The sequence below is a fragment of the Tamandua tetradactyla genome, chromosome 7 (assembly GCF_023851605.1).
Source record: "Tamandua tetradactyla isolate mTamTet1 chromosome 7, mTamTet1.pri, whole genome shotgun sequence".
NCBI lineage: Eukaryota > Metazoa > Chordata > Mammalia > Pilosa > Myrmecophagidae > Tamandua > Tamandua tetradactyla.
This window is the reverse complement of record NC_135333.1, coordinates 29588659-29659456: the sequence shown is the minus strand read 5'-3', so window position 1 is coordinate 29659456 and position 70798 is coordinate 29588659. Positions and strand designations below refer to the sequence as shown.

Below are 70798 nucleotides of genomic sequence, written 5' to 3'. Positions count from 1 at the left end.
ATGCAGGTGGGGACAGGAACCGAAACTCACCCTAGGAGATGTCCAAGGGCAGGGAACCTGTATCTACTCTGAGGACTTTGATCTGGCTAAATCTTCCTAGGGTGACTCCTGTGGCCTCATCATGTCACTAATGGACATTTGGACTTCGACCCCGGGTGGATGGGACCGCCTCCTTGTAGCCCCTGACGGTACTTGGTTTGCCTGCACATCTGGTATCACCCCCTGTGTAACTCCTCCAATAATGGCCGTTGAGAGGGAATTTTGTGTCTTAGTTCACGTTCTTCCCCAAGTAGATTATTATTCAGGGGAAGGAGGTAGGGAGCATTTAAAAATCACTCACCGGACCAAGCGAGCCCCAATCTTGGTGCCCCTCCTTGTCGGATTAGGCATCGCAGGATCGACTGCGATAGGAACTTCAGTCCTCATCACTGGGGACCAAAATTTTAAAACCCTGAGCAAACAGGTTGATTTGGACTTTAGCGAATTAGAAAGCTCCGTTAGTTGCTTGGAAAATTCCCTAGACTCGCTAGCTGAAGTCGTCCTCCAAAACCGCAGGGGCTTGGACCTCCTATTTCTAAAACCAGGAGGGTTATGCATGGCCCTCGGAGAGACCTGCTGCTTCTCTGCCAACCATTATGGGATCATTAAAAATAGTCTCTCCCTAGTTCGTAGCAGGTTACGAGAGCAGGAGGAACGCCGGAAAACTGAAACCAACTGGTATGAAAACTTGTGTTCCTGGTCCCCATGGCTGCCCACGCTCTTGCCCGCACCAGCAGGGCCCCTGATTCTCATACTATTAGGCTTAATAATTGGACCCTGCATAATAAACTGTCTAACCTCACATGTGCAAAAAAGAATACGAGCTATTAAATTATTAGTCTTCAAACCCCATATCAACAGATTTATAATCAAAATGAAGAAACAATGATTTGATTCTCTCCTAAAACCAGTGGGGAATGTGAAGGGTCATAAATCAGGCCTGAGCAAGGTAAAGTCACCCGGAATCATAAGATCTGGGGCGGAAAGTCCCCAAAAGTTAAAAATTGAACAATAACCATTGTAAGGAAACTGAGAGAACGGGATGTATTTTGGCAAGAGCTCACAGCATTTTTCTGCTTCTGTGGCTAAGCTTGCTTGCTCACAGCTGCAAACCAGAATGTGGTTCTGTGAAGCTAATGTCCCTTCTCGGCTTCTGTGGATAAGCTTGCGGTTTTGGCCTTTATAAGCCCACCTTGCGAACCCCTCGGGGCTGTTCTCTGAATCTTCCTTCTTGGGGGTTTCTGAGGCAGTTGCCGACCGGCTAATAAAGCCTCCAAATTGGCTTGCAGTTTGAATTGTGTGGTTTCTCTTTTGGTGCGCCCTACAACTCAAACCAGCGGGCAGCAGGGCAGGTGCACAGAGCTAGGAACCCAGTCTGGCAAGGGGATCTAGCTTCTTTCTTTCCCGACCCCCATGTCCCCCTGCTGTCTGGCCTACTCTTCTTCCTCCCAGAAGTCTCTGCATCACCCTAAACCAAGTCGGGACTCCCTGCACATCTCAGCATCCCCTTGACCTTCCCTTCAGTAGCACTGTGGGTTCGGGTGGAGCTGTACACAGTGGTGGGCGCCTAGTACACTAGGTATGCAGCAGGTTTTCACTGAGTGCTGTGTGGAGTGCTATAGAGAGCTGGGTACCAGTTGCACAAAATCTGGCTGGAACACTTTGGGGAAAGGGGCAACAGTGAGTGCTCAGGTTGCAGTCAGACACACCTGGCTTTGAATCTTGCCCCTTCTGGCTGTGACTAGGGGCAAGTTGCTCCCCTTTTTGAGCCTCATCTGTAATGTAATTTTTCTTGGGCTGGTTATTAATACTAGTAGCATTTGCCTTCTGCTCCCTCCCTCCTGGATGGGGGAGCCTCTGGGAGAGCCTCAGCTTGTACCGAGAGGGGAGGGCTATGGGGAAAACGATATGTCACCCACCAGGCCCTGGGCCAATGCCCTGTTTTCCTTGACTCCCCACTACTCTCTTATAAGGCGGATAATTATTCCCATTTTCTAGACAGAGAAACTGAGGTTCAGAGAGGTTACCTCCTTGCCAGCTGATGAGAGTGGACCCTGTTGTCAAAGCTACGGCTCTCTGACTCAGAGGCAGGGCTTTGTCCAATTTGGGGGAGCTCTGTGGGAAAATGGAGTCTGCGGTGGGAGACCACGGCTGGGCGTGGATGGGCAGGTGGACGAGCAGGGCCACAGATCTTGGGCTGGGCATTAAAGGACCTTGGAAATGTCAGGCCCAGATTTAGTGGGGTTTAGGTACTGCAGTGGCAGGGCCAGGCGCTTTCCTGTACCCCTTTCCTCACACCTCACTCCTCCAGCCAGGAGAGGGAGTAGAAGGTGGGGAGTCAGAGAGGAGACTGTCCAGCTTAGCCATTGACACCCCCTATGAGCCTGGACAGACACTGTCCCTTGCCAGGCCTCTTTCTCTTCTGCCCAATTGGTTAATGGTTCCCCTGCTTAGGTCTTGTTCTCAGCTTTGAGGATGGTAATGTCTGGGGATGGGCCTTGTAAAAATCAGGGTACCAGCTGGAGTAGCCCGCCCCCAAGAAAATGGCCTCTGTTTGGGGATCTCAGGGTTTGAGGGATGCAGACAGGTGCTCCGAGCTATGCCAGGTTCTCTCCCCTCAGAGCAATCCCACGTGAGGGACTGGCAGAGGCTGGCCCGAGTGGGTGGGTGGGTGGTGCTGGCTCAATCAAGAAGTGGCTGCTCTGATTGGAGGGCCAGTTTCCATGGTGACCGATTGATTGCCCGAGCTGCAGCGACTCAAGGGGAATGAGCAATGGGCCTTTCTCCCAAGCTGGACAGCTTAGGCTTCAGCGGAGCAGCCAAGGCCAGGGACACCCCGGTGTCCTCTCAAGGCCAAGGGGAGCCACTGTTGAGCACCTTCTGTGTGCATGTTCTGCCTAGCACTTATGGAGCACCTACTATGTGCCGCGTAGTTTCATGTCCCATTTATTTCTCCTTATTAGCCCCATTTTTACAAAGAGGAAGCATCACACAGAATCCCATTGCTATCAAATGAAGCTACTGAAACTTGACCCCTGACCCAGCAGTCTCCCAAGCCCATGAGCTCAATTGCAGACTTACATGCAGCCTCTCGGTGATATTTGTGAGGAGCAAGCACCTTTATGGGGCTGCTACTTGCACCTTCAACCACTGGAATGTAGGCCTGGTAGCATCAAGCCTCGGAGGTGAAGGAGGGACAGCTGATGTCAAGGGAGACTGAGGCTGAGCATGTGAGGGCTGGAGGATTCAGGGGACGTGGGCTGGGGACAAGGGGAGGGCTTGGAGGATGGAGTGGCTGGGAGGGACTGGCTGGTGGGGTGCTGGCTTGGGAAATGAGCAGGACATGTGTCAGGAGTCAGCCTCCCCATTGTAATGTGGGTGTGACTAACCTTGGGGTGGGGGGGCAGTGGGCTCTCTGATGTGTTAGCTCCAGAAGCCTGTGCTGGCCACGCCTGTGGGCCCTCATTGCTCACATCCTCCCTCTGCCCTGTATCTTGTCCCCTTCCCACTCCCCTCCCTCCTACCTCTTCTCTGGGTCTGGAGTCAGGGCTGCTAGCCTCACCTCTACCTCTTTCTCACCGGGGCCTGGGCAAGTCCCTGCCCCTCTCTGACTGAGTGGTCCCACCTGCCACAGGAGGTTAGCACCGGAGGGGGGTGGGCTGTCCTCCAGGAGAAATTCAAGCAGTAGATGTCCCACCTGTCCCCTCTTAGATTCCTTCCTTCTCCCCAACTCCTTCTCGATTTACCTCCTTCCCTTCCCTGGTCTGGGATGACCTTTAACTCTCCCACAGTCTTTTCCCTGCCTCCGGGGGTGATTTAGTACTGATCCCAGCCCCTAGCCAATGCTCCAGCCTCAGTTATGGGTCTTGGTCCTGGCCTTTCCCCATCCCCGTGTTAGCCCAGCCTCTGCCCTGTCTTAGCCGCCATCCAGTGCTTTGGTCTTAGCCCCCTCCCTGCCCTGTCGTCTCCTGTCCTGCTCTGTTCCCTTTTCATCCAGAGCCTCTACCCCAGCCGCCCGCTCCTCTCCTACCTCTGACTCTGTCCTGCCTGCCTCTTCTCAATCCTGCCCAAGCCCTGCCCCTCTCTGGCTCCTCAGTCCATGTCCAGCTACTTCCAAGTCCCATCTTCATCCTGAACCTCCAGTCCCAGGTTCCCAGATGGACCATCTTAGGGCCCGGCCTCATTGCCATTCTGTCCACGGCAGTATCCGTTGCTGGCTGCAGGCACTGGCGGGAGTGAGGGAGGAAAAGAGAGGGCTCCAGGTTGGGGGGAGCTTTAGGTCTGCTTCCTGGGCCTCATCTCTGGGCAGGAGGGCTCTGGCCAAGGCTGGAAATAACTGCCTGTTACTGAGCACCCGCCAAGCACAGAAACTTGAGATAAGAACATCTCTAATCTCCCAGCAGCTCTGTGAGGCAGGTGTTATTCTCCCCTTGACTCCGAAAGGTGAAGCGATGTTCTCACAGCAGACATTAGCAGGATTCACCCTGGACCCGGGTCCCACAGGCCAAATCCCCCACACACTGCTCTTGGCTGTGGGACTTGAGGGGTGTGGGGTAGCTCACCTCCTACTTTGGGTGCTCCTGGGCCCCCGAAGCCCTTTGAGGTCTCTGGGGATGGCCAGGACTCCCGCGACCAGATATGGGGTTGGGTAAGAAGGATAAACATGGGTCGGCTGGGGGTGGGGTAGGCTGCAGGAGCAAATGCTTAATGGCTGGGACTGTTTAGGGAAGTCAAGCCCAGGGGATGCAGTGGGAAGCGAGGCTGGGAGGCAGACCGGAGTCACTTCACATGGAGAGGAGAACTTGAAGACTAGGCTGGATGACTGGCCTTTACAGAGAAGCACTGGGGAGCCTCTGAATGCTATTGAGCAAGGGAAGGACAAAATATTTTCTGTATAATTCCTTCCTTCCTTCATCGATTAACTTATCAAAGATTTATTGAGTGCCTTTTCTGGGCCATGCCTTTGCTGGGACTGGACATACAGAAATACCAGTCACGGTTCTGGGCCTTGAGGCGCCTGCCTGAGGAATCCATGCATCTTCCCAAGGGCTCTGGTATCCCACAGGTGCCGGGGTCGTTCTGTGCACTGGGGCAGTGGGAGGTGGCGGGGAGATCTGGGAAAGTTTGCTAGAGTCAGTCTCTGAAGTGAGTCTTGGGCGTTGAGTAGAGGAGGCCAGGCCCATTGGATTGGGGATGAGGAAGAAAACTGCTGGTAGAGCTTGCGGAAACACCTGGGGGCTCGATACAACCTCTTGGGTTCAGGGATGTGCTCTCAGTTTGAGGTGTTTAGGACAAGGGAGAAGGGGAGGCTGGAGAAAGGGTGGTAACTCAGCGATATGCGTGCTGCCCAGGGGAGTGTGGCTGTGATGGGGGCAGTGAGGAGCCATGGGGGACCTGGCTGCAGGGTTGGGGGTGAAAAGGAGTGGATTCAGGACAAGTAGACGTGACAATGGAGGCCAGGGTAGAGGGAATGGAGAAAAGGGGAAGACTGCAAAATATCCACCCATCCACCACCTAGAAAATGTTTGATGAGCATCTACTATATGCCAGGGATGTATGCGGAGGGGGCTGGAGCTGGGTTGGAGAGCATGGAGTGAGAATGAGCAAGATTGGGGGTGGTTGGTGGACACTTTGAGTTCAAGATGCATCCAAGGGGCTTGTGATGTAGGAACATGAGGATGTGCCAGGGATGGGGACTAGGGCTGGGAGAAAATGAGGTATTGCCAAAGGTGGCATAGAAAGGAACTGACTTTGCTTGGTGCTTTACCCATCTTTTAATTTAATCCTCATTTAATCTTATTCGCATTTGTCCAGCTAAGGAAACTGAGGCTCAGAGACTCACGTCAGATGTCCCATTCTTGCAGGGGTTGGCAGACTTTTTCTGGAAGGGGCTAGAAGTAAATATTTTCGGCTTTGCAGGCCGTACCTCTCTCTCCACACTTGAGCAATTGTGCCATTGTAGTGGAAGACTACAACATCAGAACCGACAACTAATGGGTGTGGCTGTATTCCAATAAAACTCCATGTGTTCCAAATGAACTTTATGTATAGGCACTGAGGCACTGAAATGTGCATTTCATCTAATCTTCACTTGTAGAAAATATTATTCTGCTTTTGATTCCCCCCCCCCAATATTCAAAGACATAAAAACCATGCTTAGCTACTCAATGTACAAAACAGTTAGCGGGCAGGCTTTGGCAGGCGGGCTGTGGTTGCCAGCCCTGGTGAGAAGGTGGTTGAGCTGGGGCTGGAGCTTGGTTCTGCAGGCGGGCAGACCTCCACACCCCCTCCACCCCCTCCTGCGGGCTGGGCTCAGTCTGACCCCTCCTCCCTCTGGCTCAGGTTCTCCACTGATCTGGGAATGTGGGGTGCACCCTCTCCCAGTCTCTGAATCTGCCAACCCGGAACTGGGTCCCTGCTCAGCCACTCAGCAGCTGGACTGCCTTTGGAAGACTCAAAGCCTCTTCGGGCCTCAGTTTCCCCATCTGCAAAGTGGGGCTTGGTCGAGAACCCAGTTGCTGGGTTGTTGTGAGGCCTCAGGGAGGACATGCCTGGAAACGTGCCCTTCCCTCAGCTGCCTCATCCCCCTCCTCTCCTAGTCTCTGAGCTTGGTCTCCACCTGCACAGCTGCCTATGCCCGCCTCCCCCCTTCACCACCAGCCCCCTCCACTTAATGCCAAGAGCGATGTCCTGGGTGTCTCCCAGCAGTCTCCTGCAGGGATGGTTTCTCAAAAGCTTTTAAAAATGAGGCTCCCCCTAGGTGGGCGGGGGGGGCGGGGCAGACAGGGGCGGGAGGTGGGGGGGAGGCCGGGTTGGGGGCATCCGCCAGCAGGATCTTCCCTGGTGGGTGGTGGCTGCTGCTTGAGGCCTTTTCAGGAGATCTATGGCTGATTATTATGGAAATCAAGCCCCATCGGAATGCCCAGGTGGTGGGGTGGTGCGGGAGCCTGGAGGTGCAATGCACAGCATTTGTCTGGAGGCGCCTGACATGGGACCTGCACTGCGAGCCCCGGGGGGGGGGGGGGGGGGGGGGATGGGGAGGGCTGATAAAGGTGGGGGTGTTGCAGCCTCCTCTGTGCTCCCGGGACCAGTGTGGCCCATCCTCATGCTGATCAATGCGGGGTTCTCTGCCCGATGCACATAACAGCCAATCTATGACACTGGGGTTTCAAAGGGAGAGTTTTATTGGAAAGTGCAAGACAAGGAGACAGAAGGCCTAGGAACTTTAAACCTGTCTCCCCCAACTGCAGGAACTGAGAGTTTTATAGTATGCAAAGAAGGCAGGTTTTGGATAATGAGCATAATGGCTTGAGATGATGAAGTTAGAGACGGTCTAATTATTGGGCATGCGCAGATTGATGCCACGCGCTGTCGCAGGAAGTATGCAAGAAAATGGCAGTGGAACCCGATGAGAGGCGTGATTTTTAGTATTATACCGAGATAAAGGTCAAGTGAAGATTTAAGGTACTATGAATATCAGCCAGGTCCATTTTGGATAGGTCTAGCTTCGTCTAGTAAGATAGCTTAGGAATTGGGATGGGTTAGTTTGGGGCTGACTCAAGTTCTCTTATTAAATAAACATTTAGGGGCTGTCTAGTCAGCAGAAGACTTCAAAGTTGTGGAACAAGGTAAGGGGGTACAGGTGGGGCCAGTCATGAGTTATCATGACACTTTACAGTTACAAGGTCAAGATTATCTGGTAACACAACAAAGCATTAGCCAAGAGCTAGGCATCTGCATTGCAGTTCAGTGAGTTTCAGATGTTTACTTTAGGCTAGTCTACCACATATGAGAAAGTAAAAAGCCATTACATAATGATTCAATAACTATAATCATTTGTTAACTCTCAACTCTTGCTTACAATTCTGGCCTGGGAGCCGTGGTGCCATGGGAATCACATTTTCCGTCAGGAATCATGTGCTGAGCTAGAAGAGCTGGGGGTCTGGGGTCACAGGGCTTGAAATTCTGATGATGCGAGAGATATGAGGCACTGGGGTTCATTTTCACTGCCACCTGGGAATGTGGGGCCTCCAGTGGGGGATATTTCCAGTCCAAAGAGAAGAAGAGGCTGGGGGAAGTCACGCCCCATCCAGGGACAAGGTTTGGGAGTCAAATACCATTCATTGAGGCGATACCCAGAGCCCCGCACTGGGACCAGGTGTCCTGGGGCTATTGAGCTATTCAGCCCTTCCGTTGGGTGGGCACCAGCACCCCTGTTTTATGGATGAGAAGTTGGGGACGCAGAGAGGCAGAGTGGCCTGCCGATGCTCACACAGCCAAAGCAGTTCCTTTGCTCTGTCCTCTGCCTTGGGTCATGATGAGAGAGTCGGAGGGGACCGCGGCGCTCCCCTCCCTGGCCGTCAAGGTGCCTGAAATCCCATCATTCAAAATTCAATTCCTTTTCTATTTTTCACACTCTGGAGAAGGGAGACAATCTGGGCTTAAAAGCGAAAGAGGAAATAAAAATGGCTAAGTCAGATAGATTCGGCCACTCTGTAAGCCAGAAAAAAAATGACCCCAACAGAAAGGCAAGCAGCAACCTTGGAAAAATCGTTGTCACTAACAAGAGGGACCTTGGGATCTGTTATCTTAGTTCTGTAAGGAGCCCCAGCAGACTGATGAGGGAAGGCAGAGAAGCTTTCAGGTAAAGGGGCAAAGGGCCGGAGCAGATGAGTCACACTAGAAAGGAAACACAAATGCTTAACCTCCTCGAGGGAAAAGATTCATTCTCACTCGGAGATATAAAATAAATGAAAAATTTTAATAAATCCCATTCCATTCAAAGGAACAAATATTTTAAAACATGAAGCTATCTTAATCTATTTCTGAATAACCATAACTATCATTAATTGAGCCCTTATTATATACCTGGCACTCTTGATAAGCTCTGTAAATGTTAGTTCGATGAACCTCTCAATGTCAAGGAGAGTAATCTGCCCAAGGTTACACACGCAGTTAGTAAATGGCTAAGAGAATCACCTGTCAGGTTACAAAGCAGGGGCAACCCACCAGGCCAGTGGTTCTCAAGGTGTGGCTCAGAAGCATCAATGCTGTGCGCTTGTTAGAAATGCAAATTCTCAGGCCCCACCCCAGACCTACTGAACCAGCAACTCTGGAGGTGGGGCCCGGCAACCTGTGTTTTAATAAACATGCCAGGTGATTCTGATGATGAGAACCACTTCTCTGATCCCCATTGCTGGCAAGAGTGTGCAGAAGTGACCATGTGCTCATGCCGTTAGAAGGCAATTTGTGTTGGTCCAACATTTGGAGATAGGTGTGGGCAGCAGGTATTTTGAGTCTGAAAGATGGCCAGTAATTGCACTTCCAAGAAGCCATGTGGACAAGGTTTTATTCACGAAGATGCTTAAGAAAATGCATTTATGAAAGTGTAAAACTGGAGACAACATAAGTCTCCAACAACAGGGGATTGGGGAGGAAAACTACGACTCACTTGTCAGTTCCTGATAAGTGAGTCTGTGAAGACTATGCCACGTGGCACTACAAGGGTGACCAACTGTGCCAGTTTGAAGGTATTATGTACCCCAGAAAAGCCATGTTTTAATCCTGATTCAGTCTGGTGGAGGCAGCCATTTCTTTTAATCCTGATTCAATATTGTAGATAGAAACTTTTGATTAGAATCTCTCCACAGAGATCTGACATGCCCAATTGTGGGTGTGACCTCTAATTAGAAGGAGATATGACTCTATCCATTCCAGGTGGGTCTTGATTTGTTTTCTGGAATCCTTTAAAAGAGGAAGAATTTTGGAGAGAGTCAGAAATGACAGAGCTGACACAGATGCCAACACTTGAAGAACAGAGACACAGGTGTTTGGAGATGCTTGATGCCCAGCACATGTTGCTATGAGATGTTAAGCAAGCAAGAACCTGGAGAGAACTAAGGGAAGCCAAGAGATGAAAGCCAGTTCCAGAGAAGCAAAGTGAGGCGCCCCCATAGGAACAGAGGCTGAAAGCAAAGGAGCCCAGGAGCAAGGGACCAGCAGATGCCTGTCATGTGACTACCCAGATGACAGAGGTGTTCCTGACCCATTGATCTTCCTTGAGTTAAGGTTTCTTCCCCTGGATGCTTTAGTTTGGACATTTTTATAGGCTTAGAACCATAAACTTGTAACTTATTAAATTCCAGTTTTTAAGTTCCAGTTCTGGTATATTGCATTCTGGCAGCTTGCAAATCAAAACAGATTTTAGTACCTGAGAAGTGGGGTGCTGCTTCAGTTTGCAAATACCCAACACGTTGGAACAGTTTTTTAAATGGATAAGGAGAAGCCATAGAAGAAGCCTGGAGAGTAAGCTAGCAGATGTTGATATGTGCCTTTCCAGCTGAGAGAGAAACCCTGAACATCATTGGCCTTCTTGAACTGAGGTATTTTTCCCTGAATGCCTTAGTTTGGACATTTTTATAGCCTCACCTTAATTTGGACATTTTCATGGCCTTAGAACTATAAACTTGCAACTTAATAAATTCCCTTTTTAAAAGCCATTCCATTTCAGGTGCATTGCATTCAGGCAGCTTTTGAAAATGAGAACACCAACTCATCCCAGTTGGCTCAGGACTTTCTTGCATTCTGGGAAGCCCCTGGCTGCCCTGGGACAGTTGATTACTCTAGGTAGAGTGGGTGGCACTAGCGTGCTTGCTGAGTATTTCTGTTCTCCCTCCTTTGACAGGCAGGTGGTCCTTCCCCATCCCTGGAAGTTAGGTGGCCAGTGACACGTGAGTGGAAATGATGTGTCCCCTCCAGGCCGAGGTTTGAAGAGCCAGTGCTGGGTTTGCCCTGCTCCTTTCTGCCACAGTGTCAGGGTGGCATCTCTTCAGCCTAGGTCCCTGAGTGGCAGTGACAGACAGAGACCCCCCTCAACCCTCCACTGGGCAGGCAGTGTGACCAAGACACACACTCTTGTCTGTGCCTGATGACACTGAGACTTCTGGGTTCTTTGTTACAGTTTCATATCCTAACCTGTCCCATGTGGTACATGTGGGGAAATATTGATTCCCAGTGCCGAGGAAGGGACACAGGTTACAAAACTCTATGTCTGTGCAGCAGAATTGCTGAAATATAAATTGTAAACCACAGAGCCTTGTTGGAAATCTTCCGAAATGTTTGTAGTATCAGGTGAAGGAATTCTTTGTCTAATTTTTTCTTCCTGTTCATGGCATTTTCTACTTTTCTACAAATGGTAGGTTTTATTATTTTTTCATGGCAAACATTTTCTTTAAAAAGATAATTTATTTGGGTTAAAGCTGGACCCTCTCTTGGCCCATATTTATTGAAAATCTTTTGAGGAAGGGAGAAAGAGAAGAGGGTAAGCGTTAGCCTCAAAGGCTCAAAGGGACCGGAAAGGTCTCGGGAATTAATCCTCCACTTGTGCTGAGCTTCCCTGCTGGTTGCTGGGCCTCAGCAACTCAGTGGGAATGAATTGATCGCATGCCACTTCCTGGCTGTGTGACTCTGGGCAGTAAACAAACTCTCTGACCCTCCATGTAACCATCGGTTACATGGGAACAGTCCTGTCTAGTTGTGGGCTGCTGGGGGGATTAGATTAGCTGATATCTGCTCAATAAATGCTGTGCCCTGGGCCCCTCTTCCTGTGGAACCTATGTGTTGGGTGACCTGGGCACACCCCTTAACCTCTGTGAGCCTCAGTTTCCTTGGGAAGGAAGAGGAAGGATGCTTGTATAGGTCGAGGCACTCCCAGATGGGGCTGGAGGTCCCAGTGTGGAAGCAGAGAGATGAGGAGGCTGGTGGGCTTGGGGGAGCTCCAGTCCAGGAGCAGAACCAAAGCCGACCCCCCTCCCTCGAGCATGGCAGCCCCAAACCATGAAATCAGGTCACCCAAGGTCTAAAATATAAGTACTTTGGGATGGGATAAAACCAGGTGCTGAGTCTCCTTCAGAGGTTCTGTGGCTAAGACACCCTGTTATTCTGCAACTTCTGGAGTCTTGAAAGAGCCGTGGGGGCTGGGTGGTCAGGGAGGGCTTCCTGTAGGAGAGGCAGTTCGATGGGTCTTGAAGGATGGGATGGGTGGTACCTGGTACCTAGGGTGGTTCTGTCCAGACCCTTTGTTCTCATTTCCCCAAGGGAGACCCCATCAAGAAAACACTTGTGGCAGCTACTATTTGCTGAAGGCTTGTGGGTTGACCAGGCTCATCACATTCACTGTCAGGCCACGTGACTTTGCTTTGGGGCAGGACTTGGGGATACTTCTAAAGGAGAGAGTTCTTTGGAATTGGGAGGTGGTAGAGGCCTGGAGCCCAGTCTGCCTCGGGTGAAACAGCTGCCCTGTGCTTCTCCAGGACCAAGCAGCTTTGAGTCTCATCCCTTCCAGGTCACAGGGCCACAGCCTGGACATCTCCTTTGACCTTGCTTTCTTGCTGGGTTTCTTGTAAACATGTCTGATCTCTAGGGTGCCTTGGGGTGCCTAGGGCAGCCTTGGTTTATTCCTACTGGCCCGGTGTCCTCTCCCATCCAGCATTCCGGCACTCTCAGAAGGGACCCAGCCTGATGGTGGATTTGTGGCCACCCTAAATCTATATGGGTCTGCAAGCCAGAAAGTCTTGGCTCCACCTGGCTCCAGCCCTGCTAGTTGGGTCCCATGTTGTCTGTGAGTCTTAGAGCCCATATCGGTAAAGTACCCCCTTTGGAGAGCTTTGGGATGTTGGAAGGCACATTGTCTGCCTAGCTCATGCTTGTAATTAGTGGCTTCGGCTGTGACATATTGATGCTGGGCATGGCGGTGAGGAGGGGTGCAGGTTAGATTTGCAGCACTGGCTCCTGACGGGCTGGCTTTGAGGGCCACCAGCTGCTAGGAGAAAACAAAGGGTGACTGCTGAGGTTAAACAGCTCCTTTGGGAGCAAAAGTGGCAGCACCTTCCTGCACTCCTGCCTCAGCTCCTCCCTGCACTGATGGGGTAGGAGAAGCTGAGGGGCCCAGCTCTCCCACGCCCCATACACTCCACCTGTCAGATGCCTCCCCACACCCCAGCTCCTCCCAGCACCCAGCTCCCCTCTCACATCCCCCTTTCAGCCCCTATGTCCTTGCTGCCCGAGGACCTCCTTCCTCCCTCCTCTGGCTCCCCTGCCTCCGGCCTGCAGTCGCCTCTGATTCATCTTGTTTCTCCTGGAGCCCAGCTTCAGCCTGGTCCCAAGAGTGGGCTGTCCCCCAGCGAGGCCCCTGGAGTCTGGCTTTTCTCCTGGAGTGAAGTTGGTAGTTAGCGGCAGACGTGGCTGTTGTGCTCACTGGTATCTCGAGGAAGATGAATGGGTGGGAACGACACTGCCAGGCTGGAGGGAGAGGTGGGCCCTGGCTCGGTGTGGGGTGGGGGAAGGGGGAGTCACGTCTGCTGAACATGCCCACGTTAAATTCCACACCCCAGCTTGGTGTGGGTCCAGAGAGGGTCAGGCACTTGTCCGAGGTCACACAGCATCTTGGCAAGACCCGGGTTTTGACCCAGTTATGTCTCCACCCCTCTTTGCTGTCCAGCCGCCTTGACTGAGGTCTGGCAGGGGCAGGGGTGGGTGGGTGGCAGCGGGGCATTCAGGCCGGAGGCCAAGCCCTCAGGACCCTCTCGAGGTGGTCCTTCCGGGCTCAAGGCTGGCAAGCTGTGGTGGAGGTGGAGGCTTGTCTATGATTCTTTGATGCTCACACTTGGCGGACCCTGGGGAAAGCCTGAGTCATCGCTGAGCCCGGCAAACATATTTAGCTCCTTTCATCGTCTCTAATAAGTCAATTTCTCCAGGTCTCTCACACCTGCCGCTGGGCTCCTGGATGCGCCAGGTCTTCTGCTACCTCCCCCTCCCCTCAGCGTCCCAGGTACAGGGCCCTAGTGCCAGCTGCAGGTTACTAGGCCCCAGGAGGGAGGTGGGTCTGCCGCCCAGGAGCCTGGCAGTGGTCCCCTTAGCCCTCTCCTGCTCCACCCCAGGGCATCCCGTGCTATGCTTGTCTCTGCTTCCTGCTGGGATGGCTCCGTTCAGCAGCAGAGAGCTTTACTGGATCCCCAGTCACAGCATCACACAGTCAGAGCTGCAGCAGCCTTGGAGACTCAGGGGATGACAGCACTGTACCCGAAGCTCAGCCCCTGCCAGGGTCTGGCCTCCCTGGATCGTGCATCCTCTTGACCCACTGTGGCCTTGCTTTTGGCTTGTGGGGAGAGAGAGGGGCGCAGGAATCCCAGAAGTACCTTGCCCTGTCCTGCATCCTTGACTTGGCTTCTGCTGGACCCTCTGGCTGGAAGGCTCAGGCCTCCACTTTGCTCATCTTTTGTGAGCACCTCTTTCAAGAAACCTTCCCAGATCTTTGCACTGCCCCCAACATGAACCTTTCTTCCCCCAGTGGTCCCAGCCTGCTTTGTATCCCCTAAAGCAAGAACACAGTACGTAGTAGTAAGCATAGAGCCCTGAGGGAGGGCCCAGCACTGTTCTAAGCACTTTGCAGGTATTTCATTATCCCCTCTTTATTGATGGGAAACTGAGGCTCAGTGGGCTTAAAACACAGGGGTAAATGGTAGAGAAAGGCTCTCACTATTGCCCCCCTGTGGCTTCTTGCAGTAAGTGTCCTTTCTTCTCTGCATATGCTCCAACCCCTACCCTCCAGGGCAGTGGCTGGGCTGTACCCTTGACTGAGATGCCTTGGCACACGGAAATCCCAGTTAAAGATTTGTGCTGTGGAAATCACCTGGCCTAACCCCTCAAGGAGGAAAATAACACCCAGAGAGGGCAAGCGACTAGCTCAGGGTCCCACCAGAAAGTGGGTGAGTGGGAATATCCTGACCCCAGGCTGAGCGGGGGTGGGGGGGTGGGGGGGTGGCTGTATCCTGCGGGAGGGGGAGGGAAGCCCCTTCCCATCAGTGCTCCCTCCCCTCTGGGAGTCTGTTGGAGTGCTCAAGCCTGTAGGCCCAAAGAGACCACATGAGTCCCCCATCCCTGCAGGGTGCCCAGGGGGACTGAGGCTCTGTCCTGGCTGGGAGCCTCTGATCAGAACTTCTCATCCACGTGTGATGGGCGCCCCCTGCTGCCCAGAACGAGGAGTGGCAGGATGGTGGAAAGCTGGGTGCAGGCTTCCCTGGGGAGGGGAGCAGGGGGCGTGAGGCCATGAGCCAGAGCCTTCCCACCAAGATCCGCATTGCTGCCAGGCCCTCCTCTCTCAGGTGGGTGCCTAAGCCCTTCCCGGGCCCCTCTGCCCTCTGTTACAGCACCTGCCACCCTGGGCTGTGGCTGGGTGTCTGCACCTGCCTCCTTGTCTCAGTCCTGGTCGTCTGGGGCTGGATTAGGACAGGCTGAATGAAAGAACACATGGCGACGTTGGTCGCTTAGGCTCCTCAGGGTCTTCAAGGGGTGACTCCAGTGCTGGCACTTTAGGCAGGGGCCTGCATTAGGGTGCCCTACACATCAATCAATGACTGCCTCGACTCCTAGAATTCAGGACCATCAACATGTAAGCTCTGAGTGGGCAGGGATGCTGTCTCCTTTCACCAGTTCCCAGAACTGCCTGGCCCACGGCAGGCACTTAGTAAATATTTCTTACAAGTACAAATAAATGAAAATCATCAGATTCAAGTGCAAATGATCATTTAAGCCTGCCTGCGCTTGCACAACTCCAGTGATGAGGGGCTTATTTCTCGTCTCACAAGGCAGCAGTTCTTTCCATCTTTGGACACTGCTGTCTGTTAGTAAGTTATTTTGCCTTTCGCTGGGCTTGGCAGTCCCAGGGGCCCAGCCACTGGGGACTTCTCCTGTCTAGCGTGTCAGCCCCAACATCCCTGAGGATGAAGTTCCAGGGCCCTCTGAGTGCCACCCTGCCCTGTCTGGCCTTTCTGCCCTCAGCTGGGAAAGGGAAGGGGGCGAAGGGTCAGGGTGGGGTCAGGGACGGCAGACACAGTCACAGAGAAGACAGAGCCAGTGGTGAGTTGGGCTATGAGCTTTTTCCTCAACCCTGAGTGAAAACAGACCACTCACACCTGTAAAACCACTGATTCTTCCCCCTCAGTGACAGAGGAGGAAGCTGAGGGCCAGAGAGGGAAAGGGAGTAGAAAAAGGTAACACAGCCAGTATGTTCCAGAGGCAGGAGAGGACCTCAGGTCTCCTGACTCCCAGCCCAGTGCTCTTTCCACCAGCCTAGGCTGCCCCTTCATGGGCCAGAGTGGGTGGCAGAGGTGGAGCTCAGCTCACAGCAGACATGGGGTCTGCAGAAGTCCTCAGATATCCAGCAAGGTCTCTTCCTACAGACATCCATTGCAATATCACTACCAGGTGTTTGCATACCTCCAGAGACAGTGATCTCACCACCTCACAAAGCAGCTACTCTACCCTTGAGGTGTTCAACCCCACGGAAATGCGTGGGGGTGGGGTGGGGGAGGACAGCTTGCCAGGCAAGCTTCCGTTCCTCCCCGGGAATCCATCTTGCTCCTGCTCGCCCACTTAGGCTGGCAGTGGGGCAGAGGCAACCCCGTTTCCTGTTACCCTGCCAAGGAATTTCCCTCCAGGAGCCAGTGTGAGGGGGTGAGATGCGCTTCTGGGAAGAAGCCTGTTTGTGGAATCCTCCCCCAGGCGGGGGCCTCCCCAGAGACAGTGACACCTGCGATGCTGGGAAGGCAGCTCTACTGCGATGGTGCCGCTGCAGAGGGTCTCAGAATGCTGGGGTGGGGGCTGCCCCTCACTGCTGCAGGGCCCCAGTCAGCAGTCCAGCAGGGAAGGTGGATCCAAGTCTCTGCCTCTCTGAGCATGAGCTGTGTGTCACTTATCGGCTTGGCCACCGCCTCCAGGCAGCCCTCCTGATAACCACAGCCCACACAGCTCTCTTGGTCTCTTGGTCATATGACAAGTCTTGCTTGAGTCCAAGTATCTGGGACACTCTCTGCCATTCCCAGGAGCGGTCCCATCTGCCCCTCTTCCTCTAATGAACATCCTTGAGGGTGGAGCCCACTTCTGCTCTTGTCTTCCCAACAGTCTCCACTCTGGGGACCCCCCTAGCTCGGTAAACATGGGCAGGAGACTCAACTGGAAGCTCGGGGAGACTCCCAGTGTAATGTGGGCCCTCTGTTGGGACGCAGGCCCCAGGGGAGGGAGGCCAGCCAGCTCACTGGGGCTGTGCCAGCTGTCGCTGGGGGCTGAGGGCTAGAAGGGGCCAGGACCGTTCTATCCCAAACACCTCATTCTACCAAGAACCAGAGAAGGAGGGTGACTCGGTCGAGGCCATGCGGCGCTGGGACGAAGGGGAAACTGAATCTGCGGGCTCTGGGCTCCTGCCCAGCTCTCCTGGGATCTCCCAGGGCTCCTATCCACGGGCTGCGCTGTGTGCATGGTGGGCCCTGCTTGGGCGGCTGGGCACAGGGCAGGGGCCCGCGGAGGCCCCTGAGGCGAAGGAGGCAGCCTCGCGGAGGGCAGGAGGTGCCCAAGGACCCCAAACTCCCCCTTTGAGGACTGACGGCATTTCAGAATGTGATGCCCCATTCCCCAGACCAGGAAACTGAGGCCGAGACAGAGGCCAGGATGCTGAGCTCCGGGGCTGGCTTCTTGGCTACTCTCTTCACCCTCAACTGTAGTGGACTCGGGGCAGGGGCTGGGAGCTTTCCCCTGCCGGGCTCTCAGCCCTTAGGGCTCCTCCCACCCAGACCCTCCTGTACTCTGTAACCCCAACCACACCCCACTGTCAGCTCAAGGGCGTGGGGGAGTGTGATGATGTCCGTGGGCCAGGAGAGGGTGCCCTGAGAGTGAGGGGGGGTTCCCAGGGCGCCAGGTCTCCAGCGCCACCTGCGCGGAAGCTCACTGCCTGCTGCCGATCTTCTTCTTCCGGGCAGACACCAGGTCGTAGAAGGGGACACACGTGACGCTCGCTCTGAAAGGAGACGAGGAGAGAAGACTCAAGGCTGGGCTGCTGGGCCAAGGGGTCTCATTCCAGGGCAGCTGGCCAGATGACCCCAGCAAAGACGCAGCCAGGCTGAGCCCGGCCTTGTGGGACTTCGGAATCCCATGGGCAGGGCTGGAGAGGGTGAGACCAGTGGCTGCATTGGGAGCTGAGAGCTTCCGGAGCTCTGCCCGCAGGTGTTGCTGGACCCCCTTTCCTGGCTCCCAGCAGGGACTCTTGGAAGGAGGTGGAAAGGGAAGGGAGCCAGCAGCCCCGCAGGCTCCGCCTCTCCCTGACTGTGCAGCCCCGGCAAATCCCTTCTCCTCTCTGGGGCCTCAGTTTCCTCATCTGTGAAATGGCAGTGAGGATGGGGCTGAGTGTCCCTGGCCAGGGCCCCCAGCCAGCAACCACATCCGTGTCTCTCTCCAGTCACCAGGATGCACGCTCGCGCAGGAGTCTCCATGGGCCCAGAGCCAAGGCCCGTGCCTGCTTGACATTTTTCCCTAACCACCTCCTGCTCCCCTTGGCTGTGTCCCTCTGACCCTCTCTCTCCTCCAACCCCCAGATCAAACATACTGCCAGCCCCTGTGGGTCCTGCCAATGGAGGGTCCTCACCTGGGCTGGAACAGCTGCCGCCCATCCTCCAGTCTCCCAGCTGCCCACACCTGACAGCTCTGCCTCGCCAAGTCCCTCCAGCGTTCCCGCACGTCCCCACAGCCCTGGGAGCAGGAACGGGCCCTGGCCTGGAGTCCAGTCACCAGCGCCTGGCTGTATGACTCTGTGTAGGTTACTCCCCCTCTCTGGACTGCACTTTCTTGGCCGCAGAACCCCCATGGGGATCACGGTGCCCAGAGAACCAGGCTGTGCAAAGTCAAGCCCTGCAAGGGTGGATGCTCTCGCCATGTGCATTTACCCTCCCATCCCCATCTCTTCCTTACTTTAGACCCTTCCATCTCTCCCCTGGATTGTGGTGACAACATCTGTCCCTCCATTGCCCATTGTTGGCATGTCAAAATCAGCCCCTACATCGTGGCCGTTTTTTTCCTCACCTGACTGTACCTCTCCCTGCTTGCTAGTCTCTGGCTCCCCATTGCCCCCAGGAGAAACCTAACCTTGTTGCCATGGCGACCAAGGCCTGGCCATCCTCGGCAGCCGCATCTCCCACTGGCCGGCCCCACACTGCTCAGCACCAGCTCCCTAGGGCTTGGCAATGCCTTCCAAGTAGGCCACCCATTACCTGGCCTTCTTGTCTCTGCCCTGCCCTCCCCCTCTGCCAAGTGCAGTCCTTCCCAGGGTCACTTGGGATCCTGACGCTGGCGGCAGCCTGTGCCAGGCGCTGTGCAAAGAGCTGCACACGCCATCTCTCTTGATCTTCCAAATAGCCCCACAAAAGTTAGTGCCTCACTCCCATGAGTTCCAGGGCTGCCACCGTGCCAGACGGAAGCATTTGCACGCTGGAGCAAGAGGGATATCTCAGAGCTGATTACAGACAAGGCCTTACCGTATGGCCTCGATCCACTGGTCCCGCTCCTCGGCACTGGAGGCCGAGATCCGGTAGGACTCGTGCTTGCCCTCCACCACCTTGCCGTCGCCATCTGTCTTGCAGGCCTTTATCTTCTGGCCTCGGCAGCTGGGGTTGTAAAGCTCCAGGCAGAACTGTGGGGAGGTGGCCAGTGAGGGCAGGGCGGGGGTGGGAGGAGAGGGCGGCTGGGCTGGCTTCTCCCTGAGGCTCCTGGAGGCTGAGACACTTGGGTGAGACCGGGGCTCAGACAAGCAGCAGGTGTCCCTATCCAGCAGGGCACACCCTGCCCCCAACAGGCCTGTTTCTAAGAAAAGCTGCTCCCACACTGAGCCCTCATTATGCTCCAGATCCATCCACCACCTCCCTAAAATCCACCTCGACGGATGGGGAAACTGGAGTTCAGAGAGGGGCAGTGGCTTACTTGGGGTCACCCAGCCCGTGTCAGAGTGAGGCTCCATGTGACAACTGAAATCGGGCCCTTTTGATGACACTGGCTTGGCCCCAGGGTCTGCAGCTCCAAGTGGGAGAGGGAGGGCAATACTGATCCACACAGAGATGGGGATGGCCGCGGCCTGGACCCTGGAGAGCCCTGCCCAGTGCCCTCTCCTCTCACTCTGGTTTAGGAACCCCCCAGCAGTTCTGGCCTCAGGATCCCCCAAACCTCAACACATACTGGCTTCTTGGGGTCATCGACCTTCTGGACTGAGAGGTTCTCCAGGGGTATGATCCCCCGCGGCTCCTTGTCCTGCAGGGAAAGGGGAGGAAGGTCAGGGCCAGCAAATGGAAACCAGAGGCCAAGGGCAGGAACTTGTGAGGCTCCCCAACCCCAAGGAGTGGTGAGCACATCTTCCCAGACCCTGTCCAGCCCCAGTCGAGGGGAGGGGAGCGGTGTGTGGAGGGCACTGGCTGGGCGTTAGGAGCCTGACTTTAAGCCCTGGCTCTGCCTTAGACCTTGCCCCGGTCCCTCCACCCCTTTGTACCTCTGTTTCCCCATCTGTAAATTGGGCATGGAGGTGAGCTGAATTATCTCAGAGGGGATCAAGTTCTACTAGTTGACTGCTGTGGTGGGAGGTGGAAAGGGGGCTGGGTGGGGAGGGGCAGAGGGACCCCAGCTTACGGTGGTGAACTCAAAGTAGTAGAGGCAGTTGTCTGTCAGGATGAACCAGCGCCGTTTCCACGTCTTCACACGGCCCCCTGCGAGGGGCCAAGAGGGCAGTTCCATCAGGCCCTGCCCCTCCACGGGCCACCGACTCCTGCCCTCCATGGACAAGTGGGGCCCTGAATGGTTCCCCCTGGGCCCCACCTGAGTCCCTGAGCCCCTAGCCTGGCCCCTACCTTTCCTCTCCCATCGAATATCTTCACAGATCCCATCACCCCAGGCTCCCCTGAGACACATGACCAGGGTTCGAGGTTCCTCTGTGACTAGGTCTCAGGGATGGCTCTTGCCGTTCCCTGCAGTTTCCTGCCATCAGCACCCTGGTTCACCCACGGCCATGCTGCCTGGCACTCTTCTAGAACTTTCTTACAAGTATTTATTCATTAATGAGGAAGGGGCTGTTATTAGCCCCATTTTACAGATGAGCAAATCAAGGCACAGAGAGGCTAAGACACCTGCCCAAGGACCCACAGCAGAGCTGAGATTCTAACCCCAGCATGGACTCCAGAGCCCAAATTATTAGCCATTTTTCTGCACACTGAACCCTCCCAGAAATTCTGATCCCCATTTTCCAACTATGAAAACTGAGGCCAAGGAACATGACCAGGGCTGTGCAACTCCAGAGGCCCCTCTCCTCCCTGAGTCAGGATGAGAAGAGCTGGTGAGGGCAGAAATGGAGGCCAAGCAGCCAGTAGGAGAGGGACAGACTGGGATGTGGGCATGAGACGTGGAGGGCTTGGACGGGCATCTGGGGGGTATCCATTCTCGCTTGCCTCCGCAGGCCACGGCCCCCCGCTGAACCACCACTGCTGGGGAGGCTGCTGGGAAGGCAGATGGCAGGGCCCTGTGGTTCCCCCGCCAGGCTCTGCGGTGGCCACAGCTGCAGCGCCCACCCCCATGCTGCCCACCCCCAGCACCTCTGCAGGGCAGAAGCCCTCCTGGTTCCCTAGCTGTCTTCAGAGAATTCACCCCCAAGCCACATTCTGCCACACATTGCCTGCACCTGGCGTGTGGTGGCAGCTCCCACCAAGACAGCGTAGCAGGTCTGTCTGTCTCTCCCCCCATTCCAGCTCGGCTTTTGCTCCCAAGCTGCCACCCCTATTCCCAGGACAGACGGATGGATGGGTGGGACGGAGTGCTGCACTGGGCATGGGAGACCTGTAGCCGCCCGCCTCTACCCTTGAAGCTGCCCATGAGTCTGTGTGTGTGTGTCTGCACATGTGCCTTTGTGTGCAGGTGTGTCAGTGTGTGTGCCCTCGCACGCAGGCATGTCAGCACGTGTGTGCCAGCCATGCACCCGCTTGTGCAGGCGTGCCAGTGCATGTGTCCATGACCGTGTCGGCCCGTGTGTGCGGGTATGCCAGTGCCTCCACGTGTGCCAGCGGTGTGCGGGCAGGCGCGTGCCGTGGGGCCCTCACCCAGCTTGAGCAGCCAGCCCTCGCGGTCCGGGTTGAAGAAGGTGTGGGTGAGGTCATTGCCGTCGTCCTCCGGGATGGAGAAGGGCTCACTCTTGATGCTGTCGAAGAGGTGCTGCCCGAGGGAAGGGAGGGAGAGACCCTGCTGTGCTGTCCACCCCAAGTTTAGGATCTGATCTCTGTGGCCTCAGGCAAGCCCTTCCACGTCCGGGCAAACTCTCTCGTCCCGTTAGCTCCTGGTGGGTCTCGGGCCCCTCTTGGGAAACCCTCCCCGGTGCCCCTGGCTTACTTGGTGGTCCCTCTCCCACCCTGGGCTTGGCCTTGCCCACCCCCAGTGTCATGCCTCCCTGCCCCAGGCCACATGCTACTGTAGGGGAGAGCCAGCGAGGGTCAGCCCCTCGGAGAGGCCAAGCTGGCAGACATGTGCGTGGCTGCTCCTCGTTTGCCAGTGCTCTGACATGGGTTCCCTTGTTCAGGGCGGACCTCCTCTACTAGGCCAGGCAGGGCTCCTTGGGGCGGGCCTGGGCCTCACACCCCGGGGCCTGGCCCACAGCAGGGGGCAACTGTTTGCTGTCTGAGAGGATGAAGTTTCCTCCTGCAGGAAAACCCCAGGGGTTAAAACCCCGTCCACCACTGAGCGGCTCTGTGACTGTGGGCAGCTCCCTCGGTCTCTCTGAGCTGCCACATCCTGAGAAACAGAGAGAACCACACTGACCTCTTGGGGGGAGTAAACGGATGACACTGAGGCCAGAAGCCCCTCCCCTCCTACATGTCAAGGTGAAGGTAGGAGAAGGGAGCACACGCCCCACCTCCACCTGACCACCCAGTGCTACTCAAACAGACCAGGTGAGTGAGCTAGAGAATGTCATCCTTGTGCTGAGACACGAGCATGGGTCTCGAGGCTAGGACCGCTGCCTCATCGTACATGCTCACCTGGGCGTGCACAAGTGCACATGCACACATACAAGCATGCACACACACACATACAAGCATGCACACACATGCATACGCTGGGTCACAGAAGCCAGAGTCAGGGCCTCCTTGGGCAATGCCCAAGGGGGAAGGGGGGCAGATAAACAGGGCTTGTCCAGGGGAGCTGCCGGGAAGATGGGGCTTGGCTGCCCTGTGTTCAGAGGCCCCGCTGAAGGAGAGACTGAGAGGTGGGGTGCTGACCTCCCATCCCCAGGCCCCTCTCCTCAGCAGAGGGAAATAACCTGTTCCCAGCGGACTCCAATAGTGGGGGTGGGGAACAGATTTCAGTTTTCCATGGAGAACTTTCTAGTAGTTAGAGCTGCTAAAAACCAGAAAGGACAATCTTGTAGGGTAATGAGGTCCTTATCACTGGAGGCATGCGTACCAGAGCTGGGATCTCCCTGCAGGCCAGTCAGAGATGTCAGTGCTGGATCGTGGCTGTGTCTTTTGAATCCCCCCAACCAAGTCTAGAACGACCTGCCAAGATTTCCAAGTGTTTGGAAAAACAGATTCAATACTGTCTATTTCTGCTTATTAAAACCAGACACAACATAGTGTCACCATTGCTAAGAGAATTAAATCATTTTCCCTTGTTATATACGTGCGCACTGCTTTTCAGACTGTTCCCTTGAAAGTTTAAAAGGAAAATTTCATAAGTATTGCCTGATCTCCCAGCGTTTTAGAGATGGTATTTGTTGGTTTTTTAAAGGCCATTCTGAGCTCAGGAGTCCAGGGCGGGGGCGGGGGTGGGGTGGGGTGCAGGCCCGGAGCAGGTTTCCCTGGGCTTGGCAGAGGTGGGGTCTGAAGCATATCTTCTGCCTGTGGATTCCGGAGAGCAGGGGCTCAGCCCTGACTGTAGCGGTCTGTGGGCTGGCAAAAGCAGGGACCAGTTTCCCATTTTTGCAGCTCCTACCTCCTGTCTCCCCACGCCCCTGGGCAGCTGGAGAAACCCTGGTGCCCTCCCTCCGGCTTGGCTAAGCCCTGGGAACTCCCAGGGGGTGTGGCTGTTCGAACCAGGGCCTGTGTCCGGAAGGCCCCTCCTGCGGAGCTGTCGGTGCAGACAAATATTTGGAGGGCCCGAGGGGGTGGGCAGGGTGGCAGACAAGGGGACTGGGGGCCCCACAAAACCCACAGGGGGAGCCGGCAGTTTCTGCGGTTGCTTTATCAGTCCACCCACATTTCCTGTACCTTATAAACATCAGCCTCTCCTGTTAAAAACCACCCTGCACCAGCCCCCACCAAACCACTGGGCCAGGCTCTTACCTCCAGGCAGGGTGGGCAGGAACAGAAATACAGTGGCCACCTTACCCTATCTCTGCTGGCCCCGCATCCACACCCCCATCCTTGGTTTTCCTTTGGAGACTCACCTGTCCCCTACTTTCTGTCCAGTTTGCTGGGGTGGGGGTGGGGGGGGACAGATGGGGTGTGGGGGGATTAATGGCCAGTCAGAGCAGTTCCTCTTGCTGACCCCAATGATTGGCTCAGGGAGGGACATGTGACCCCAGCCAGCCAATAGGACTTAATTCTGGGACTTTGGTTTGAACTGCTCAGAAAGAGGGCTGCTAAGCAAGAAGGAAGGCTGGGGCTTCCTGAGCCAACTTGGCTACCCCTTGGGGAGAGGGAGTGGTGGAGAGGAGGGGAGCTGAGTCCTGATGCCACGGGATTCGGGATCTAGCTAAGCCTGCAGCCAACCTGCCTGAAGCCAAATAGATCCTTGATCTTTCAGTGACATGAGCCGAGACTCCCCTAGCCAGGAGGTAGCTGATAGCTGGGAAAACAGTGAGTTGTCTGTCCCCAAATCTTGCCCTCTGGTCTCTGCAGAGTGCAGGGCTCTAGAGCCAAACAGACATGGGTTAGAATCTAGACTCTTCACAAACTCTGAGTTCCCCGGCCAGCTATCTCTTCTTGACCCTGGCTATAAAAGACAGTACCTGCTGCCTACGGCTGTCAGGAGGACTTAATGAAAACATAAGGTGCTTAGAGCTGAGCCGGCCGTGGTCAGCACTGATAACCGACTGTCTTCCCCAGTGTTCTGATCAGGTTTACACCACCCTGCCTCCCTCCACCAAGGTGCTTGGGGCTAGAGATGCACAACCCAACTCAGCCCATTAAAATCAGAGTCTCAGGGGCTCGCTCTCCCAGACCCTGTCCCCGGCTCTGGGGGAGAATACCTGGATGGATGTCACTTGTGATTCGTGCTCCCTATTAAGGAGCCTTTCTGTCCCTCTTGCTCAGCTCACTCTGGGAGGACCAGTTGTGAGCCCTGGGAGGGTGGTCAGATGTCAGTGGAGGGGCGGACAGAGGGCCTGAAGCCCACTTGGACAGCAGGGCACCCTTGTATGGTAGGAGCTAGCCCTTTGGGGTCTGTCTTCTGATCCCACTATTCTTGTTAGAGGTGGATTCCCAAGTTTCCTTGGAGGGGCAGCATGTGCATACTCATGCACCTGCGTGAGTGATGGGGCAGGGATGAGGGGGCAGGGGACCCCGCTAACCCCCCTTTCTTTGCCTGCTCTCCCTGAGCTGTTGGGTAGAGGAGCTGGTTTATGTAAACCAGCAGAGAAGCTGCAACGAGGGCAGGTGGGCTGGGGCTGCCTACAGCAGGACGCCCTGGGCTGGGAGACGATGCCCTTGCCCAGGCCTCAGGGAGGGTGGAGAACCCCTCCTCCCTTCTTGTCCCCTCTCTTCCTTCCACTCCTCCCCACTAGCCCCCAATTCCTCCCAGCATCCCTTAGGGTGAGGGTCTCCACGCTCTCCCACTCAGTGTTTTCCAGGTACAGGTCAAATGCCAGGGCTCCAGGTTCCCTTCACCTGCTTCTCAGGAAAACAATCTGAAGGCAGCATTATTAGCCCACTTTGCAGATAAGGAAAGAGAGGCTCACGCCCAGGGCCACAGGGTCCCAGGGTGGACTGGGATTGGAGTCCCCAAGAGCCTAGACCCTGACCATTCATTGCAGCCCTGCAGGCACTCTGCCCTGTCCCCACCTGGATGACTAGCCTGCAGCGGCTCAACCTGCCGGGCCCTACTCCCAAGGCATGCTCCCTTAGGCAATGTAGCCATGCAATTGTGATTTTCTGGAATTGAGTCCTTCAATTTAAAAGCAGGGCCAAGCTGTAGTCACTTCACAAGGAATCCTTCAGCAAAATGATTAATTGTGAGTATCTGGGCATGCTTCAAGCTGAGTCTTGGCTTTACATATGTGAAAAATGAGGCCCAGAGAAGGGGTGACAGTGCCCCCAAATCCACAGCAGCGACACACTTAAAACAGCTCAGGCCAGCACTGTACGACTCTCTTTGAGAAGCTGCCGGGAAGCTGCTGGATTGACTGGCCACTCCTGTGACACCGGACACTTGGCCTTATATTTCTAAACTAATTTTATGAACTGGTACTGGCTGGTGCTCAGAGAGGTCAAGCCCCTTACCTAATGTCACACAGCCTGAGCACCGTGGCAGGGACTTGGCTGCATGCTGCCTCTGGCGTTCTTTTCTTTTCCCTACCCTGTGCCTACCTCTCTTGGCAGCTGGAGAGGATAATAAACCCTTCCCGACGACCCCCCAGGCAGATATGGAAGCTAAATTGAGATAATAGACCCCAAAGCCCTAGGAGAAGAAAGTTACAAGCTCTACACAAGCCCAGCAGCATTATTATTAACGAAAGACTTGAATTGGGGAAAAAAAAAGCCTAAGAAGACAGCTGCCTAGGAAGGCTCCCTGGGGGCTGATGACAATAATGGAGGTCCCTGGGAGATGTAATTAACTCATTACCTGCCAGACGAGGTGTGCCCAGCTTTGGGCCTTGAGAAGCCAAAAAATGAGATGAGTTGCCAATAAGCCTTTTATGTTTCAGGCATTTTACTAAGTGCTGTTTTTTTTTTTTTTTAATTAATTCTTCTTAATGGCGACATAAACCACCATTTAGAGCCTGAACTATGTGCCTGGCAGAAGCTGTGCCCTTTACTTTTTTTTTTTAATTACAACCCACAGCAGCTCTGAGCTGCAGGTTTTATTGTCCCCATTGTCCCCGTTGAGCAAAGGGGCTCCAGGCTCCGGTGAGCATTCTCCATGGTTACTTGGAAGGCAGATGGGATGACACGGGATTTGGCCCTTATCCTATGTAGTAGACCCCAATGACCTCTGTCCTCTAGAGTCCAAAGCAGCAATAGGCAAAGGATGCTGCAGATCTCAGACCCCCGGGGCTACCAGAATCTTCCAAGACACCCGCTCCACCCAGATCACAGAGACGGGAGACTGCGGGGTGCTAAGTTTCGCCCTGACCAGGACAGGGATTGAAGCTCTGTTTAGTGCTGGGGGATCTCTAGTCCTTGAAATGAGTCAGCAAATCACTTTTGCTAAGCCAGGCTCTGAATCTCTCTCCTCCATGTTTAGAAACTTCTCCTGACTCTGTGTTGCCCGTGGGAAATAAGACAAACTCCTGGGGTTGTTATTCGAAGCCCTGGACACTCCCGGCCCCACCTTGCCACCCATCACAGTCTGCAGCCAACCCCACTCAATGCCTCTCCTTTTCCCAGCCAGGCCAGGCCTGGGTTCTGGCAGCTTCCTCTTTCTAGAATGTACTCTCCCTGCTTCTCCTCTGGGAAAACTCCCACTTAACCTTCAAGGCCTAGTTCAAAAGTCACCTCCTCTGTGGTGTCTTCCAGGATGCCACCCTTCCCTCAGCAATGGCTTCCATGTCTCCTAGTCAGTAAACAAGAACCATGTGGCACTGGTTATTCTCACTGACTTCATCTCCCCACCAAACCCTGAACTTGGTCAGGGGCTGTGCTTGATTCACCCCTGGGTCCCTGTGCCTGGTACACTGTGCTGGGGGTGGAGGTGTTTGACAGGGAGGCAGGAGGCCTGCATTCTCTTGGCTTTGCCATGGCTAACGTGTGCCTTGCAGAGGACCGTAATTTCCTCCCCTCTAGAGGAAGGAGGCGTTTGAGCACAGAAACAGGACTTTCCTAGCAACATCACGCTGAGAGATTAAGAACCCCGGATTCCAAGAAATAGTCCTGGACTGTGAGAGGTCCCCCAGGGCACCTCCTGGGGGGTCTATCCCTGGACATTCCTCTCAAGGCTGAGTTCACTCTTGGGACGGTCATCTCAGGCCCAACCTCTCCTGTGGTGGCTTTTCTGTGACAGATGGCCTTCTCTGGCGGTGGTGTCTCAGGACACGCTTCTCAGGGTGGCCCGTCTCAGCACGGGTTCCTGAGGTCCGTCTCAGGAGGCCCCCCCTTGGGAAGTACAGCTAAGTGGCCCCTGTTAGGACAGGCCCCTCGGGGGTGCCCAGGGCCGCACCCTCTTACCCGCAGCTGTTCCTCCGGCAGGTCGCTGCCGTCGTTGATGCCGCGGTTCATGGACACAAAGCGCTCAAAGGGTGGCTTGTCCCGCACGCTGGGGTTGTGGAGGCTGGTGTTGAGCATGATGATGGAGAAGGACAGGACGTAGCAGGTGTCTGTGGGGTGGGACAGCGGGTCACGGTCCTGGCCATCGTCCCTCCTTCCCGCCTCGCGCCTCCTCACTGTCCCCCCACCCCACTCCTCGCTTAACTGCCCACTCCAAACAGCCTGCCCTGGTCACAGCCTTCCCGAGAGCCCTGGCTGCCTGCCCAGCCCTGCACCTCTGCTCACATGGGGGTGGGTGGGGGGACCCCTGCCGGGCCCGCCCCCTCTTCTCTGTTCTAGCTCTTTAATCCCTCTTTCTCTTTCAGCTCCAGCCCGGGCCCCCCCCCGCCCAGGGCCCTCCCAGCCCTCCTGCCCACTCTGTTTTTTGCCTCCTCGGAACTTGGAGAACACTTATTGTTGGCAACACTCTCAGGGCTTAATCACGCGCTGCTTTGTAATCTTGCTGGTATTGTGGGCTTGCGGAGCTGGGGCTCCCGTTCCATTATTCAGACGCTCACGTGTATGAGAGCGAGGCTTAGCTGACGGTTTGGGAGGGAGGTGATTGCCACTTTGGGGCTTTTGTGGTATATTTAGGCCCTGGGTACAGAGCCAGGAAAGTCCAGCTGTGTTCCCAACTCTCTGATTGACCTTGGGGTAGCGCCTCCCATCCCTGAGCCTTGGTTTCCCCATCTGTGACATCAGGAGGTTTATCTTTGAAGTAGCTTCATGTTCTAGAATATTCATGACCCTACCTGTGCTAACAGTGATGCCTGTTGTGGTTGGTGCTGGCCCTGTGCTAAGCTCTTTATATCCCCATGACAACCTTACGAGGCAGGCACTGTTACCACCCCCATTTTATAGATGAGGAAACTGAGGCATAAGGAGCTTAAGTTACATGCCCAAGTTTGCACAGTGAAGAAGTAATTGGACTATGACTCAAATGTAGTGCTTTAAAAATTCCTTCCTACAAACATTTATTGAGCATCTATTATGTGTTGCAGGCTGGGGATTCACTGTGAGTAGACCTGACCTCATCCCTGCCCTTGTGCAGTGGTTAGACTGTGAAGCTGACAGATAATAAGCAAACACCAAATGAATTTAGAACTAGGAAAATAGGGTAACTGCTCTCTAAGAAGCAAGCAGAGTGCAAGGATGGAGAGTAAGGATGAGTGTGTGCAGGGCAGGCCTGGGAGGAGGCCCTGAAACTGCAGGCCAAGGGTGGGAAGAACCCAGTAGAGGCAGGCAAGGGGAAGAGCATTCCAGGCAGAGGGAACAGTATATGCAAAAGCCCTGAGGGAGTGAAGCAGCTTGCGGTGGAGGGCAATGTGGTGGGAAGGGAAGGAGATTCGGCTAGAGCAACGAGCAGGTGGGCGGGAACCTGGTTCTCTTCCAGTGAGGCTGAAATGCTTGTTCTGCTTTGCTGTGTCTCCTGAGCACCATCAGTGCATGCTGCTGGATGGGAAAGAAGCCCTGGAAGGGGAGAGATGGTGGCCTGGCCCCACCCCTCCCTAGGTGGTCGGGGCTCTGGAGGACCAGGTGCCAGCAGAGGGCTCTCTAAGGCTGGGGCTTTGGGGGGTATTGTTCACCTCTCACCTCAGGGGTGTCAGCAGAACTGATGTAGGGGTTCTTCTGGATTCTGTGCTTTAGGGAAAGGTGTTCACTCTTGAGCAGGTCCTGAGCTAACCAAAGGGGAGATAAAGGGATTGGATAGGAGGGGGTGGGGTGGTAAGGAGCAGCAGCACCTGTGGTGCTCAGGGTCACTGGCTCGCATTCTCCAAAGAACTTGTGTGGGGAAGCTCCAGGGAGTCACTTTTGGTTCTGTAGGCAATTTTATGAGGCAGTGAGATCTCCTTCACTGGAGGAAACCAAGCCAAGGTTGGAGAGTTGTGAAGTGGGGATGCTCTGGAGGGGCATTGAAGCACTGATCTGGCTCCTGATGACATACGTCTATGAATAAAGTGGTTAATACTGCACACCTTGGAGTCAGTTTGAATCCTGACTCTACTACTTCCTACTGTGTGTCCATAGACAAGTCACTTCACCTCTCTGAGTCTGTGTTCTGCTCCAAAAGAGCAAAACAGAATAGTATTGGCTTCACAGTGTTGATGCAAGGATTGGGTGACTTTGTATGTGTAAAGCATTTAGCCCACAGCAAATGCTCAAGAGATGAAACTGGTTATTGTTGCTATAATTATAAATTTATAGACAAAGAAGAGGCCAGAACAATCCTGTCATGATGGCTCCACCCCCACCCTGTCCTATGGGTATCTCTGTTTGGACATTTGGCCACTTTAGTAGGGGAGCAGGGAAAAAACCTCTAAGACTGACCTTGGTTAATTTCCTCCTATGTTCCCTTACCTCCGATATCCTGCAATATGGCTGTTTCGTGCTTCTGGGCCTTTGCTCACACTGAAACTCCTGCCAAAAAGGCCATTTCTCCCCTTTAACTTGCTGGAGAACTCCTACTCATCCTTTGAAACCCTGTTCACACCCCATTGCTGGGAAGCCATCCTAGACCTGCTGACTCCTTGTTGGGGATTGAATCATGGCCCCACAAAAGGCATAATACCCCTACCCCTTGTCCTGAGGATGTGAACCCATTTGTGAATAGGATCTTTGATGATGTTATTAATTAAGGCATTCCCAATCTGAATGAGGGTGGGCCTTCATTCAGTATGGTTGACGTCCTTATAAGCAAGGAAATTGGACATGGGATAGGAAGCCATGGGGAACGGTCCGAAGCTGGAAGTCAAAGAAACTCAGAAGAGAAAGAAGATGCCGCCATGTGCCTTGCCATGTGATGGGAAAGCCAAGGAACCCCAAGGATTGCTGGCTGGCCTGAAGATTTTGACCCTAGGAGGAAGCAAGTCTTCTAACCTCTGAAGCAGTGAGCCCATCATTTCCTGTTGTTGAACTCCCCCATGGTGTGGTACTTGTTTTAACAGCAGGGAAATAGGTCACCTCTGATCAGCATGGCTGCTGCCCCAGCCACCCTGTGCCATTGTTTCCAGGCCTCCCTCCCAAGGACCCAGCAGGGGCCACTGGCATTTTAAGCACCCAACACAGGGCCTGCCAAGGAGCTTGCACTTAGCAAGGGCTCACAGAAGGATTTGGGTCCCCAGTGTAGGGTTTGGGTGCCTGGGGGAAGCCTGATGGGATGGGGTGGCTATGGTGCCCGGGTCCCATCCTCCCTCTACCACCCCCCAGTTCCCGGCACCTGTGGAATGGAAGACGCCCGGGTTGCAGAGACAGTATCGGGTGGCGAAGGTCTCCATCATCCTGTCAATCTTCTGGGCCTCTCCCGGCAGCCGGAAGCTCCACAGGAACTGCCTGGGGGAGGAAAGGGCCTTGGGCAGTGGGGCGGCTGGTTGCTCCTTGGGACTCACAACAAGCCACTCAGTCTCTCCCAGGCTCAGACTCTTAGTCCTTAAGGAGAAGCAACACCTGTCATCTGGGCCCACGGGGAGGGTTAAGGGGGATTTCTACTGGAGAGGACCAAGCACACAGCCAAGAACACGAGAGCTGAGCCATGGACCCCTCTTGGCCTCTCTGAATCCCGGCACTGTCTGCGGTCTGCTGCGCCTCAGCCCACGAGGGGGGCCGCTGCCTGCCCTGACCGAGCCTGATTCAGGCCTGGGGTCTGACATTTGGACCCAGGGCAGTGCCTTCCTCTGCTGGGCCTCCCTTTCCTGGAACTTAAGCTTCAAGCTAAGTTTCCCAAGGGCAAGGGATGTGTCTGCTCCTCTCCCATCTCTTGTGGGCTTAGCACAGGCCTGGGCATCCCGGAGCTGCTGGGTAAAGGCTTGTTGAATGAGGGAATGAATGAACAAATGAATGAATGAACAAATGAACACGGGATACTTTCAAATCACCTACCCCTTCCCTTTAGAGCATGGGAGTTGGAGGGAAGGTCACACTGCCTGGACAGTGGTGACTTCTTCCTTTTCTGTCTTGCAAACTCTTAATCATCCTTTAAAGCCCAGATCAAATTTCGCCTCTCAGGAGCCCACCTTCGATGCATCACCACCACCATCTCCGATGCTGTCATTGTCATCATCATCATCAACAGAACTTATGAAGCACGTACTATGGGTTAATTCTAAGCACTTTCTCATTTGTCCTTACAACCCTACAACCCATTATTGTCCCCACTATTCAGATGAGAAGACTGAGGTAGAGGGAGGATTGTGTGACTTGTCCAAGGTCACCCAGGGAGTGGGTGGCAGAACTAAGATCTGAACTGGGCAGTCCTGTGTCTCCTTTTGGGCCTCCCTTTCCTACAAGTTAAGCTTCAAGCTAAGTTCCCTGGGGGGGGGACATGCCTGCTCCTCTCCCATCTCCTGTGGGCCAAGCACAGGCCTGGGCACCCCAGAGCTGCTTGGTAAAGGCTTGTTGAATGAGGGAATGAATGAATATACTGTACAGCCTCCTGCAGCTATAAAAATAAGAGTAATGACAATAAGATCCTACTTAGAAAATAGTAAAAAGAAATGCAATCTATATTAAGGTATATTAATAAAATAAGCAAAACAAGCACCAATGCCAAAAGCAGTAGCTGTGGCAGGGAGAGCAGCAGTGCCATCATGATCAGATGTGATGATAATGGTTTCAATAGTGCTGCCAACATCCAAACAGTTGTGGAGGCAGCCAGCCAGGCTGGCGCCCTTACCCTTCACCTCTGCTCTTTGAGATGGGAGCTGTCATTTGTTCTTGCTATCCTTGCTTCCACTTCCTAGCTCCTGACCTTCTGTTTGTGCCCGACCCTGTCCCACAGGCTAGCTGCCTGGGTTATGATGTCTCAGGCACCCCCATTGGTGTCACCCTCAAGGGCAGGGCCCCTGCACCCCAGACCGCTCACCTGAGAGCCTGGACGAGGTTGAGGTTGGCGAACTCGTGGCAGTCCACGAAGGCCTGCAGGACCTGCAGGTTGATGGGGTCCCTGGGGAGGGGAGAGAGAGAGGGCTTAGTCGGCTCTCTACTGGCTCCAGCCCTTCAGAGGTAGGACAGGCTTGGGGACGTGCTGGTTTCCACCTCCTGGAGGAGGGGGCGGCAGGGGAGGGGGAGAAGGGAAGAGAGGTCCATCCCTCCAGGGTCCAGCCACCATCTGCTCATATGTGTTTGTCCCCCACATTGTCACCAAAGGCCATGGTGCCCAGGTCCCTCCCCCTCCATGTCCACTCCTCCCCCCACCTCTCCCTCTTCTACCAAAGGTGGCGGAGTCTTTGGCCCGTGTGCTCAGATGACCAATTCCTGAGACACCCGGGTTCCAAAGAGGGAAAAGGTTTATCGCTAGGCATGTAGCAGGAGATCAGATGGCCTAATGGCCCAAAAATCTGTCTCCCCGAGCGGCAGTAATTCTGATAGTTTTATAGTGTTACAAGATGGGCAGGTTTTAGGATAATGAGCACAATGGCCCCAGATGATGCAATTAGAGGAAATTTAATTATTGAGCATGTGCAGATTGGTTACATGCTTAGTCATAGAACACACGTAAGAAAATAGCAGCCTGACAATGATGATGGGTGTGATTTTTAGTATTAGAAATGAGGTCTAGGTGACTTATAGTTTAAAGTCTAAGCTACTGCGCATGTCAGCCAGGCCCATTTTGGTTAGATCTAGCCTTGGTTATCAAGATAATTTTGTACTTGGGGTGGGTTAGTCCTGGGCTGACCCAGGACCCTTCATTAATAAGCGTCAGGGGCTGTCTTTAGTGATCACAAGACTCCAAAGTTGAAAACTGGATAAATGGGTACAAGTGAAGGTTAGTCACAAGGTCTTTACAATCACAGGGACAGTTAAAAATCACAGGGACAGAAGATAGAGGCTATATGCAATCATTATCAGAAATCAAGTCATCTGGATTACAGTTTAGGATTTCAGGTATTTCCCTCTGTCTATGCTACTCCATGCAAAAAAGGAATATCTATATAATAATTCAGTAACCATGATCATCCCTGAAATCCTAATTTCTCGATTGCAACTCCTCCCTCTCAATTGATAATTTTCTCTCAATCTTGAAGGACATCAAGAGAAAAAGTTTATTGCTAGGCATGTAGCAGGAGAGCAGATGGCCTATTGGTCCAAAAATCTGTCTCCCCGAACTCTTCTAACTTCTTCATGACTGAAAAGGGGTGTTGTTACTAAGGGGTGGAGGGATAAACCTGGCTATTGTTCTTGGTGAGTCTGGTATTTCTGGGTTTCAGAGTTTATTTGGCATTGGAACAGTCTGGAGACTTTAAGTCTCTGAAAAACAAAGTAAAATTTTTACAGAGCCCAGGAGATCTTTCAGGGTTTCCTGGAATATTGTTAGTTGGGATTTGCCATACCGTGGCAGTATGTAATATCTGGGCGAAGCTTGTATAACAGTAAACTCCAGAATGATCTCTTGACTCGATTTGAAATCTCTTAGCCATTGAAACTCTATTTCTTTCCTTTCCCCCCTTTTGTTCAAGTAATCCTGCAATGCCAGGGCCAGGGACATCCCTGGGAATCATGACCTATGATGCAGGGCCAGGCTTACACTCTTAGGAGTCCTGTCCCACAAAGATCAGAGTTTGGCTTAGAAGAGGGACCACATTTAAGTAACAAAAGAGAGTCTCTGGAGATGACCCTTAGGCCCCAGTTATAAGTAGGCTCAGCTTTGCCATTTCAGAAATAAGTTTTGTAAGGGCAAGCCTTATGATTGAGGCCTTGGCTTATTAAATTGGGGGCCCCTATTGCTTAAGAAAATAGCAGGAACTCCCCAGGTGGGGAATTTTAACAGTTTCACTTTTTATCAAGTTCCTCAAGGGACTTTGCAAATACTTTCTCATTTTCTGCCCCCAGTACTCTGAAATGCATCAGGGTATAACATTAACTTGTACAGAATATTAAGATTTTATTCCTTATTCTAGGTTCCATACCAAATAAATCTGAATTAGGTTATTTAAATAAACTGACCAGACAGGTTAAATTAGTTAGTGGGCTATGGAAAATTTAAATTTTGGACAAAATAAACATTTTTTTTTGTTCTCACACAAAATTTAAAGTTTTAAAATACAGACAATATTATTATTTTTAACCTTGTATATTGTTTGACCTTCATTTTAACCAGATCAGTTTCAGTCACATCTCTAATTACAGTCTGATTTCTTTTTGAGTTTGTTTTAACAGTTGCTGTATGAAGTCATGCTGACTTTCAGAGCTGGAGAACTAACTCAGTCTCAGACGTTACACAGATACTTCGAGTTCCAGGGAGCTACCAGGTCATACAATGAGCAAAGCATTTTGGAATTTAGAAATAACAGTTAAAGCTCAAAAGTAAATGTGACTGCTGTAAGGGCTTACAATTTAAACCTTAATTTTCTTATAAGTAATTTTAAATGAAGCTACTTCCAGAAATAAAAATATTTGAAAGTTGTCTTGTAGTTGATAAATCATAGCTGAGGTTTTGTTCTTTTACCTTTACATGTTTACCAGAGATATGTTAATTAACAGATAAAATATAATTGATATATTTGTCCCACCTAGTTTTTAAAGTCTCTCCTTGTTGCAAATGAAGGTTTGACTTATAGCTGACTACATTTACTTTTAAAGAAGTATTAGAGGAGAGGAGTGACAAGTAATTTACTGACAAGGAAATTTGGCTGTTTCTGTGAACTGTAGCCCTTTTCTAAGAATAACTAAAACCATGAAACCATGACTCCGACATCATACCATTGTTAACCATTATACAGATTCGTATCAGGATATAATGTGGACAGTGAGAATATTGTCAAGTCTTTAGGAATTTATATATAATCTCTAAATATATGAATGACACTTTAGCTATAGAAATATCTAATAGCAGGATAGAAAATCCCCTTTAAGCACTGTAATACTTTCCAAACACCTCCTATGCAATATGTTAAACTATTTTAGCAGATTAATTTTACAAGGTGAAAGAGCAAGTACTTTGTCATAGTTTTTCCCTTAAAAATGAGAAGACTTGTTTTCTGATCTAAAGGATGATATGGTCAAACACAAACTTTAACAAGGATATTATTCTGATATAAAAATAACAAGAATATTATTCTGATTAAAATCTTTGTTATCTGGATAGAATGTTTGGATGGATAGGAAAACTTTATAACTCTTCGTTAAGAGAGACTAACAATCCACATTACTATTATTATTATTTTTTTGCATGGGCAGGCACTGGGATTCGAACCCGGGTCTCTGGTGTGGCAGGCGAGAACCCCACCTGTTGAGCCACGGTGGCCCACCTGCAATCTACATTATTTTAACAGAGAGGAAACTACACTTTAGTTTTGTATGAATCCATGGTTTGTTACAAAAGCCTTTTTTAAAAGACTATATTATAAACAGGCTTATTAGTTTTTTGGTCAGCATTGACATGACAGATACAATTCACTTGTATAAGCCTTCTATCATTTTCTATATTCATTCAGGGCTTGTAGTCAGTGTATAAACAAAATTCACTTTAACCAGAAAATATGGTCATCTTAGTATACAAATACTGTCTATTCCACCTATAGTCTTTATCCAGACTGCATATAATCAGAAATAAATTTAATAACAAATTCACAAAGCTTTTGGAACATGCATACTTCCTTCCAATAACAGTATTCATGAAAGGGAGAAGAGACAGAGATACAACAAAATAATGGAAGAAGGAGGAAATTTATGCTTGGGTTTGGAACACAGCCAGGCATTTATATACTTTATACTCACAACCCACAAATGATTACTTAACAATATGCTTAAAGTTTCTCAGTCCAATTCGGCACCAACTTCAAAGGCCAGAAAAGCCCCAAGTTGGAAATAAAAGCCACTTCTTAATATTTAAGGGATTTACGTCCAGAAAAAAACTTCAATTTTTCTGAACATTATTCTCAAGTACTAAATAACACCAGGAATATGTTAGTTTACAAAATTAAGTCATGATTTTTTAAAAACTAGTTCAGAGTTCTATTTATTTAAATATTACTTCCTTATTTAAAGGTCTTACAAATGTCATCTTTATTTATTTGCTTTTTAAAATTCTTCCAGCATTTTATTCCTTTATTACTACTGTCTTATTCTATGCCCCAGTACATGTGTATTCTAACTAGAATATAAACTCCTTGAAGCTAAGAATTAGGTCTTCCCTTTTCATGACAGCATTTGCTAATAAAAAATAAACCCATCGACATTAACAAAGCTACTACAAATTCAAATTCTCCCACATTCTGAGGAAACAAATGGCAAACTAAGTAAAAAGCCAAGTTCTTTGGAATCCGGGTAGTCAAGGTTATAAAAGATCCATTTGTATGTCTTGTTAAACAGGATATATTTGGAACATCAGCATCACTTTATTATACAACATAAATGTAATTTTGAGACTGTGCTTACAATACCAGCTTGCATTATCAGTAAGCATGGATGAATTTAGGGAGTACATAAAACTTCATTTGTTCAATTAAAAAATTATCATAAAATTCCTTATATTAGAGATTAATTATTTTTGTTTCTATAATATCTTAAAATTACAAACAACCTTAAAAGTACATTGACTATCAAGTTCTGGAAAATATACTGCATGTTTTAATTTGTCCTAAGCCTAAATCCAGGAAAACTTTTCTATAGCTCTCATGGACCTCTCATTTTACTTGCTGAAATTTGGTAACTAGATTTCATTCAGTTACTACTATCCCCAAATATTCATGGTTTAATAATTGATCTGATTACTACAGTTACCACTGCAAAGGTATTACTAGAAAAAATAATTTTAACAAACATGGTCTATTGTGTAGCGTTTTCTGTGCTTACCATTTCTAAAGTCCAGGCCCAGTAAAGAAAGAATTCTAAACCACACTGGCCCATCTTTCTGCATCTAACCTTTTCCCATAATTGCTTTAGGTGGTTAGGCATAGGGGCAGGGCTAGATGAGGCAAAGAATGAAGCCTGGCTTGTTGAACTAGGATTTAAAAATTTTAAGTGAGGGTGGGGTGGGATTTGAGAGTTCCTAAACCCTTTTAATTGTTTCCATTTATTAGATCTATTTCACAAAAAACTGTGACCAAGATAATTGAAAAAGGTCTTTGCTTTTCCCAGACAACCCTCTGGCAATATTTTATGGCTTTAGGGAAATTCAAGGGGTGGTTTCTTTCTAATGTCCAGGTTTGTTTATAGTAATTACAAAACTAAGGTTTTGAACCCTGCTGCCCAGAGTTGATTTTTTTACTTCCAAAGTACTAATTTACATATTTATATAATGTTGCCTATTTATTTTTAAGCAGTTCAAATAGAGCTCTTTAAGACTTTTTTTTTTTGTCAATTTGCAATTATCATCTGGAGATATGAGAATCTACATTGAACAGGCAGGCAGATACAAGTAGAAAGTTATACAAGAAACAGAAAACAAAATACTTTTGAGAGAGATAAAGGATTGAATATACATTATCCCATCCCATTTCTGCCTTATTGCAGAAAACTCAACTGTAATATTTTTTATTTTAACTGTAATGGTGGTATCTCTCATAGGCCATTCTCAGGCCATTTCTCAGATTATATTACAGAAATAAAGTTTTTCTCTCTTTGAAACCCCGGTGTCTCAGGAATGGGTCATTTAGCTCACGGACCAACAAATCCACTGCCTGTATCTAGTAGCAGTTAAGTCACCTATACCTCATTATAATACTAAACATCATACCCATTGTTGTATTGAGGCCATCATTTTCTTACCTATGATCTGTGATTGAAAGTGTAATCAATCTGCGCATGCTCAATAATTAAACCGCCTCTAATGACATCGTCTGGAGCCATTGTGCTCATTATCCTAAAACCTGCGCATCTTTTAATGCTATAAAACTATTAAAATGACTGCAGTTTGGGGAGACAGATTTTGGGGCCGATAGGCCATCTGATCTCCTGCTACGTGCCTAGCAATAAACTTTTTCCCTCTTTGAAACCCCGGTGTCTCAGGAATCAGTCATTTGAGCACATGGGCAAAAGAATCCACTGCCTTGGTTGGGTAACATCGCACCCCTAGGCTCACACGCACGTCCTCCCACACATGTGTGGGCCTGTGGGTGACCCCACTCAAACCACTGAACTCCACAAGCCCAGTTTCCTCATCCTTCAAATGGGGGGAACCGTGAAGGACCCCCATTTCCTCCCTCCCACCAGCTCTTCAATCAGGAAGGGCTGCTCTTCTTGCCACCTTCAGTCCCTGCTTATCCTGGAGGGTAGAAGGGATCCCCTGGGAGCCTGGGAGAAGGGTGGCTGCCTTGGGCTTAGCCCCTGCTCATGGTGGTGCACACCTGTCCAGCTGCCCTATCTGGGCCGGGGAAGCTGGGTTCATTGCTGCAGTGGTTCAGGGATGCCAGGCCGTGCTCCCCAATTCAGCTTTACAGCAACGGGGTAGAGATCTGGCTGACGGTTTCTCATCTCTACCACCACCACTGTGGCCCCAGCCACCTCCACGGCTCACTTGGATGACTGCTGTAGCTTCCTGCCTGGTCTCCCTGCTCCAGGCTTGTCCTCCCCCACGACAGCCAGAGGGGCCCTGGCCAAGCACTCCTATGCCCAGAACCCTCCCATGGCTTTCTGCTTTTCTCCCTCCTACTTCCTCCCTTGCTCATTCTCTTCCAGTCTCACCAGCCTACTCTTCCTTGCACACACACCAGGCATGCTCCAGCCTCTGAGCCTTTGCACATGCAGTTCCCTCTGCCTGGATGCTTTCCCCCCAGAAAACTGAATGGTTCAATTCCTCACCACCTTTCAGTTTCAGTCAAACCTCACCTTCTCCTTGCAACCCTTCGTGCCCACACTATTTAAAATCTAAGTCCCCAGCACCTCTCATCTTGCTTCCTTGCTTTCTTGTTATTAGATAGACATTAAGGGTTTCTAACATATTTTACACATTTTGGGATCTGTCTCCCTCACTAGAATGCACCTCTCTGAGGGCAGAGGTTTTGTCTGTTTCCCTCACCGGTGTAAATGCAGGGCTTACAACAATGCCTGTATACAAAAGGCACTTAAAAATATTCATCTGTTAAATGAATGAAGGCCTGTAAGCAGGGAGGCAGGCGGGGAGGCTTTGTTCAGAATCTGGAAGGGGTTGATCAGTTAGTCTGCTCAGATCCTATGACTTGGGACTTTGCTGACATAAGCCACTCCCTCATTCACCTGCACACACACACACACACACACACACACACACACACACATTCATGCACACATACCCACACACATACCTGCCGACACACAACTGCGCACCCTCATTCCCTGCCTCCCTCTCTAAGGCTTGGTCCCCCTTACCTCTCCCCCAGGTAGGTGCCGATGGCCGTCTTGTTCAGGCCCTCTCCCTTGTACAGGAACTGGGCAATGTCCTGGACGTTGGAGGTCAGCAGCTTGTGCTCAATGAGGTACTGGATGCCCTAGAGGTGGCACATGGAACAGTGAGCGGCGCCCGACAGCGGATGGCCTGTGTGGGGGGAAGGGAGGGAGCCCCCACGGCCAGAGCCCTGGCTGGGGCTTGGTATTCTAGCATTGGCACAGCCTGCTCTGGGAAGTTGTGTCTTCCTTATAAGTTGCCTTTGGAAGATGGTGAGTTCCCCATCATTGGAGGCATGCAAGAAGAGACAGTTCCTGTACTGAGCCAGGTACATGCCACCTCTTCTCCAAGGTCACCTTCAGCCTGAGATTGATTATATGCTCTGAGGATTCTATGAATTTGCAGTTCTAAGATTCAAAGAGCCAGCCATTCCTTTTACCTCTGTAAATTTATGCTATTTAAAAATAGCATTCAGTTTTCATGCAGGGAATCCATTGTCAATTGTATGAAAATTAGGGGGAAAAAACAGCACAATCAAAGGGAGAGGAAATTGCCCAAATCCTACCACTTGGAGAGGGGCAATAGCAATTTCGTGATTCTCCTTCATTTCTGTATGAAAATGGGAGCAAGTCTGCCTTCCACCATGAAACCTGCTTTTCTGATTTGAAAATATCACTAACATCTCTCCCCTCCACCCAAGCCCCTGGACAGAGCCAGCCGTTCTAATTTTAGGACTCTAAGGGGCTTAGTGTCTGGTTTTCTGGGACAATTCCCTCATGTCCCCGAAGGTGCTGGAAGGCGGGGGCAGGAGTGGAGGGTCCTGAGTGACAGGCTGAGGGCAGCTGGGGACCCTGTGCAGGTGAATGCCTCTGGGTGTGCTTATGTAGGGGTGAGTGTGTGCCTGTGAGTGTGTGTGAGTGTGAGCACATGTGAGTGTGTGGGTGAGTGTGGGTGCACGTGAGGGTGTGGGTGAGTGTGAGTGCATGTGTGTGTGTGTGTGTGTGGTGGGCTCCCAGGGTCTGGCTGCCTGAGGGTGAAGAGGTGTGCGGCTAGAGGTCTGTGGGGAAGAGGGAGGAGGAGCCCTGCCTTCTAAGCTCGAGCAGTAAATTTCCAGAGACCCCAACTTGGCGCTCCCAGCTGGCCCCCCTGACCTCATCTCCAAGTGTCAGTTGTAGCTTCTTCCTGTCTCCAACCCTGCAGGAAACGGAGCCCCGCTGTCACCTGGCTGAGTGCAGGGTGGGTTGGGGGGTGGGAGGCTAGGCCTGTTCTGAGGTGGGGGTGGGGGTGGCAATGGAAGTGGGAGGGGACAGCCTTGAGTCCTCACGGGTCTGTGCCAGACAAGGGGGTTTCGGCAGTGGCGCCGCAGGACTAGCCCACCCTACCAAGCAGCAGGGAGACACTTCTGGAAACCGAGGTCCAGAATCTAAGGATCCTGTTTTTCAAAGCCCTATTCGCAGAGGGGGGAAACAGAGGTCCCGGGAGGGAGAGGGATTTGCTGGAGACTATGGGCATCAGAACCTTCCTCCCACTGCCCCCCCCCCCCCCCACTCCCTGGGACAGCAGCACCATGCAGGGGATGGAGCCTCTGCTGCTGCCTGGTCGTGTGACACTGGAGGGGACGCTGAGCCAGGCTGGAACTCAGTTTCCAAATCTGTAAAGTGGGTGATCATGCCTGTGGAGGGGAATGAGGGGGTGCTGTGAAGACACCCAGTGCGCAGTGCCCCCACCCCACCCGCCTACCTTCACGGGGTCCATGTTGAACTTCTTCCGTCCGATGCACAGCTCCTTCTCCTTCTGGGCCATCCGGCTGTAGACGTGAGGATGTCAGCCTGGCTGCCCCAGGCCCCTGGGGTGGATCCCCCTGGCCCCAGCTCCCAAGGGTCCTTTCCTCAGTGGAGCCAAGTGTGGCTCGCAGGTGCCTCAGGGGGACCAGCTGGGAGAGTGTGGGAACTGCAGGAGCCGGGCCCCTCCTCAGAGCTGCTGAATCGGGCACTTCTAGGGTCCCAGCACCAGCATTTCAGTCGGAGCCGCGGCCTCTGGAGACCGGTGCGCTCCCCGCCAAGCGTTTGGAGGGGCCCTGAGCTTGGATCCGGGGAACCAGTGGGCAGAGCACAGACCCCGGAGCCAGACTCTGGGTGCAAATCCCAGCCCCACTTTTTACTGGCTGGGCGGCTTTGGGTGAGTCGCTGCACCTCTCTGTGCCTTGGTTTCTCCACTGTAGAATGTGGGTGCCGCCTGCCGCCACCCCCAGCCTTGCAGCCTAGCTGAGAGTAGCTGGCCAGTGGTGGACACTCTACAGGTGTTGCTGCCATTGGGGCCAGGGCTAGAAATTTGGAGACACAGGGCTGCCTGTGTGTGACCCCGTATACGTGTACATGTGCATGCATGAGTGTGTGTGTGTGTGTGTGCAGCTGGAAAGGCTGAGGGCAAAGGTGTCAGAAATCTGAGGGGTGGAGGGGGTATGGGGTAGAGTGAAGGCATTTCCTGGGACCACCTGATGTAGGAGCCAGGGCCCCAGGGCCCAGGAGGACAGTGTAGGGACCAACCTCCTCATTGCTCAAATGGGGAAACCGAGGCTCATGGGGATGGGAACCAGCCTCAGGCCCTAAAGCCATTGAGAGTCTTCCATGGAGAGGGTAGGGTAGATGGTACCCTGTGGGTGGGGTTGGGTGGACTGACTTTCCCCCCACGGGGCCCTTGGTTCCTCATCTTCCTTCTCCCCGTCTCATCCCAGGATGCTCTGTCCACAATTAGTCAGGGGCTGGGCCAGGGTGGGGCCGCAGAGACTTTGGGTGGAGGGGGTGGGAGAACAGGGTCCTGTTGGCAAGCAAGGACAGAGCAGACCCTGGCGATGGGGTCGAGGGCAGCCTGCTCTTGTCTCACCACAGGGGGCCTGGACCCTGATCTGGGTGGGGCCCCGGGACCCAGGCTCAGCCCCTGCTCATTTATGGCGTGACGTCCTCGGGAAGTAACTGTGGTGAGTTCCCAGGGATCCTCCCGGCCAGGCCCCTCACCTCTCCTCTGCGCTCTCGAAGCAGTCGATTTGGGCGAACACATCTGCGATCTCGTCCTTCAGCTTCTGTTGGGGTGGTGGGCGCCCCGTTGGGAATAGTCAGGGGGCAGAGGCTGGGAAAGAAGGGCACCCCCGACCCCTCTCCCCGACGTCTGTGCTGAGCCCCTCTTCTAAGGGACCCTCCCCATGAAACCTCACCTACCCAAGATGTCTCAACCCTCCCTCATGCCAAACATATTGCGTCCACCTGCATCCATCCCTCCACTGGCTACTGTTGGGTAGGGGGCAGCCCCTAAGCAGGCTCACCCTCAACCCCCCACCCCCCACCCAACGCCCACCCGGTCAGTCCCCAGGTCCTAGGACTCTTCCTCAGAAACCTCTCTCCATCCCCCAGCCCTCTCCACCCCATTTCTGCCCTCCTGTCTCTGCTCTGCAGCTGTAAAGGCTCCTGCCCCCTTGCTGAGCCTTCATCCCTCAGCTGCCATCATTCTGAAGTAGAGAGTGGAGTCTGCCCCTTCCCTGCTCAAACTCCTTCCGTGGCTCCCTACTGCCTCTCCAGACAGGAGGCACCAGTTTCTGCCCCTCTGACCAGGCCCAACTCCTCTCTAATTTCCCTCCATGCCTATTTACTCTTGCACTCTCCATTCACCAAGGGCTTCTGGGTGCCAGGAGTTATGGATGTACTAATGTTTGAGGTAGCACAGCCCCTCTTCTCGGGGATTTTACAGTTACAGGAGAATTTACAAAAGAGAAAACAGGCTCAGCGAGGTGAGGTGACCCACCTAAGGTTTGACCCCAAACCTGTTTAGTCTTGACGTGGTGAGAAGTGCCCAGTGGCAGATGAAACCCAACCCTGAGCGCATCCAGCCCCGCTCACCAACCCCCCCCCCCCCCCCGCACTGGGTATTCCTGGAGAGGTGGTGGCTCGTCCAACGTGTCCCTGTAGGGCAGTGGCAGGAGCGCCTGGCAAGAGCCTCTAAGAGGTGCTTTAGCACCCCTTTCTCCAAATCTGTGGGATGCTGGTGATAGAGGTGGTCTTGAAGACTGCCCTGGGAGCCCCAGTGAGCTCCCATCCAGGTGATCTTGGCTGAGCCATTGAGTGGCATCTGTGTAAGTAAAATGCGGGTTCACGTATAGATGTAACTGAGCACCTACTATGCCCCGGCCATTGGGCTGTGGATATTATAGTGGTAGGCAAGATAGATCCAGAACCCTGCATGGAGCTCAATCCAGTGCAGTTGGGATGGCATGGGTGGTTGTAAGCAAGTGAAATGTGCTGGAAATTATGAGATTAATGGGTGCTGGAAATTATGAGATTAATGGTATAGAGGAATCATTTGTGGGGGTGGGATGGGATGGGGTGATTGCAGCAACTTTAGTGGTCAGGACAGCTTTTATGAGGTGGTAGCATTTGCACTGAGAGTGAAATAATGAGGAGGAGCCATGAGAAGCCCTTGGGAAAGAGCCCCAGGCAGAAGGCACTGAATGTGCAAAGGCCCAGTGGCAGGACTGAGCATGACATGTTCTAGGAACAGAACTACAGTCTGTCTTAGAGGGTTGCTGAGAATGAGATGAGCCTACATCTGAGAAACTAATTGGTGAACTGGCTGCATTGGTGCTGGACATATGTCAGGTGTCATCTTGAGCAAATGGTCTCAATTGTAGGGAGTATGAAACAGAGGCCTGGCATGGGGACGGGAGCTGATTGAGGCCACATGGTAGGGTTAAACCTGCCACACGATGAAGGGCATAAAGCCCAGGCAGGGCTCCGCCCAGATTAGGTGTTAAATCAGGATGTTCCCCTTCCCTCCCGTGATCCCCTGGCTCTCTTGGGATCTTGGCAGCAGAGCCCGTGAGTGGGGAGGGCTTAGGGAACTCTGCTATCCTCTCTGCTCCTGGGAGCCGGGTCGGGAGTGAGTGGGGATGCTTGTGAGCATATTTGGGTGCTTATTTGCCAGTGTGTGGTTTGAGGATGTGTCCGTATGAAACATGGGTGTGAGTGTGCCTGCTTGTATATGTGCACATCTATGCACATACACACACACATACCTGGATGTCTTCCAGAAGCTGCTTCCGGTGCCATTTGATCCTCTGCAGCTCCTCCGTCTCCCCGCTGTTCAGCTCTGCTGAGTCTGGACAAAGAAGAACTGGCAGTCATTGGTTTCATTCACTGCTCTCCCATCTGCCACAAGGCCCCAGCCGCCCCAACTGCTCTCACATCCTCTGAACAGCCCTTGCTGTTCCTTCTCTCTGGACAATTCTTCCCTCCAGGAACCCCTGACTCACTTGCTTTCTTCACTCAGGCCTCAGTTTAAGATGTCACTTCCTCCAAGAAACTTTCTCTGACCGCCCCTTCCAAAGCAGTTCCCCTCTTCTCCCTCTTACCTGCTTTATGTTTCTTCTAACCCCCCAGATACAGACTCCCTGAAATTTATTTTATTTAAACTTGCAACTGTTCTGCTTCTCCCATAGATCTCAGCTCTAGGAAGACAGGCCCTGCAAATGTTTTGCTCACTGCATCCCAGCACCTAGAAAGAAACTGATGCATAGTAGATATGCAACAAAATACTTGCTGAGTGAATGATTTCATGCATTCATCCTTCTTGGGAGCCTTAATTTACTCCTCCACTGGTTCACACATCTGTTTTTTATTCACAGAACTATTTATACAACCAGAAAGTGGCACATCATTTTGTCTCACATCCTATTGGCCAGAATGTGGTAACATGGCCATATCTAGCTGCCAGGGAGGCTGGGAAAGAAATTTTTAGTAGGTGGGTCCTGAGTCTACTCACAATTCCCTTACTATGTAAGATGGGAAACTGGGTTTTGGGAGACACTTTACAGTCTCTGCTGCAGGCATTTGTTGAAGCTCAGGGAGGTGACATAACCTGGCCAAAATTCCACAGGGAATGGGTGGTTTAGCCAGGATGGCCCCCCATGGGATTGGGCGCTCTGCAAAGCCTGTGCTTTTTCCCTCTTCGCCTGGAAATGAGGTGTGTGTGTGTGTGCGCGCGTTCTGGTAAGAAGAAGGTGCTACGGTGATTCCAGAGTTGGACCAGCTGCCCCCCCCCCCCCCCCAAATGCAGATTCTGTCTCATCCACATCACTCTTCCGGCCACAATCTACTCTGACTCCCTGGTACCTAGAGGGAGAAGTCTGCAACCTGGCCCTGTGTCCTCCACGGTCACTCCAGCCTCTCGAGGCCAGCTTCTTTCTCTCTATTCTCAACTACAGCTTTCCAGTGGCTCCTCCCAGCCCCCCACTCACACCACACCCGATGGACACTCCTGCAGCTCCCCGACTGTGGGATACCTCCTCTCTGCCTATCCAAATCTCCCTGGCTCCTCAAATTCAAGTGTCTGGCCATGTCTCTTGAAAGTTTTCCCCCAGATGAAAGTGGAGGCTTCCTTCCTTCCTCTCCACTGAGCAGCCACTGTCACCCCTGAGATGGAAAGCAGACATTGTGATGGAAGGCACCAAGCTGGAAGGAGCCCGGGCCCCGGACAACTGCCTGGAGCCATCGTATTCCCCTCGACCACTTGCCCACTTTGACTTTTCAGTGAAAGAGAAAGAAGCTTTGAGAATGTTTCAGCCACTGCTATTCTGGGTCTTTCTGTTACAGCAGCCAAACTTGCCACTTAACTGGGACAACATCCTTATCTGTGAAATGTGCACCAGAAGGTTTACTATGGAGGATGGTTGTCAGGATTAAAAGAGCTGAGTTTTGTCAGACAGTCAGCAGGCTTCCAGCATGGTGGGCTCAAGACCTGCATGGTGGATGCTCCATCCAGCTCCCCTCTTCCAGGCCAAGGCAACCCCCCACCGCAGCTTCCGGGAGGACAGTGTGCTAAGGCTTCTTAACAGAGCCCCTCTCTAGGTACCTACCAGAACTTGGCCAAAGGTGCTCAAAGACATGCCCCTCCCAAAGGGAAACTGCTGCAATAAAAACCCAAGACGCTTGGCTAGTTTCTGGATCTGAGCCAGTTTTATGAGGTAATGAGTCCCCGGGTACTTCCCTAAAGTCACTGATGGCCATTTACTCCAACAACCACAGGTAGGGGAAAGGGGAGTATCCAAGCATTTTCTGGATTGTTGGACATGGATCCAAGTTGACACACATTGATATATGGGGACTCAAGTGTCATCAAGGGGGGACCTATAGAAGCCAGGAAATATGGAGCACTGGCCAGGACCAGCACAGAAAGAGCCCACCTGGCCCATGGCTATTCCTCTGGTCCCCAAATGTATCATTGCACAAAGTGTACTTGCTCCTTGGCCCCACGCTGGTGCCTTGGCCTGTGGGGTAAGAGTCACGGTAGTGGGGAGTGCAAAAGGGGGTCCGTGAGGATGCTTCTGCCCCCCATAGCTAAGAGGAAATCAACTCAGTGTTGCATCCCAAGGGGCTGGCAGATTTTAGGGCTGCCTTAAAGAGTTAAAGGATGAAGGGTGATAGTTCCATCATTTTCCCATGCAATTTACCAGTCTAGAGGATGACGGTAGACCCCACAAACTATCAAGGATGCACTGGTTGCAGCTGCTGTGCCAGACGTGCTCTCTCTGCGATAGCACATCAGCATGCCCTTTGCCCCAAGGAGTGGGGTCGTTGCACTGGTAAGCGCATTCTTTCCCTTCTCTGCCGGGAAGGAGGGTCCCAGCCAGTGATCCAGACAGTGGCCCTCTTCCACAGCCTTGCTCAGAGTGTATCAGCTCCACTACCTTCTGTCGTAATATAATCTGAAGGGATTTGAACATCACATTGGTCCAGCATGCCAATAACATCATGTTAAATGACCCAGATGAGCAAAAGGGGGCAAGTACATTGGAGGCCTTGGTAAGACACAGGTATTCTCGGGAGTGGGAGACTCAGGGAGCTGCCACATCTGAGATGTTTTTAGGTGGTCTGCCCGCTTGGGGATATCCCCTCCAAAGCGAAGGACAAATTATCGCTATTTCCCTTCCCACCATTTGGAAGGAAACACAAACACTCGGCAGGCCTCCGGGTATCTACCACCTTGGGAGTGCTGCTCCAACCCCTTTACTGAATGACATGGAAGGCTGCCAGCTTCGAGAAAGGCCCATAGCAGGAAAGGGGTTGGCAGCAGCTCCAGGCTGTGGTGCAAGTGCCTTCCTGGACTGTGCCACCTAAGGAACCCTGTGGGGTGTTAGTGGTTTCAGGGGGGGAAGAGGCCATGTGCTATTTATGGTGGACCCCTAGGGGAGAGTCACAGGCATACCCCTAGGGTTCTGGGTCAAGCTCATGCCATCTGCAGCAGAGAATTACACACCATTCAAAACTTAGCTCCTGTCATGTTCCTAGGCCCTGCAGAGTCAGAGCCTGACCCATGGACTATCAAGTAACCAGTAGCCAAGGTGGATTCTGCCTGACCCATCAAGTCAAAAGATCAAGTGAGCCCAACAGCCATCCTTCGTATGTGCCTACCCAGGAGCACTTGTGAGCAGAGCCAGAGGACACAAGTAGCTCCCTGTACAGGTAGCCTAGGCCCTGCGTCACCCACCGCTGCTGCCCCAGCACCTCACTTTCAGCTCACACCATATCTGCATAAGTGGGTGCCCTGTGACCCTCTGATGAAGGAGGAAACTGTCTGAGCTTGTTTAGGATGGGTGGCTTAGTGTGTGCGTGCAAGGGACTGCTGTGAACTGCAGGCTGACTCGATGATGCCCCTGAAATGCCCCCTGGGTAGAGCTTTGGGCAGAACACCTGGCCATCCACTTTGTGGGGAAAGAGAAGAGGCTTGAAGTAAGAATATACATGGATTCATGGGTGGTGGTGAATGGCATGACTTCTTGGCCAAAGACCTGGAGGAAATGAGAGTGGAAGGCCAGGAAAAGGAGGTCTGGGCAGGAGCATAGGGATGAAGCTGTGGGAGTGGCCGGAAGAGTGAAATGCACATTAAGGCTCACCGTTAGGGTCCACCCCAGGGGAGGCGCAGAACCCTCAAGCAGACAGGGTGAGCCCACCAGCTGATGTCACCAGCTGCAGTCGACCCTCTCGGTCCAGACGGAGCGGCTACGTGGTGGGGGATGGAGGCTACGCACAGACATGCTCACCCAATTCCACCCTCACTACTGCCACCACTGAGTGTCTGACCTGCCAACAAAGTCGAAGGCCAAGCCCCAAGCTGGCATCATTTCTCAAGAAGATCAACCAAGGTGGCAGCACGGTGAGGTGTGGAACTTAGTTTGTCCTCCAGAGCACCTACTAAATAGCCAGGAACTATACAGAACAACTGTATCCCAGTCTGGACCAGGTGGAACGGCTGAGACCCCACACAGAACTGTCAGTCCCCCGAGCTGCGGAGGCCAGCGTCCCACCCCCACAGACATGACAGGCTGGTTCCCCGAGGAGAAAGGAAACAGACTTTACTAGTAGCAAGGGCTTAGCTCAACCAAGCTCCAGCTGTGTAATTAATGAACAAATTTGGACTGCTGAAAACCAGTCCTGAGCACAGATAAACCTGGAGTAAGCGCTCAAGGAACCCAGAGTGTTCACCCTGACAGAGAGGGGGTGGGCTGATTGAAAAAAAGAAAACAAAAAACAAACAAAACAGATGCTTTTTTGAATTGGACAGCACAAAATACTAGAAAAGGGCTGGACCCTAAGAAAAAGGGGGCACATAGAAACCAGGAAGCACATAGAGCCACATATTAACTCTAGCTGTTGATTAGCAAAACCAGGGAGCTGGGGTTCATCTCTGAGGTTTGTTTCTTTTTACTTCTTAATAGCTCATTAGATAGACCTGCTAGCACTACCCCAGGTAAGGGCATAATTAAGCCATGTCTGAGAGACAAAGCAAATAGTCAGGTGAATGGGGACAATTCCCTAAAGAGTACATCTTCCCCCCATAAAGGCAGGTGGTGCCAAGTTCAAGTGGTGGCTCTTTGGGGAATTCAGGCCCCAGGGGCTGGAAAACAGAAGCAACTTAAGCCCACCCTCTACCTCGGCCTCTGCCTCAACCACACCACTGGCAGGGTGAGGCTAGCTGGTGGGAAGATGCAGGAAGACAGGTGCCACATGCTAGGCAGGATGGGAAAAGCACAGAGTCTAGAGGCTTCATGGGGAAGTCTAAGAACCTGCTGGGTCTCACCCTCAGGGAAACTTGATACTGGCTGCTTTCTCCTCCTGAGACATGGGCCTGTCTGGTCTGGGAAAATCTGACTGGGATTGTGTATATCTGAGGAGACCTTCCTCAAAAAAAGGTTCCATATAGGTAGCACAAGAAACAGAAAAACAAGAGCTGAAAATTCTGATCGCGTAAACAGAAGCTATGCTAGAGGTCTAGAATAAATTGAACTGAATGCCAAAGAACAGATAGAGAACAAAGTCAGCCAACTGGAAAACCCTAGGTAAAAGAGTGAAAATGGCCTCCAGATAAGTGAATTAAGGAAATCAAATGCCTAGACACCTGACTTCTGGGCCAAGATGGTGGCTTAACAATGTGTGCATTTTAGTTTGTCCTCCAGAACAAATACTAAATAGCCAGGAACAGTACAGAACAACTGCTGGGGCCACATCAGTGACCAAACACACACAGTGTACCCCAGTCTGGACCAGCTGGACTAGCTGCGAGCCCCCCCAGACCCATGAGTTCCCCAAGCCACAGCGGCCGGCACCCCACCCCCACAGGCTGCTTCCTAGAGGGGAAAGGAAAGAGACTTCACCAGCACCAGGGGCTGAGCCCAACCAAATGCCAATTGTGGAATTAATTTACAAATTCTGACTATTAAAAATAGGCCCCCAGCTCAGGTGACCCTGGTCAAAGTGGAGGTCACTCATTTTTGCCCTGGTGCCAAGGGGGCAGGGCTGATGGAAAAAGAAAAAAAAAAAAAGAAGGAAAGAGAGGTTTTTGTGGCTGTGTTTCTACAAAGGCTTGACTACCTTTGGATACAGAGGCAGGACTTCTCAGGCTGCAACTGCCCCAGGCATAGGCAGAAACAAGCTCGTTTGAGGGCTTGTCTGGGGCCTGTGCCTTCCCCAGGGGAGGGGTGAAGCCCAACTCAGGTGGAATCTCTCCCTTAAGGAATTCAGACCCCAGGGCTTGGTAATTTGAAGCCATTAAAACCAGCCTACAACCTCTCCTCTGTCTCCACCACGCCCCCAGCAGGGAGAGTCTTCCAGAGTTAAAGGTACCACATCATCTTATGCTGGTGGGACCTGCAGGCAGACAAGCACCACGTACTGGGAAGGATAAGAAAAACAGAGTCCAAAGACTTCACAGGAAAGTCTTTCAACCTGCTGGGTCTCACCCTCAGGAAAAACCGATGCAGGTGACTCTTTCCTCCTGATAGGAGGCCAGTTTGGTCTGGGAAAATCCGGCTGGGGTCTTAGTACCTAAGTAGACCCTCCTAAGTGCGGAGGTTGGGGGGGGGGGAGGCACCATACAAGCAGGGCAAGAAACAAGAAATCAAGAACTGAAAAATTCTCCTCTGTTAAACAAAACTTAAGCTAAAGGTCCAGATAAAGCTGAACGGAATGTCAAAGAACAGATAGACAACAAATTCATCCAGCAAGAAAACCCTAGTAAAAGAAGTGAAAGCAATCTCCAGAATAAAATAATTAAGGTAATTAAATGCCTAGATGCCAGCAAAAACTAACAAATCACACTAGGAAAATTGAAGATATGTCCAGTCAAAGGAACAAACCAACAATTCAAATGAGACACAGGAGCTGAAACAATTCAGAATATACGAACAGACATGGAAAACCTCATCAAAAACTAAATCAATGAATTGAGGGAGGATATCAAGAAGGCAAGGAATGAACAAAAAGAAGAAACTGAAAGTCTGAAAATACAAATCACAGAACTTGTGGGAATGAAAGGCACAGTAGAAGAGATGAAAAAAACAATGAAAACCTACAATGGTAGATTTCGAAAGGCAGAACATAGGGTTTCTGAACTGGAGGATGGAACATCTGAAATTCAACAAGAAAAAGAAAATATAGGGGAAAAACTGGAAAAATATGAGCAGGGACTCAGGGAATTGAAAGACAATATGAAGCACACGAATATACATGTTGTGGGTGTCCCAGAAGGAGAAGAGAAGGGAAAAGGAGAAGAAAAACTAATGGAGGAAATTATCACTGAAAATTTCCCAACTCTTATGAGACACTTAAAATTACAGATCCAAGAAGTGCAGTGTACCCCAAAGAGAATAGATCCAAATAGACATACTCCAAGACATTTACTAATCAGAATGTCAGAGGTCAAAGAGGAAGAGAAAATCTTGAAAACAGCAAGAGAAAAGCAATCCATCACATACAAGGGAAGCCCAATAAGACTATGCGCAGATCTCTCAGCAGAAACCATGGAGGCGAGAAGACAGTGGGATGATATATTTAAATTATTAAAAGAGAAAAACTGCTAACCAAGAATTCTATATCCAGCAAAATTGTCCTTCAAAAATGAGGGAGAAATTAAAACATTTTCAGACAAAAAATCACTGAGAGAATTTGTGACCAAGAGACCAGCTCTTCAAGAAATACTAAAGGGAGCACTAGAGAGATACGAAAAGACAGAAGAGAGAGGTGTGGAGAAGAGTGTAGAAAGGAAGACTATGAGTAAAGGTAAAAAGAAGGAAAATTAGATATGACATATAAAATCCAGAAGGCAAATAGTAGAAGAAAGTACTACCCATGCAGTAATAACACTGAATGTTAATGGATTAAACTCTCCAATCAAAAGACATAGTCTGGCAGAATGGATTAAAAAACAGGACCCATCTATATGCTGTCTCTACTCAAAGGACATGAGGCCAAGGACACAAATGGACATTTACACACCAATGTTTATAGCAGCATTATTAACAATTACCAAGAGATGGAAACAGCCAAAATGTCCATCAACAGACAGTTGGCTAAACAAACTGTGACATTTACACAAGATGGAATATTATGCAGCTGTAAGACAGAATAAAGTTATGAAGTATGTAACAACATGGATGTACCTTAAGGACATTATGCTGAGTGTGAGTAGCCAAAAACAAAAAGACAAATACTGTATGGTCTCACTGATATGAACTGACATTAGTGAATAAACTTGAAATATTTCGTTGGTAACAGAAACCATCAGGAGATAGAAATAGGGTAAGATATTGGGTAATTGGAGCTGAAGGACTGGATATAAAAACTCAGAAGTGGACAGCACAATACTACCTAACTGTAATACAATTATGTTTAAACACTGAATGAAGCTGAATGTGAGAATGATAGGGGGAGAAAGGCTGGGGACATAAATGAAACCACAAAGAAAGACAGACAATAAAGATTGAGATGGTATAATCTAGGAATGCCTAGAGTGTATAATGATAGTGACTAAATGTACAAATTAAAAAAAAAATGTTTTTGCATAAGGAAGAACAAAGGAATGTCATTACTGCAGGGTGCTGAAAATAGATGGTAATTAATATTTTAAAATTTCAACTTATGTGTGAGACTAAAGCAAAAAATGTTTATTTGGTACAAAATTTATATTTTGACTAGTGCATCTCCTAATATAACTTACGTAGATAGCTTGGTTGAACAACATAAGTACATGGAACCTTGGGTAGGACATGAGATTTTGTTGGTTTGTCCAGAGCGATGCCCTAATGAATCCCAGAGTGATTTGATCAGTGAGTGGAAAAGTATTTGTAAAGTCCTCCATGGGGAATGGTGAGAATGGGGGAAAATTCAATCTCCCCAAGTTGAATTCTTGATATTCTCACAAGCAGTGGGGACAACCAAAGCTATAGGCTGAGCCCCCAGTCTTGGGATTTGTTCACATGAAACTTAACCCCCACAAAGGATAGGTCAAGCCTACTTAAAATTAGGCCTAAGAATCACCCCCCAAGAGAACCTCTTTTGTTGCTCAGATGTGGCCTCTCTCTCCAGCCAACACAACAAGCAAACTCACCACCCTCCCCCTGTCCTTGTGGGACATGAGTCCCAGGGATGTGGACCTTCCTGGCAACCCTGGGACAGAAATCCCAGAATGAGCTGAAACTCAGCACCAAGGGATTGAGAAAAACCCTAGAATGAGCTGAGACCCAGCATCAAGGGATTGAGAAACCTTCTCGACCAAAATGGGGAAGAGTGAAATGAGACAGTGTCAATGGCTGAGAGATTTCAAACAGAGTCGAGAGGTTATCCTAGAGGTTATTCTTACGCATTAAGTAGATATCACCTTGTTATTCAAGATGTAATGGAGAGGCTGGAGGGAACTGCCTGAAAATGTAGAGCTGTGTTCCAGTAGCCATGTTTCTTGATGATGATTGTATAATGATACAACTTTCACAGTGTGACTGTGTGATTGTGAAAACCTTGTGTCTAATGCTCCTTTTATCTACCTTGTCAACAGACGAATAGAACGTATGGAATAAAAATAAATAATAGGGGGAACGAATGTGAAAATAAATTTAGTTTGAAATGCTAGTGATCAATGAAAGGGAGGGGTAAGGGGTATGGGATGTAAACTTTTTTTTCTGTTTTCTTTTTATTTTTTCTGTTGTCTTTTATTTCTTTTTCTGAATTGATGCAAATGTTCTAAGAAATGATCATGATGATGAATATGCAACTATGTGATGATGTGAATTACTGTTATATATGTAGAACGGAATTAGCATATATTGAGAATGTTTGTGTTTCTTTCTTGTAATATATATTTTTAATTAACAAAAAATTTTAAACAATGCCTAGACACCAGTAGGAAAAAACAAGTCATTCTAGGAAAATTGAAGATATGTAATCAAAGGAACAAACCAACATTTCAAATGAGATACAGCAGCTGAAACAACTAATTCAGGATGTTCAAGCAGAAAGGCAAAATCATATAAAAAATCAAATCAATGAGTCGAGGGAAGATATAGCAAAGGAGATGAAGAATACAAAGAAGACATTGGGTGAACATAAAGAAGAACTCAAAAGTTTGGGAAAATAGATTGCAGAACTTATGGGAATGAAAGACACAATACAAGATATGAAATGAGACCTACGACAGTAGATTTGAAGAGGCAGAAGAAAGGATTAGTGAACTAGAGGGCAGGACATATGAAATCCTACACAAAAAAGAAAATATAAGGGAAAAATGGAAAATATGGGCAGGGTCTCAGGGGATTGAATGAAAGCATGAAGTGCACAAATATACGTGTTATGGGTGTCCCAGGAGAACAGAAGGGAAAAGGGGCAGAAAGAATAATGGAGGAAATAATCATTGAAAATTTACTATCTCTTATGAAAGACATAAAATTACAGATCCAAGAAATGTAACATATCCCCAAAGGAATAGATCCAAGTGGACCTACTCCAAGATACATACTCATCCGATTGTCAAACATCAAAGACAAAGAATTTTGGAAGCAGTAAGAAAGAATCAATCCATCACATACAAAGGAAGCTTGATTAATTCTATGTATGGATTTCTCAATAGAAACCATGGAAATGAGATGGCAGTGGTTATGATATATTTAAGATTCTGAAAGAGAAAAACTGCCACCCAAGGATCCTATACCCAGCAAAAGTGTCTTACAAAAAAATGAGGGGGAGTTTAAAATATTTTTAGATGGTCACCAAAAGAATTTTTGACTAAGAGAATGGCTCTACGAGAAATACTAAAGGAAGCACTACAGGCAGATAGGAAAAGACAGGAGAGCGAGGCCTGGGGAAGAGTGTAGAAAGAGACTATCAGCAAAGGTGAAAAGAGACAAAAAATAAACTGTGACAGATAAAATCCAAAACAGAAAATGGTAGAAGAAAGTACTGCCTTTACAGTAATAACATTAAATGTTAATACATTAAATGCCACATCAAGAGATAAAGACTGGAAGAATGGATTAAAAACAGGACCCATCTATATGATGTCTACAGGGGACACACTTGAGACCCAATGACAAAAACAGATCGAACGTGGAAGACTGTAAAAAGATATTTCATGCAAACAACAATCAGAAAAGAGCAGGGATATCTACACTAATATCTGACAAATTAGACTTCAATGCAAAACAATTAGAAGAGTCAAAGAAGGACACTATGTATTAATAAAAGGAACAATTCAACAGAAGACATAATAATCATAAAAATTTATGCACTGAGCCAGAGTGGCTCAAAATACATGAGGCAAACACTAACAACACAGAAGGGAGAAGTAGATGTCTTTGCAGTAATAGTTGGAGACTTCAACAACCAGTCGGTCATGTAAGAAATTACAGGAGAAATCAGTAAATATCTCGAAGCAAATGAAAACGAAAACACAACATATAAAAATTTATGGGATGCAGCAAAAGCAGTACTAAGAGGGAAATTTATTGCCCTAAAGGCCTATATTAAAAAAGAAGAAAGAGCAAGAATCGAGGAATTAACTGTTAACCAAGAAGAACTAGAGAAAGAACAGCAAACTTACCCCAAAGCAAACAAAAGGAAAGAAATAATGAAAAGTAGAGCAGAAATAAATGAAATTGAGAATATAAAAACAGAGAAAATCAACAAAACAAGGAGTTGGTTCTTTGAGAAAATCAATAAAATAGATGGGCCTTTAGCTAGGCTGACAAAAAAGAGAGAGGATGCAAATAAATAAAATCAGAAATGGAAGAGGGGACATAATCACTAACCCTGGAGAAATAAAGGAGGTAATGAGAGGATACTATGAGCAACAACATGCTAATAAACAAGACAATGTAGACGAAATGGACAACTTCCTAGAAAAGCATGAACAACCAACATTGACACAAAAAGAAACAGACGACCTCAACAAACTAATCACAGATAAAAAGATCATATCAGTCATCAAGAAGCTACCCCCAAAGGAAAGGTCCAGGACCAGATGGCTTCACGTGAATTGTACCAAGCATTCAAGAAAGAATTAGTAACTTTCCTGCTCAAAATCTTCAAAAAAAAAAAAGAATTGAAGAGGAGGGAAAGCTACCTAACTTATTCTATGAAACTAATATCACCCTAATACCAAAGCCAGACAAAGATATTACAAGAAAAGAAAATTATAGACAATCTTTTTAATGAGTATAGATGCAAAAATCCACAACAAAATACTTGCAAATTAAATCCAGCAGCACATTAAAAGAATTATACACCATGACTTAGTGGTATTTATTCCAGGTATGCAAGGCTGGTTCAACACAAGAAAATCAATTAATATAATATACCGTATCAATAAGTCAAAGAGGAAAACCCACATGATTATCTCAACTGATGCAGAAAATGCATTTGACAAAATTCAACATCCTTTCATGATGAAAACAATTCAAAGGATAGGAATAGAAGATCCTAAACATGATAAAGGGAATACATGAAAAGCCCACAGCTAACATTATACTCAATGGGAAAATAGTGAAAGCTTTCCCCCTAAGATTAGGAACAAGACAAGGATGCCCACTGTCACTGCTGTTATCCAAAATTATGCTGGAAGTTCTAGCCAGAGCAATTAGACAAGAAAAAGAAATAAAAGGCATCCAAACTGGAAAGGAAGAAGTAAAACTCTCACTGTTTGCAGATGACATGATATTATATGTTGAAAATCCCAAGAACTCTATAGCAAAGCTACCAGAGTTAATAAATGAGTACAGAAAAGTGGCAGAGTACAAATCAACACCTCACAAATCAGTAGTTTCTATACATTATTAATGAACAATCTGAGGAGAAAATAAAGAAAAAAATTCCAATTAAAATAGTGACTAAAAGTATAAAATATTTAGGAATAAATTAACTAAGGACACAAAAGACCTATATACAAAAAACTATAAGAAATTGCTAAAAGAAATCTTGGAAGACCTAAATAAATGGAAGGGCATACATGTTCATGGATTGGAAGACTAAATACAGTTAAGATGTCAATTCTACCCTAATTGATTCATAGGTTCAATGCCATACCAACTAAAATCCCATCAACTTACTTTACAGAAATAGAAAAGCCAATAACCAAATTTATTTGGATAACTAAAAATATCTTGAGAAAGAAGAATGAAAATGGGAGGTCTCATACTACCTGACTTTAAAGCATAATTACAAAGCTACAGTGGTCAAAACAGTATGGTACTGGTGTAAAGATAGATACACTGACCAATAGAATTGAATTGAGTGTTCAGAAATAGACCCTCTCATCTATGGACAATTGATCTTATTTTTTTTTAACTTTTTAATTGAATAATATAACATATATACAAAACAAAGAAAGAAAGAAAAAAAACAATAGTTTTCAAAGCATTCTTCAGCAGGAAGTTAGAGGACAGCTCCCAGGGTTTGTCATGGGCTATCATATCATCATCTCAGATTTTTCCTTCTAGCTGCTCCAGAATATAGGAGGCTAGAAGGAATAATTTTTTTTTTATCATCACCATTGACTTTGTGTGTGTGTGTGTGTGTGTGTGTGTGTGTGTGTGTGAAAAATAACATATATACAAAAAAGTAATAAATCTCAAAGCACAGCACAACATTTAGTTGTAAAACAGATTTCAGAGTTTGGTATGGGTTACAATTCCACAATTTTAGGTTTTTACTTCTAGTTGCTCTAAGATACTGAAGACTAAAAGAAGTATCAATTTAAAGATTCAGCAATCATATTTGTTTGTTAAACCCTACCTTCTCTGTATAACTCCACCATCACCTTTGATCTTTCTCCCACTCATTAGGGGTATTTGGGCTATGTCCATTCTAAATTTTTCATGTTGGATGGGGCTGTCAATAATATGGGGAGGTAGACAGAACTAGCTGATGTTCTGGAGAGGTTGGACTCTCTAGGTTTCAGGGCATATCTGGCCCAGGGTCCCATCTGGAGGTTGTAGATTTCTGGGAAGTCACCTTACTGCATGGAACCTTTGTAGAATCTTATATATTGCCCCGGATGTTCTTTAGAATTGGCTAGAATGGTTTTAGTTGGGGTTTGGTGAGTTATGATAGGTAGCAATCTCTAACCGAAGCTTGTATAAGAGTGACCTCCAGAGCAGCCCCCAACTCTATTTGAACTCTCTCAGCCACTGATACTTTATTAGTTACACTTCTTTTCCCCCTTTTGGTCAGGATGGAATTGTGGATCCCATGGTGCCAGGGCCAGACTCATCCCTGGGAGTCATCTCCCATGCCTCCAGGGAGACTTTCATCCCTGGATGTCATGTCCCACGTAGAGGGGAGCACAATGGTTTCACTTGCAGAGTTGGGCTTAGAAAGAGTGAGGCCACTTCTGAGCAACAAAGGTCCTCCAGAAGTAGCTCTTAGGCATACTACAGGTAGGCTAAGCTTCTTTGCTACATACATAAGCTTTTCAAGAACAAGCCTCGAGATCAAGGGCTTGACCTGTTGATTTGAGTAACCTTAATGTTTGACACAGTATCAGGGGTTTCCCTAGTGATAAAGTTTAATAGTTCCATATTTTTCCTCCCATCCTTTAAGGAACTTTGCCAATACTTTTTGATGATCTGCTTAAAATATTCTAGGATATATCCAGGCATTATGTTAAGTTATACAGGATCAAAGGCCCTCATTCTTTTTCTGGGCTTCCTGTTTCAATTGTTTACACAAGCTATCCAGATAGGTTGTGTTAGATTATGTGCTACAGAAAATTTAGGTTCTGGACAAAATAAAGTTTTCTTTCTTTGGTCTCAAAGAGAAAGGTGCAGTTCTGAAATTTAGATAATATCTTCCTTACCCCTGTGTTAGAACAACTGATCTTTGATAAGGCAGTCAAGCCAATCTACCTGGGACAGGGCAGCCACTTCAATAATGGTGCTTGGAGAACTGGATATCCACACGCGAAAGAATGAAAGAGGACCCATGTCTCACACCCTATACAAAAATTAACTCAAAATGGATCAAAGACCTAAACATTAGAGCTAAGACCATAAAACTTTTAGAAGAAAATGTAGGGAAATATCTTAGAAATCTTGTGATTGGAGGTAGTTTCCTAGACCTTACACCCAAAGCACAAGTAATGACAAAAGTAATAGATAAGTGGGATCTCCTCAAAATTAAACAGTTTTCTGTATCAAAGAACTTTGTTAAGAAAGTAAAAAGGCAACCTATGCAAATTGGAGACAATATTTGGAAACCACATATCAGATAAGGTTTTAATATCTAGGATATTTAAAAAGATTCTACAACTCAACATCAAAAAGACAAAAAATCCAATTCAAAAATGGGCAAAAGATACGAACAGACACTTTTTGGAAGAGGAAATACAAATGGCTAAAATATGTGTGAAAAGATGCTCAATCTCACTCGCCATTAGGGAAATCAAACCCATAATGAGATATCATCTCATACCCACTAGAATGGCCATTATCAAAAAAGCATAAATCGGCAAGTGCTGGAGTTTGTAGAGAAAGAGGCACACTTATCCACTGTTGGTGGGAATGTAAAATGGAGCAACTGCTCTGGAAAGTAGCTTGTTTCCTTGGTAAGCTAAGTATAGAATTGCCCAATACCATTACTAGGTATATATTCAGAGGAACTGAAGACAAAGACACAAATGGATAGTTTCACATTGATGTTTATAGCAGCATTATTTACAATTGCCAAGAGATGGAAAAAAGCCCAAACGTTCATCAATGGACAAGTGGCTAAACAAGCTGTGGTATATACATATGATCGGATATTACACAGCTATTAAGACTGAATAGAGTTATGAAGCATGTAACAACATGGATGAACCTTGAGGACATTATGCTGAGTGAAACTAGCCAGCAACAAAAGGACAAATATTATATGGTGTTAGTAATATGAACTAACATTAATGAGTGAACTTTGAGAGTTAAAGTTAAGAACATAGGTTATCTGGAGATAGAAAGGGTAGAGATTGGGTATTTGGTGCTGGAGGAGTACAGAATTGCAACTGGACTTATTGTAAAATTTCAGAAATGGATAGCATAATACTACCGATGGTAACAAAATAATATAAGTACACTGAGTGAAGCTGGGTGTGAGTATGGTTGAGGGAGAAGGGCTTGTGGGTACGTATGACACCAGGAGGAAAGAAGGAGGATAAAGACTGAGGAATAACTTAGGAATGCCTAGAGTAGACATTTATGGTGATTAAATATACAAATATAAGAATGTTTTTGCATGAAGGAGAACAAATGATTGTCAACACCTGGGGCTCTGAGGCCACAATTCTGCTGTTGCTACTCAGAAGCTGGATATCCCCATACAAATCACCAAAACCCACCATACCAGATGCTTAAATCTGCACGATCCTGGCACAGAAAGGCTGACCATGATTCCAAGTTTGAGGGTAAAGGCCAAAAGCAGGCTGATGCTTGCCCCGACCCTGCTATTTTTTGGTGAGAAATAAAACAAAGCCCCCATTGTAGAGATGGGGAAACTGAGGCTCAGGTGTAAATGGAAACAGACACAACAGTAACACAGTTTCCTGGGAGTGGAACCACGCAGGTAAGAGTGAGGGAGGTGCTCGCAGTTTCTACTTCAAATAGCTTTGTGTGTAGTGCCTCTCTTGTGGTCTGACAAATGCATCCCTGAATCCTTTCAGTCTGCCCTCCCCTCTCTCAGGGTTCTGCCCTCTGAGGTGACCCCTGGCCGGGTAGGTTTCAGGGGTCTGGACAGTGCGCAAAGGGCCTCCAGACCCTTCGTCTGACGATTGGTTCAAAAGTGAGGTTCTCCCCATTTCAGAGCTGAGAACACTGAGACTCAGGGAGGGTGACACAGACATAACTCACGCCCGGACACTTCTGATTCCACAATTGCAGACAGTGGAGTTTGAGACGCTAGAGCAGGCTTCTGCGAGCTCTATTTTAAAGAAGAGTAACAGGCCTGGAGACTGAGACGGTTTACCCCTGACTGAGCACTGAGCTTTCAGACCTTGGGATCTCCCTCCACCCCCACGCCCCATCCCCCCTGGGCCCCTCCCCCGGCCAGCTGTGTGTGTGCCCTGCTCTGATGCCCACTCTGGACCAGCTCCCCAGCTCCTCTCCACTTCCCCTTTGTCCTTCCTCTTTTCCATTGTATTTTTAGAAATCTTTCTGCTAGCAGCCCGCTTCCAGGACAGCTGGCCTCGTTTCCCCTTTCCAGGGCAGGAGGAGGGAGCCATCCTGGGGCCCTGAGGGAAGAGGCCCCACAAAGTCTCAGCATGGGGGGCACCGGGGCAGAGGGGGGTGGTGTCTGGTGGAGCTGCTCCACGCCCCAGCCCTGGAGGTCCTGCGGGCGCCACGTGTGACTTCCTCTCCCCAAGCTGAGCTGCTTCTATTTTTAACCATGGCCTGTCCTTTGTACCAGCCAAATGCTTGTCTTGGGTCATTTTGGAGTACTGTTACCTGGCCCTCGTCACCTTCCCAGCAGCCCTGGGGGAGGAGTCCTGACCTGCTTCTGGGATGTCACACACCCATAGTCAGGAGATAGCCCTGGGGGGACCTATGTCATCATTCTTTCCATTATACAGGTGGAAAAACTTAGGCCAAGAAGGAAGCAATCCATCATGGCCACCATCATGTAGCTGAAGAGCTGGGACCAGAGCCATGTGATGGCTCCAAGTCCCTGTTCATTCCCTGCTTCTCCAGGTCAAGCTGGGCTGATGCATCCATTTACAGATGATGAATCTGATCTCAAGAGGGGAAGTCACCTGATCATGGTGAGTGGGGGGTGGGGGATGGGGGAGCTGCAATTAGGATCCAGTCTGGGTAACAGAGGAATGACCTACCTTCTACCTCCTCCAAGAAGTCCTCCCAGATTGCCCCTCCTAGGGTAGGAAGAGTCGCTTCCGCCCACACTTCAGGCTTGTGCCCGTTTGCCATCTGCCTAGGTCAGAATCCTACAGGGTGTCTCGCCCTCCCCCATGTCCTGCACCAGTGGCTCCCTACTGTCCCCAGCATTGCCCAGTACAGGACCTGGACACCCAGGATGGGTTATAAAACAAATGAATGAACAAACGAACAAATCATCGGAGACCCAAATCTTCCAACAGACCACCTACATTGCCCCCAGTCCATTTCCTCTCTCAGGCCAGTGTGAAGCACAGCAGTGACTCATCTTCCGGCCTTCCCTGGAGGCCCCTCCCCTCCCTTCTCTCTCCTACGGCCAGGCGAACCTCGGGCTCTTTCTTTTCCAGCATACCGGTTCTTGTCCCTGCTCTGCCACTTCCTGGCTATGTGACATTGGACAAGCCAGGCCTCTGGGGGCCTCGTTTCCTCATGTGCATCATGGGGACAGTCATCCCTGGTCCTAAGGACTTCAGCCTGTTAAACTGCAGAAGAATGAAGCAATAACGGTGGAAAGACAGGCCGTGGGAGGGGGGAGGCAGTTCTCAGCAGGATGTCATCACCGCCCCATCTCACCTTCACGTCAGCTCTGCCACTCATCTGCTGAGTAACCTTGACCCAGACACAGCCCCTTGCTGGGCCTCTTCTCGCCTCCTAATACCCACCTAAGACACATTCACTGAGCTGTACAGTCTGAGCCATCTGTCCCCAAAAAGGCCACAGGAGAAGCAGGGGTGTCAGGGAGAGAGCACTGGACAGAGCGTCAGGGGACAGGGGGTGTGGCCCTTCTCTCGGCCTCCTCTGACACATCTGTCAAACGGGAGCTTTTGAAATGGGCCAGTGTTTCTCTAACTGTGTTCCCTGGAGCCCTCCCTGGTCTACTTCATGGGAGGTGGTGGGTGGGACGTCCAGAGATGGGGCCAGAACTGCTCAGTCTGTGTTGCATTTCGTTTGAAGAAAGGGTACTGTTGCTAAATGAACTGGAAGTCATCTCAACTTCAGGAACTGGACAGCTTCTCCCAGCCCTTATGTTCTGGAATTCCAGGCAATGCTGGAAACTTCTGAGACTCAGGATGCAGGGACATGTCCCTCTTCCAGCCCTTCTTTCTGCCTCATAGGGACACAGCCTTGTCCCATTCTCTCCCAACTTCATAGCCTTTTTTCCTCTTTCACCACAGAACTGGGGAATTTCTCAGCCACGGCCTCTCCCCAGCCCCCACCTCCCCCTTCTCATTCCAGTTCCCCTCCTTTGCCTCTGAGCAGCATCTTTGGCTTCCCCAAAAGGCCTCAGGGCCCTTGCACCGACCAGACAGATGTCACTATCATCAACACCATCATCACCATTACACAAGAAGCCTGTCTCGGTCCCAAATCTGGGCCTTCGTGCTGGCTGTCCCCTCTGCCAGGAAGGTTCTTTCTCCAGAAACCACATGGGCTGCTCCCTCCCCTCCCTCAGACTCTGCACTTTTGTCCACCACATTCATCACCAGCTGACATATTAGAACAGATTTATTGTCCATCCTCCTGCCCCACCCGCCCCCGGGAGAGCCAGCCCATGAGGGCGAGGGGGCATTTTGCCTGATTTGTTAATAGCTCTACCCCAAACTGGGACACAGCTTGACACCCACCTGGAGCTGTTGGGCTTCCCAGATACTTTACATCAATTCACACATTTAATCCTTCCAGGATCCTGTGAGGCAGGCACCATTCTTCCTATTCTACAGAAGAGGACACTGAGGTCCAGAGAGGTTGGCCGTCTTACCCAGGATCACACAGCGAGAGAGTGGAGGAGGGGACTTATGACCAGGCCTGGGAGCCCAGAGTCGCCTTGGGGTCTCAAAAGTCCTGGAGGCCACTGAAGAAACCCCCTGGCCAGGTCCAAGCCAGTCCAAAGTCAGAAGAGCCCACCAGTGTCCGGGGCCTGGTTCCCTCTTGCCCATGAAGCAGTGAGCAAGCTATTTACCTGCCCAGCCTCAGTTTCCATTTCTGTTAAACGAAGCAACAGTTCCTGCCCCCACCTTTTTATAGAGACTGCGAAGCTCACATGAGATAAGACAACTGCCAACCCTTTCTGGATGGGAAAGACTATTTTCTAGGGAACGGAGGGCAAGGTTACCCCTTAACAGGTGGGGATGCTGAGCCCCAGGGTCAGGTGGGCTTGCACAGAGCCCCCAACCTCTGTGCCCTGAGTGCTGAGTGCTCTGTCCTATGCCTGGCCTGTCTTGGTGCACGTTGTGGCCGAGGAGCTCAGGGTGGCCCCAACTCCGTGGACTCCCCCATGTACAGGTCTCTGAGTGCAGAGTCCAGGGAGGGGACCCAAAGCTGACTGGAGGTGGGGTGGGGCAAGCCTGGGTCTGTGAGGGTCTGGGGGAGGGGTGCAATGGAGGCCCGGGCCGAGAAATGCAGTCTGGGACTCCCAATGTGGGGCTGGGATGCCCACCCTGGGCATGTGCCCCTCCCTTCCCACCTCCCCCATGTCAATGCCCTCCTGGGAGGATGCTCACCCTCTCAAACTGGCCATCCCCTCCCCTCCAAGAGCTGGTCTACCCCGGGCACAGTGCTGGGATCCTCCTCACAGGTGCCACCTGTCCCTGTGGAACCCCTCTCAGCCCTCCACACGCAGCTTCCCACTGTCCACCGTTTCTCACTGCACTGCCTGGGAGGTAGAAGGACGGTGGCAGGAGCCCCCGTTGCAAAGTTCTAAATTTGATTCCTCCTGCCTCTCTGAGCCTCTGTCCCCACCAGCCCCAGTCTTCTCTGCAGGCCCTTTGGCGTCAACTTTGTCAGTCCTGCTGAGCATTGGCGGGGGACAGGGGTGCTCGACAGGAGGTATGTCTCGGCCTGTGCCCTCCGGACTCCCCCTGCCCGTCCACTGTCCTCCTCATGGAGCTGAGGTTGTCACTTGCACGCACCTACACACTCACAGCCTTCCCCGCAGCCCCTGCCCTTCCAGGCGCTTACCTGGCTGACACAGGTCCATTCTGAAGCCCCCAGGGAAAGGTGGCCGTGCTACTGTGGTCTGCCGACCCAGCTGCTGCTCAGACTGGCCACCAGGGATGCGTCACCCCCACTGCCAGACCCTGTCTGGCGGCCCCGCCCAGCCCTGTGTGGGGAGGAAGTCCTGGCCCGGCCCGCGGGGTCTGCCGCGCAGGCTCTCCACGCAGCAGCACTTCCTAAAAACCAGCAGTTTTGAGTAGCCTGGGTCCTTTGCATTTTGGGTGTAAACAAGGGAGAAATAGAAAGGAAAGAGACAGAGAGAGAGAGGAAAAGAGAAGGCAGCGAGACAGAGAGAGAAAAACACTCACAAAGAGTGTGACAGCCACTAGCAGACAGAATCTGCTCTAGGACGCAATACACATTTATGCAGCAACCCCCCCTACATATAAGCCAACAGACCATGCAACTTGAACAGGTCAAGCCTGACCCCGGGTATTCCGGTCCACAGAATTTCCTTCACCAACTTCCACCTGAGGGAAAAGTAAAACAAAACGAATTCAGTGCTAGGAAGGGCTCTGTTTCCTCTCAAAGAAATGTCTGCCTTTTTCTTGTCTAGTGACCAATTGGGTAATGTGTTCAGTTTCCCTTTCCCCCTAGGCTGCTGGGAAACTCACAGGCAAATCTGATGTTTATTTATACCTGTTCTATTAAAGCATGTAGACTTTGGGGTCAGGCTCAGCCGTTTGACTCTCAGCTCTGCCACGCAGGACCTGTGTAAACTTGGGCAAGACGCTGACCTGCAGTGGGCCTCAGTTTGCGCATCTATAAAAGGGGAATAATTATTCTCACTTCAGAATTATGTAAGAGACAGAGTGAGATAATGTGTATAAGGTGCTGGAATGTAGCAGGTGCTCAAGAAACTCTATCTTCTTTTTCTCTTTAGAGTTTTTAAAATTAATTAAAAAAATATATGGCAACAAACTCAAACATTCGTAACTTATGATCATTCCATTCTACATATATAATCAGTAATTCACAATATCATCACATAATTGCATATTCATCATCATGATCATTTCTTAGAACATTTGCATTAATTCATAAAAAGAAATACAAAAGACAACAGAAAAAAAATTCATACATACCATACCTCTTACCCCTCCCTTTCATTGATCACTAACATTTCAATCTAAATTTATTTTAACATTTATTCCCCCTATTATTTAATTTTATCCTGTATGTTTTATTCGTCTGTTGATAAGGTAGATAAAAGGAGCATCAGACACAAGGTTTTCACAATCATAGTCACATTGTGAAAGCTATATCATTATACAGTCATCGTCAAGAAACATGGCTACTGGAACACAACTCCATGTTTTCAGGCAGTTCTCTCCAGCCTCTCCATTACATCTTGGATAACAAGGTGATATCTATTTAATGCGTAAGAATAACCTCCAAGGATAACCTCTCGACTCTGTTTGGAATCTCTCAGTCATTGATACTTTATTTTGCCTCATTTCACTTTTCCCCCTTTTGGTCGAGAAGCCTTTCTCAATCTTTTCTAGTTTGCTAGCTGCTGGAATGCAACACACCAGAGATGGATTGGCTTTTAATAAAAGGGAATTTATTTCATTAGTTCTTCAGAGGAAAGGCAGCTAACTTTCAACTGAGGCTCTTTCTTATGTGGGAAGCCTCAGGGTAATCTCTGCTGGCCTTCCCTCCAGGCTTCTGGGTTCCAACAACTTTCTGTGAGGTGATTCCTTTCTGCATCTCCAAAGACCTGGGCTGAGCTGTGAGTGCTGAGATGAGGTATGCCGCGCTGCTTGGGCTGTGCTACATTGCGCTCTCTCATTTAAGCACCAGCCAATTAAGTCAAACGTCATTTATTACAGCAGGCACTCATCCTAGCCGACTGCAGATGTAATCAGCAACAGATGAGCCTCAGGCACCATTAGCTCATGGCCACGGCAACAGAACTAGGTGCCTTCACCTGGCCAAGTTGACAACTGAATCTAACTTCCACTTGTCTACCCCTTGTCAACTTGGCAACTTCATGCATCACCTTAAACAATATTAAGGTGCAAAAAATTTTCTTCTGGCTGCGGACCTGTGAATCTCAAAACAAGTTGTCTGGTGCCAACATGCAAAGGAGGGACAGTCACAAGATCTATAGGGAGAAATGGGAAGGAAAATCTACAGGGCAAACACCACTGGATTTCAAAGTCTGAAAGTAATTTATCCTTCAGCTTTAGAAGGTGGCAGTCCCACCCTTTCCAAGGGCTTATGCAGTGGCCTGCCTCCTTCCAAATCAACCTTGGGGAACGTTGAGGAGATCACCTTTTTCTTGTTTCCACTCTCTCCAGGCATCGGGGCCACCCTTGGGCTCTCTGCCATTTCTGGGGCACACACTCAACCCCTCCATGTGGTGGCAGCCAGGCTCTCCCCAGTCCCCCAAGGAGTGTGCTGTACCTTCTCCAAGGCCTGAGGCTGCACTACTCTTCCACTACAACGAGGTGGGAGACTCATTCTCACCCTTCAGGGTAAACTCATCCTCTCCATGTATATGGGTGGACTTCCACTCACCAAGGCTGACTTGGCTGCAGCCACTGCTGAGTGCCCAATCTGCCAGCAGTGGAGAGCCACACTCAGCCCCCGATATGGCACCATTCCCCGAGGTGACCAGCCAGCTACATGGTGGCAGGTTGATTACATTGGACCACTCCCTTCATGGATGGGACAGAGATTTGTTCTAACTGGAATAGACACATACTCTGGATATGGGTTTGCTTTCCCTTCACGCAATGCTTCTGCCAAAACTACCATCCGTGGGCTTACAGAATGCCTTATCCATCGTCATGGTATTCCACACAGCACTGCTTCAGATCAAGGAACACACTTCACAGCAAATGACATGTAGGAATGGGCACATGCTCATGGAATTCTCTGGTCCTACCATGTTCCCCATCGTCCAGAAGGAGCTGGATTGATAGAATGATGGAATGGCTTTTTGAAAACTCAGTTATGGTGCCAACTAGGTGGCAATACCTTGAAAGGCTGGGATAATGTTCTCCAGGAAGCTGCATATGCTCTGAATCAGCGTCTGCTGTATGGTGTTTCTCCCATAGCCAGGATCCATGGGTCCAGGAATCAAGGGGTGGAAATGGGAGTGGTACCACTCACTATTACCCCTAGTGATCCACTAGGAAAATTTTTGCTTCCTGTCCCTGCAACCTTGAGCTCTGCTGGTCTACAGGTTTAGTTCCAAAGTGGGGAGTGCTTCCACTAGGAGAAACAACAATGATTCCATTGAACTGGAAGTTAAGACTGCCACCTGGTCACTTCGGGCTACTTATGCCACTGGATCAACAAACCAAGAAGGGGATTATATTATTTTCTGGGGTGATTGACTCTGACTATCAGGGGGAAGTAGGACTGCAACTACACAATGGAGGTAAAGAAGAGTTTTCTTGGAATATAGGAGATCCCCTAGGGCATCTGTTAGTACTACCATGCCCTGTGATTAAAATCAATGGAAAACTGCAACAACCCAATCCAGGCAGGACTACCAATGGCCCTGAAACTTCAGGAATGAAGATTTGGGTCACCCCACCAGGCAAAGAACCACGGCCAGTTGAAGTGCTTGCTGAGGGTAAAGGGAACATGGAATGGGTAGTGGAAGAAGGTAGTGATAAATATGAACTTTGAGTATGTGATCAGTTACAGAAACGAGGACTGTAATGCTGTTTTGTTTATGTTATACTATTTAAGTTGTAAGATATCAAGTTTAAGAATGAATGGCAGGACGCTTGCCTGCCATGCCAGAGGACCTGGGTTCGATTCCCGGAGCCTGCCCATGTACAAAAAAAAAAAAAAAAAAAAAAAGAATGAATATTACCCAAGGATTTGTACCCTATTCTGGAGAGATTTAATGTGTTTCCAGTTATATGTAGGACCATTGAGTATTGTTAGGTAAAAGAAAAATGTGTGTTTTATTGTTTTTTATTTAGAAATTAGGTATGGTTTAAGATGGTATGTATAGCTGCCAAGTTGACAAGGGGTGGACTGTCATGGTCAGGTTCATGTGTCAACTTGGCCAAGTGGTGGTACCTGTTTGTTTGGTTGGGCAAGTGCTTGCCTGTCTGTTGTCATGAGGACATTTCATAGAATTAAGTCATGATCATGTCAGCTGCATCCACAGCTGATTCCATTTGTAATCAGCCAAAGGGGAGTGTCTTCTGCATTGAGTGATGCTTATCTAATCACTGGAAACCTTTTAAGGAGGATTCAGAAGAGACAGTCTCTCTTCCTGCTTTGGCTGGCGAGCCTCTTCTGTGGAGTTCGTCCATACCCTCCATCGGAATTGTCGGCTTCACAGCCTGCCCTGCGGATTTTGGACTCTGCATTCCTGCAGTCACGTGAGACACTTTTATAAATTTTATATTTGTGAGTGTTCCCTGTTGATTCTGTTTCTCTAGAGAACCCTAACTAATACACAATCCCTTG

The 70798-nt window shown here is 49.9% G+C and overlaps 1 protein-coding gene across 3 annotated transcripts; it reads right to left on the bottom strand.

The window, feature by feature from the left end:
• Window positions 1–11205: 11205 nt before the first annotated feature.
• CYTH4 (cytohesin 4) lies at window positions 11206–66436 on the bottom strand. 3 transcript variants are annotated; one of them, XM_077168745.1, is made up of 14 exons: window positions 66320–66436; window positions 45704–45801; window positions 43656–43720; window positions 42382–42448; window positions 40626–40744; window positions 33202–33282; window positions 31561–31673; window positions 28266–28414; window positions 21993–22104; window positions 20536–20612; window positions 20092–20163; window positions 19398–19552; window positions 17819–17887; window positions 11206–12856 (listed from the first exon to the last, which is right to left on the bottom strand). In XM_077168745.1, exons 1-14 carry the CDS (start codon window positions 66336–66338, stop codon window positions 12808–12810), a joined length of 1245 nt encoding a protein of 414 aa, XP_077024860.1. In that variant the 5' UTR covers window positions 66339–66436; the 3' UTR covers window positions 11206–12807. The 3 variants fall into 3 exon arrangements, with proteins under 3 accessions (XP_077024860.1, XP_077024861.1, XP_077024862.1); XM_077168746.1 differs by having other exon boundaries at window positions 45704–45786; XM_077168747.1 differs by lacking the exon at window positions 11206–12856 and having other exon boundaries at window positions 14492–17887.
• Between the last annotated feature and the right edge of the window lie 4362 nt (window positions 66437–70798).

What these genes read in the sequence shown, in the direction of transcription:
- CYTH4 (XM_077168745.1), bottom strand. An exon ending in GGCACCTACCTGGGGGAGAG is followed by an intron (nt 33,283 to 40,625) that starts GTAAGGGGGACC and finishes TCCCCTCCCCAG; the next exon opens with GGACCCCATCAACCTGCAGG. An exon ending in TGCCGGAGGAACAGCTGCGG is followed by an intron (nt 22,105 to 28,265) that starts GTAAGAGGGTGC and finishes TCCCTCGGGCAG; the next exon opens with CACCTCTTCGACAGCATCAA.